Here is a 71709-nt window from a genome sequence, read left to right on the forward strand (position 1 = left end):
ACTGTACTTAGCCTTTGTGGGAGGGAAATTGAATTTAGTAAGCAAGCATAAAACATCTTCATTTCAAAGGCGCCCCTGCCACCCTGTGGCTATACAGTGAATCTTTCTAAATCATTACACAGATTCTGAGGTACAGTTAATGAAAATTAAACAATACTGCTGCTGACAAGTCAGATTGGTTTGGTTTCACCATAACACAACTAAAGACATAATTGAGCATTAAGCTTACCATATTCAAGTAGGTTTTAAAGTTATGGTCAACAGTTTGTTTTTATGGCTTTGGGATTTTTTAATTTTCTTCAGTATGCTTCTGTGCAGCACAACAACACAGTTGTTAGCACTGTTTCCTTAAAGCAAGAAGATCCTGGGTTTGAACTTGGTTGTTTTTGCATATAGAGTAGTTTGCATGTTTTCCCTGAACAAGTGTTGGTTCTCTTCAGCTACTCAGGCTTCCTCCCACAGTCTAAAACTAATCATGTTAAGTCAAATGGTCTCTCTAAATTACTCTTAGGAGTGAGTGACTGTGTGTGTGCATGGTTGCTTGTCCTGTGTTGTCCTGTTTAAGACTACCAACCTGTCCATGGTGTACCCCGTCTCTTGCCACCTTATTGCTGGAGATGGACCTCAGCACCCCCATGACCCTGCATAGGTTAAGCAGGTGTAGAAGAGTGAATGGATGGATGCTTCTGTGATATACTGAAGAAGGCGATTTTAATGGTTTATTAGCAAATACATCAAGTTTACTATGTGCAGTCAATATTTACAATGCTGTTCCTTCTTCACAACCTTTGCAATGCACTCTGACAAAATGGATAACTTCAGGACCAAGTCTGGGCACATGGTGACCCATTTTTGTGTCCCTGCTCTTTGGAGTTGATCCCAAGTTCTCAATGGTCAAGATCTGGGGAGCTTCCTGACTACATGCTCATATTTGTAATATCATCATAGTAGAACCACTTTATCACTGCCTTTTTGCTACATCAAGATGAAAAATTCACATATTATCAACATATTAGTCCTTGTTAGAAAACTTGGTGATCCAATTCTTTATTCCTGGTAGCGTTCTTGAGTAGCGCTGAGGAAACCCCAACAAATTGTATCAATTGTACCAATTGCAGGACCTTTTCTTCCCTGTAAAAAACATTCCCCAGATGTCTCAAGCACTTAGAAGGATTCATCAGTGAAAATAACCATCCACCAGTCTTCTTCTGTCCATTCTTGTACTTCCTGCAGAATCAAAGTCTGTTTTTGATGTTTTTCATAGACAGAAGAAACTTCTGAGCTGCTCTCCTTACAAAGTTCTCTTAAAGTCTTTGCTTTACATAGACCCTACAGATTAACACCAACCTGCTTCTGATGCTGAATAAGCTCTGCAGTGGTGGCAGCCTAACCCTGTTTCACACCTCTTTGACAGTTACAAGACATCCTGATGTGTTCTGAAGTGTTTTTCATTACAGCTTAACATCTTAGCCCAAAATTCTTGATAATCTAGAGATCGCTTTTTCAGCTGTAACATTTTAGCAGTACTTCCCTGTATGTAAGGCAGTTATGATGCAAACTGATGATGGCTGCATGCTTTTCCATTAAAGGTAACCATTGCTAACACAAATGCTGCCAATTTGATTGATAGACTCATTTCAACTGGGTTCTTTCATGGCTTCACCTGTGCTGGTGATATGACTGTAATGCAATGAAATTGGCAGATTAGGTCATGGTAAGATACAACAACAGGTTACATTTATATATAAAAAAAAAAATATATATATATATATAGCTGATAAATGTCGTTGAATTAATGTGTATCTGACGGCTATGTAAGATAATTTAAGCAAAATGTGATCTGTGACCCCTAAAACTGAAGCTGCCGTGTTTGCAAAACATCTATATGTTCCCTAAGTCAGACAGATATATAGCACAATGAAAACACTAAATGGATTAGATCAAAATGAAACAAATATTTACAATAAAGACACATTAAATAATTAAACGTACTATTGGCTATTGCCTGTGCATTTTGTAACCATAATTCAGTGTTTTTATTGCCGTTTAAGGCTTTGAGAGTGGAACAAATAAGTTCTGGTAGCGCTTCAGTCTGAATACCGGAACTCTGAGGCACCTCTGAGTGAAGGATGTGATTGGGGTCAGAGATAATTTTCTGGGCCTGCCTGGTGTCATTTTCTGTATAGATTTGACCCACATACAGAGAACACTTAGAAGGAAAAGTTTATGGTTTTTATTGTCAATAAAGTAATCTAGGATGGGAACGGGGAACACCAACTGTAAGGGAAGGAAGCAGAATGGATTGGTGAACAAGCGAATGATGAGGCAACTGATTACTTAGGTCTGAGAAATGACTTACTAAATTGTTGTAGCAAGAACCGCCAGGGGTAGAGATTCAGAGTCTTAACTTGCGAAAGGGAATTGTCCAGTTGTCTTTTCTGTTGTGAACTTGGTGTCAGCAAAAGGGAGCTCAGGTGCTGATGTTCGAGAAGGGGGAAAAAGCAGGGTGTGCTGATGCCTGGGTCTTGGAGTCGAAGGAAACAGGAAGCCGCCAGCTTGGTCCATGTCTGAACGGTTCAGACGGATGAGAGAGAAATCCACAAGAAGGTAGATCCTTAACTCAGTAGTTAATAATCCAGAAGCTCAGAGAAACTCTGGAAACAAAGCCGGAACTCAGCAAGGTAAACAAAGCCTCAGGTAGAAATCTGCGAGGGAACAAAAATGCATTACTTGAGTTCAAAAATGAAGCACAAAATAAGAAGTGGCTGAGCTTGTCACCACTAAGGCAAACACTCTGGCATCGAAGTGCTGGCAGCTTCCCACTTAAGTACTCCTCCATGCAATCAGCAGATAGGAAACACCTGTCGTCCAGCGCACCTGAAAACTCCAGCATCAACTGGAACAGTGAGTGGTTAGTTAAACAAGTACACAAAACACACACACACACATACACTCTCAGACTCTGACACCTGGTTATTGTTTTGTCAAAAATGTTCTGAAGTGAGGGGTGCTGTTTGACTCCCATCAGCTTCATAGTGCTTTTGAGGCTGATAGAGCTTTTGCAACAGTAGCTCCCCGACTCTGGAACTCTATCCCCTTGTGTATAAGGACTGTGGATTCGGTGGTGTCTTTTAAAAAACAGATAAAAACTCGTCTTTTTAGGCTTGCGTTTGGTTAGTTTATTTTTGATTTGATCTTATCTTCTTTTATTTTACATATATAAATATATTATTCCTATTGTAATTTGTTTTAGTGTTGTGAAGCACTTTATGATCTGTGTCTTGAGAAGTGCTATATAAATAAAATTTTACTTACTTACTTACTTACTTACTTTGTGTGAGCTGGGTGAGCTGGGCCTGGATCCTTTGTGAATTCAAAAATCTCTTTGTCGAAATTTTCAAATGCACTGTTCATCCATCGAAGACATGGAAAGTTTGCTTTTTAATTTCTGTATCAGGGATGTTGGTAACCTAACCTTAGTCCTACTGTTGCTCTGTGACAAAAGCTGTTACCACTAAAGCATATAAAGACCAACTTTTACCATACAACTTCTCAACTTTGGAAGGTGGAAAATGTTGCTACCTGGGATAATTATGCATACATTTCATGCCATTAAAAAAAACAGGGAAAATGGCCCCTTTTAAAATTCTGAATTCTCTACTCTGACATTTATCCAGGATGATGCTCTGCTGGTTGCCACTAAATACCTGAGCTGATCACCGCTCCTGCTGAAACTTGATGCATGTTCAAAAGCTCATTTACCAGTCAGCTCTCCGGCAGTGCACCACCGAAGCTTATTTGATGACGTTAACACTGAAGGCTATCTGAAATTATTGTCTAATTCCTTTCTGCTCAATTACTGATGACAACTGTCTTTTTGGATCGTATTATCTACTATAGCAGCATCTACTGTATTTCCCTTGTGTGACAATGAAACATTTTTATTAAAGATGGGCTGCAATGAGATTCTCAGGGTACATTAGCATTTCGTAGAAATACCATGGTTTCACTGGTCTAAGTGCTTTTATTTTAAACTGCTCGCCAACCATCTTATAACTTTGCAACTGAGATTTAAACATCTTTTTTTATCCTGATAAGCTTAAAGGCCCTTTTCAAAAAAACAAAATTTCATCTTCTGAAAGTATGAGAAAATACAGAAGTCCTCCTTCAGCCAGCTGACTAGTGATGCGCAGCTACATGTGAAGGAGGGGCAGAGGTGTGTTAGTCTGTGCTTCATGTAGCCAGAGAAAGCTCTGGTCACTCTGGCATTTTCCTTGGAATCTCAATAAAAGGACCTTAATGGAAAGGTTTTAGGAGGCATGAATTCATAGCTTTTTGAAACCTTGGCATACCTTGTTACTGGTAAACCCTCAATGCCTTCTTTTAAATTTACAAGCAGGAAACATTCACAAATGCTAAACAAAATTCTTTTTTTATTCCTACAACCGGACGTTTCAAGCATTTCTAGGTTGTACCATAGTAATTTGTACATAAATGGATGAAGAAAATATTTATAAGTTAACATCAGAATTTTTCACCAAAGCATGTATCTGTGTTATTTAGGACAAGCAGATAATTTTGTCATTCTGCAATCAGATTTTATGCTTTTATTTTGAAAGGAGCTATTCCTTACTATCGTCTAGTTTATCGGTCTCCATGACAACCATTCTGTGTACACAGATACCCAGTGTACAGACTTTGTTTTAGTACTCCAGTCGATGGATTGAGTCTCCACATCCACAGGTATATTTAGATCAATATCTGTAAGACTGTACATTCTACTTATTTATTATCTATACACACTATAACTGTGTAATTAAAGTGTTTGTTTGTGGTTCCAGTGAATAAGGATGCAGTCGGCTCATGGAAAGAGTGATATGGAGCGTTTGGGCGTTTTTATGGAGATGAGCTACATATCTGTAGGAGACAAGTACACTTCAACCAACAGCCGTAAGCATGACATAAACTTTATTGACCTGTTTTATAAGGTAGACAGCACCTTTAAATCATCTCACTGCTTAGTTAATGGAAGTAACAAACAACTACAGTGGTCTGCTAGAGAAAGGAGGTCATATCAAGAATCCTTGATGATAATATTAGGACAACTTTTTACAGGAAAGTAATACTGGATGAAGGATTACTTTGTATTTAACAGTATAATTAGTAAACAGAATGTATAAACTTTATTACAGGTAAAAGGTTATGAGTTTATTTTAAATAGCCTGTGAGCTTGTGGCAGATTTAGATTTAAATTGTTTTTATTCTACTAAGAAGTTTGTTTTGATAGTAAATGAGAACGGTGTGTCTCAAACTTAATATTATACTGTAAAAGGAGTATCAGTTTTGAAAACAGTAATAATTTATCCCTTTTTATTTAAATTATAATAAAAAATGCTATGTTGAAAATTATTTATACCCTTTCAATGATCACTGAAAAGATCTTTATTGGCATTAATGCAATCACAGCCAGCTTAGTATTGTGGATCAGCTTTTTGCATGTTTTCTCTGGTGTTTTGACATTTACACTATCACAACTGTCCCATTATCCTATTTATTTTCCTCTAAAGTTTACATATTTGTACTTAGTGTCTGTAAACCAAAGTTAAATTCCCTGTTTGTACACACAATCTTGGCCAGTAAAGCTAATTCTGATTTCTCTTTGGCAATGAGCTCAAATCTTTGAGGTTAGAAGGCCTCCTTGCCTCCTTGCCACCTTGCAGAATATGTCTGGACCACTCCATAACACTGATATGACTTTATGTCAGAAGAAACATGTATAAATATGCAAACTAGCAAAACCATCTGTAACATCTGGTGAGCTTATGAGCTCCAATGTTCTGGTGCTGCACCGCAGAGTTTTACAACACTTGCCAGTGGTTATGTTTGGGTTCTTCGGACAGCATTTTCTTCCCTTGATGCTGATACAAGAAATTTAGGATTAGATTATACCGACTCCTAGTCTGACATTTCATTAACATTAGTGTCATCTATATGCTTGAAAACCCTTGCAATGAAACAACACGCTACATTACTTCAATGTTAACTCAGTCACCAGTGACATTCTATATGACACAGCATCTGTTTTCCTGACAGCAACAGATAATTTGGTCCTGTTGGGAAAAATTATCTATTGCTGTCAGGAAAAAAATGTAAAACTGACTCAAAACATACAGCTAACCAGCTCATATTAAGCTCATATTTTTCCTGATGATGATGTGTATATAGAGAGCATTTTGGTAAAGTGATAGGCTAACTCTGGCATGTTAGTAACATGTTAATAATTCAGTTCGTAACATATTTCAGCAACATCGCCATCGCCATCACCTGCACCAATAATGGAAATTTGGGATCCGATTGAATATCTCTAGGTTCAACAATTTTACTATTAGGAAGTAGACAACATAAGTCAACTGAAAATATAGATTCACATAAGCAATGAGTTATTTAAAGTTAAGAGAATTTATTTTTTGGTCTCCTTACAGATTTTTACTGCTGTACAATAATATACCCATGTTGTTTAATATTTAATTAAATCACTTTTGGTCTATCAATTATTGTTCTGGAAATACCAGACCAATATGGCGGTGATATTAGAACAATAAATAAAAGAGTGACATTCTCAAAACAGCAAACAGCACACATATGGAGTAAATGCACAACTTCTCCTCAAAATATAAGAATTTATTAACAGAAACACTTCAACTCCAAGTTAAGCATATTTCAATTAATATACTCTTTACTAGGCTAGAACAGTTCAACTAAACTTCCAAACAAAATTAAGGAATAAAGAAAACTATGGATAAATACAGGAACAAGGGAACCAATAAAATGTTGCAATAGGACAGTTCAATATGGATATTTATGTTTAAGAACCAACATTTATCATGTGGATATACATTAGTGACAAATGTTGGAAATTAGGTCAAATTAGTATTAAAACTAATAATAAAAAAATCAGGGAAAAAAAGCGAGAACTAACACAAAGGCCTGTCTTATATTTGCCATGCTTTAAAGCACTCTCACTGATTAAGGACAATTGGTATGTCTATTCAGAAGGTAAGTAAAACATTATTTTATTGAAATAATATTTTAAAGATTCATTTGCCAAAATAGAAGTCAAGAATGTATTTGTATAATTGATGTATTTGTATAATTGATGTTTTAATCCGCCATCATCAATATTGTCAAAATAATATTTAAGGAAATATTAATTAGGAATTAGGAATCAATAATTTTTTGGAGCTTAATGTTATTTTAACTAGCCATCACATGGAGTAATAAACTACTAAAATGGCGGAGTCTATGGACTCTCAAAAGATGGCGATGAGTTGGGTGTAAATATGGCCAGCCTGGCACTGACATTACCCCTTAGCTGTTCTAGCTAACAAAGGAACATAGCTTATTTGAAAACCATTTAAGTTTAACATGTGCTTGAAGTACCATTACTACAAATATTAATGTTTATACAAGTACCAACAGCAGATTACTTAACTTTTGGTTGTTCTTCAATCGGTGGGTACACAAACACCAGATTGCAGTCAACTTTGGATCCAAGGATTCTTCGAAGTAGTAGTCATATACTCGCCAGTGAGTTACAAAGACATTCAGCTGATGCGCACTGCCTTCCCTTTAGCTGCTAGGCAGCAGGATAGAGAACAAGGTGCGGCTGGGAGAAGTGTTTTGTTAGTGGCTCCAGGACAGCTAGGGGATTTTCGCTGCGACACCTCCTTTCTCTGCCTGACTAAAAGTAGTTCAATGTGAGTGATCAAAGATGCAGAGTTTCCTAACAGCCTCTTTGATAGTGTACAGATCAGTCCATGTTTCATTGTTGAGGCACAACAAACTATCCAAACCAACCTAACCCTTTGTGAAAAGTAATTACCCTTTGAACCTAACAGCTGGTTGTGCCATCCGTGGCAGCAAGCTGCAATCAAGCATTGCATTATTGTAGAGGAAGTTTGGCTCACTGTTTTTTGTAATGGGTTTTAATGCTGAAACTTTGAACGGTTTCAAGCTTAAACAGTTTGTTGATGGCTATGCCATAGCATCTCAATCGTATTTAAGTCAGAATTTTGACTAGACCATCCCAAAACCTTAATTTTGTGGGGTTTTATAACCATTCAGAGGTGGGCTTGATGTGTGAACTTTGGATCATTGTCTACTGCATAACTCAAATTTCAAAAAGACTTGGTGATCATCAAGACATTTTTTGGCAAATATGAGACAGGCCTTTGTGTTAGTTTTGGCCAGCAGTGGCTTTGTCCTTGGAACTCCCACATGGATGCCAATTTCCCAGTCTCTTATTGACATTACCCAAGTGAGGTGAGGCCAGTGGTACTTTAGATGTTATAGTGAGTTCTTTTTGACCTCCCGGATGAGTTGTCAATGTGCTCTTTGAGTAATTGTTGTAGGTTTCTAGGAAGGTTGAACACAGCTCCATGTTTTCTCCACCTGTGGAAAGTGGCTCTCACTTTGGTTCATTGAGATCCTAAAGCAAAAAGTGTGATTTAAAGTCCATATACACTACTGGTCAAAAGATTTAGACACACTTTCTCATTTAATGGTTTTCTTTATGTTTATGACTATATTGTATTTAGATTCTCAATAATGGCATCAAAACAGTGAATGAACACATATGGAAATATGTAGCAAAGAAAAATTGTAAAAGAACTTTAAATAAGTTTTATATTTAAAGTAGCCGCCCTTTGCTGTGATGACTGAAATATTAACCTTTGGCCGTCTCTCAATGAACTTCTTGGAAGGTCTTTCTTGACTCTTGAACCATTTCAGGTGCCCACCTCATGAAGCTCATGGAGAGAATGCCAAGAGTCCAAAGTACAGATCAAAGCAAAGGGTGGCCATTTTGAAGAATATGAAATATAAAAATGTTTATTTCATACTTTTTGTTTACTTCGTAATTCTATGTGTGTTCATTCATAGCTTTGTTGCCTTTGGTGAGAATCTATAATGTAAATTGTCATGAAAATAAAGAGGCCCATTAAGTGAGAAAGTGTATCTAAAACGTTTCACCGGTAGTGTATGTAATGTTTCCGTTTTAAATCCAGGTCCATTCAATGAGTCAGCATATCAAAGCCGTCAGATGCAAGCGGGGGTCACCAAACAACTGTGTGCTCTGCAAAGTGGCTTTTTCGACAAGTCTTTTAAAAGGATTTTTGAGAAAGAAGCACTGAGTGAACCCTTGAGACTGGCTCGGAGGAATCGGATGCAGCAGGCCAAGAGGAACATAGGCAAAGCCTTCCTGCCCTGTAGTGGGACCAAGAAGCCGTGAGGCAGCACACACGAGGAAATATTTAAAGACTTGTTTTCTGTCTGCTCTGTTGTCAGAAAAAGATTCATGATTTATCACAAAAAGGAACAGAAAGCAATGAATCTTAGTGCAAATACTCTCAGATGAAACTTTAACTGTCACATTCTTTTTGCCCTCAGCTGTGGTTCTGGTAGTTACTACGGCACCTTGTCTGGACCTATAGAAGCCACAAGTCCACTGTCAATCCCCAAGAAAGTTCACCATTCACCTGGACGCAACATTGTCACTTCACCCACCAAGAAAGGCAGTGGTTACAGGTTTATGGCAAGAAAAAGTAGTTCCTAAACAATGAGACAGCTTCTCACTTTCATAAGGATCATTGAAATAGAAGCAGAATTATTGTTACAGAGCTTGTTAACTGTGAAGATTTATTAAAACACATTACATCTGATTCGGGCCAGTTTCTAGTAAGAAACACAAAATAATAAATAAAATAACTGCCTACAAGATGTATACGTGATATATTGCTTAAGTTATTTTAATCAATGGATCTCCAGGTTTTCTGAAGGTCTTTCAAAGTTTGTGTGTGTGTGTGTGTGTGTGTGTGCGTGCGTGTGTGTGTGTGTGTGTGTGTGTGTATGTTTTCTTTTCCCCAGCTATCCTAATGTCACTCTGTCCAAAACTGATCTCTATGTCTCCGACCCATATGATAGAGCCAAAGAAGCCCTTAAGGTAACAAACTCATCTTATTATTTTAGTGTTTGCTTGATATTGACATTCAGCTAAATCTTTCAGTGTACACTACAGGAGTTAACAAGTGAAACATGTTCCACTTTATGCAACAATATAAATGTAAAGAAAAAGCACCTGTTAAGTACAATAATAAAAATATTAGTAGTTGTCTCTTCAGAATGTATCCAGTATTAGAGGTTTGTTGCATGGGACATTTCTGTTAGTATGTGTCATGTTACATGTCTTAGTGTCATACTGAAACACAGCTAGAAACCAGGAATCCGACCTTCTGTCCCAGCTATGCTAACTTGAGTTTTAAACCATAGCCTATTTGTTCCTTCACTTGCTGATCTGGTTGTGTCATAAACAACAGTTGGTCAGAATCAACCTAGAAAAATAATTGAATAATCATTTGTTTGGGGTTAAGAAATGTAGAGGAAAAGCCTAAACCTAAGAACACTGAGGTGTTAAATAGACAGGGGTTGGTGTACATTTCACCTTAGCTTTAAATGCTTTTTGAATCTTAAAAAAATACAGTCTAACAGGTCCAAACGTTTCTCTGATCACTTAGTAAACTTTATTTGCTCACCAATATCATGGAGTACCCATGAATTTCTGAGGTTCGGTAATGAGAAATAAGGCTGAATCAAAGGCAGAATAGCATAAACAATCAAAAACTGAATGAAGGCTTCTTTAAGCAAATGTCCAAACAGAACCAAGGGGAAATCTCTTGGCTCCACTTGGATTTTTAACATTATGACTCAAAAACACTCTCCTGATTCCCTCCAACCCCCTTCACATGGTGACCTACACAACCAAGGTCTCTGTGAACTAAACTGTTAAAACATTCAACAGTGTGAGGGCAGCCATGACACTGATCACTCCCTGTTCCTCTCACCCTCTTACCACGCTACATTCATCATTTGCAGGTTCTCACAAGAACCCTAGACATTCACCCATGATTGAGCCGGTTTCCAGGCCATAATGGCACACATCCAGACTCCACAATGATGGAGCTTTATGCTAGATGTTAGCAGAGCACTAGCATCACGATACCACTGCAGGTGTGTTGTCTGTTGGCTGTTTCTATGAATCTGTGATGTTGTGTGGAATATTTATTGAGCTTGAGCACCATGTAAGGCCATAGGTGAAGGGGTTTTCTGTGCAAAGCCTCGACCAGACCCACCAATTTTCTTTCCTCAGTCCGAAGGCCTGACGATGATGAGAGAAAGTGCATCTTGCCTTAAGTCCTGAAGGCAAATGAAAACATTCTATATGAAAAGCTGGAAATATTCATTGCAATCCTAATTGGTATAGCTAGGGTGATGGTGGGACACACAGCAAATTAAAAAAACATACATTAAAGTCTGTGATTAGAATGTGATGAAATGTGAAACAGTTTGCAAGGCATGGTGTGTATGACATGAATTAGTACAATCTGTAGCAATATTTCCACCTGTTTCTCATTTTTCGTTTGAAATGTGTATACAGAAGGAAGGAGCAATCCATCGTGCCAAACTAAACGATGGACCCTTCAGAATCAATCTTCACCCGCAGGATTATTTCCAAGGCAATCCGTATCGCAGCCACAAGCCACTCCCACCTGCACAAAAGCCCTCACAACTCCAGAAGAACGTTTCCCTGGTTCCTTTCAAGCCCACATCCCCCAGCAAACGGGTGACTCTTTGCTTGGCTCATTGAGTAAAGAAATCAAATAAAAGGTGTTTGTGCTTTATACATTTATTGGTATGTCTGTTCATATGACTGTTTCCTGCCTTAGATTGGAGGAATGAAAGCTGGCACATTTGATGCCTATCCCTCACATTCTGCTGATCCCTATGTCATTCGCCGCTCCAAACCAGCCAATAAAGAGCCAGTGTTTCATCCTTCTCCTGGTCCCAAGAGCACGCCTGTCAAAAGTATAATCTCTGTCAATGTTAACAGGTTTGCTACGTACCTCTCTCTTCTTCAGTTTACATGAAGGACTTTCAGCTAACACAGCGGCAACTTGCTTGACTTCTACCTGGGAGCTTATGAGGTTGAAACATTTAGACTGTTTCATGGGGAACTCCTGCATTAAATGTTCAACTGCTGAGAGAATTCATTTTCCAATGCTTGCACTTTAGTGGGCAATGTCACAAAATAATAGATACTGATTCAAAGGTCCGAATTAAAGTGAATTCATTTATGTTCATAGTTTATTTGTAACTTCTGATTAAATTTGGAGTCTCAGTGTGAAGATCTTCATGCTCATTTATCAATATTTCATAAGATCAAGTTGTTTTTAAATCCTGGTAGAAGTGATCCTGATGCATCAATTATTATGATAGCTGCATATCATATAACATTTACAATACACTCTGTAATTTTACATTTTGATTCTATCTGTGTTCAATTAAATTAAGGAGATCTTCTCCAACTACAGAGTATTAGGGCCAGGCTAAGAGATTTTCTTTTTAAATTACGAGAATAAAGTCGGATTTTTTATGAGAACTCTTACAAAAAGCGCAGTCTTGCATGCAATAAAACAAAGAATGTTAAGCATCTTGTTAAGTTATGCTTTAGTATCAATTTCACAAATAAGGACATTCTTAATCTTTTAGCACATCAGCATCAAATTATTACCAGAATCAGGAATTGGAAAGGATTGTGCATTTGACTGTCTGTTCTGAAGAAAGAACCACACGGACTTCAAGCAATGACTTTATTCTGGTAATGTTACAACTTTATTCTCATAATAAATATTAGCCTATGACTTTATTCTCATAATGTTCTGTTAATATTATGAGTTTATTATCATAATTTCAGAAAACCTAAACTCAAAGCCCGGCCCTAATATTTTACCATATTTGCCCATCTCTTTCAGTAAAACAAAATACATAATATATTTATATATTATGAATATAAAATAAATCAATACAATTTTTATGAGTATGGGACAAAAATAAGTAGATCATAAACACATTTTTAATATTTTGGGTCATATTGTGAAAAATCTCATCCTTATATATGGAAAATGGAATTGCAGGAGGAGAAAAACTATGTTGCTATAACAGAGATGCATGGAGAGACTGTTTTTTTTTTTATTACCATCCACAGAAAATATGTTTTCTTAGATTGCTTGCTTGTTTGTTTTGTTGAAAGTATGCCAAAAATTTGTACTATGGAATTTACTTTGGGAACATTAAAGAATAGTGTGAATATACACAAAACAATCAGTGCAGAAGCAGCACTGCTCCACTTCAAGCGTGGATTCCAGTAGTTTGGACATGTTACAAAGATAAATGTGCAGCGAGAATACTGGCAGACTTAAACAATCCCTCATGTTATTCTCGAAACCAACGTTAAGCAGGGAGGGGCGAGTTGACACGGAGGCGTTTTAGCTGGAAAAAGCAGCGCTGTGCTCCTAACTGCCCAGACTAATGGTCATGTTATCCTGTAAATTAGTTTACAAATCACTTCATTCAGTCCTAGTATAATAAATGACCAAGGACAACAATCACTCTAGCCTAATTCTGTTAGATTTGTAATCATAAAGGACAGAGTTTAAGAGCATGCTGTAAATACCACTGCTGCACCAGATGACTAAACTATGTTGTTTGTTTACATTAGCATTAAAAAAAAATATTAATTACAATAACTAGAAAAGCCCCCACAGAGTGCAGACCTCCACCAAGAGTCAATGACACATGTTCATGTGGGGATTCCAAGTTGTCACACCACGGTCTGGCAATGATAGAGAATCCTTCAAAATATCCAGGATCCAGATGGTGCTCTGCATCATCACCAAAATCGAATCATCTGTTTCTTGTCCTAAAACACATCTTATCTAAAAATGTCATCCAAATCTGTTCATAACTTTTTATGACAGATAGACAGATGTACAGACAGTCGCTGACAAAAACATAACCTCTTAGCGGAGGTAAAAAGGCAGTCTCTAGACAGGACACCACAGAAAATTTCTGTGTTGGTGATTTTAGTCAAGTGCTTGGGTCCTTCTATTTCCCTGTCACATACAGTAGCCTTTTTTTTTTTTTCAAAACCAGTAAACAAGCTGTTTACCTATTGTCAAAATCTTATTTTTCAATCAAAGAACACAAAACAACTTTGACTGTTAAAGCATGGGCCTTTAGTATTTATAGTACATTTAAAGCTTATGTGTTTTAGCAGTAATTCCATTTAATTCAGCTGAGTTCAGTTTCATTTAGATATCTCCACATTACAGCAAATGACATCTCAAGGCAATACATTTATTTATTCTCTGATTATCTGTATCCCGATTCAAAATAATTCCAGTTAATTTTTATAGACATATAGTTACATCACGATTCAGTCCTATACTATCCCATTGTTATATTGTTCAAAGTTGGGATCATAAGCTGCCAATGAGAAGAAACGTTTTAAGGAAGCTCAGCCTAATGTATCATTGCAGCAATCTTTCCTCCTCAGCAAGCATATGGTGACAGTGGAAAGGAACCTTTTCCTTCATAGACATTTTGAGACCTTTTATTAAAAAGTGCCTTCACATGATGTTTGTTGTGAATTTGAGCTATATAAATAACCTGAAATGATTTAAACTAAACTAGAACCACTCTCAGTATTATCTGCTTTGACTGAGAATGGTTGTAGAGGGCAGAAAGCAGATGTAGAAAAAAATCACAACTGTTTTCTGTTTCTGCCTTAAAAACAGAAAATCTTGAAAAAATGAACATCTATTTTCTGATATAGGATATTATCAGTTCAACTTCTTTAGCTACAATGCAACCATGTTTAGTTCAATGTAGACCAAAAAAATTCTGTTCATGAATATTGCCATTTGAAAGCGATCATTCACAACACTGTCACTGGGTGCAAATCTAACACATTACTGTCTGCTAGGTATTCTCAACCAAATTCAACAAATCTTCCTACAAAGTGTAAGATAAGACTGAGAATCCTCAGATAAAAGCACTACCAGATACTTTTTCAATGGTTTATTTCCTTGAAATGTTGGTGGGTCTTCTAAAGTTGCACTATCAGACTATTGATCTTACTTACACAATGTTCTTCATATGGTATCTAATACCACGATAATTTTACAGAGTAACTGACATTTCTTAGGACTGATGCAGGTCCAACTAGGTCCTCTTTTTATTCGTTCTGAGTTTCCTGGTGGATGGTAACAACTTTTTGGTGTAATCTCACAATGTTTTCTTGTTTTTCTTCTTGTTCCAGAAGAATCAATTCTACAAACTACACTTCTACCATCCCAGCTGTGATGAACCCATGAATGCATTGCCTGTTGAATTTGTACCCTTTCCCCAAGAATGTAATCCTTCCAAAACCTAAATAAGGCAGATGAAGAAATCCTTTATGCTTTCATTTTTCAATTTCACTAATTGTATTAATCTCTGTCACAAAAATAATGATGATCTAAAATAACTATTATTCAATTTCCATTTTACTCATTCTTACCATGGAATTGTCTTTTGGTGTTCAGTATGAGAGCATGGCAAATTTACTTACAGTTTTTCTTTCTGTTGGGAACAAGTCAGAACACCAGGCAGGCCAGTGGCCATACACAGTTCTTCTCCAGCCATGCCTATGGAGTGTGTGCAGAATATGATTTTCCATTGTCTTGGTGAAAAATGCATGGGTTTCCCTGGAAAAGATGTGGCCTTGAAGGCAGCATGTTGCTTTAGTATATCTGCAAGACTTTTTGCATTAATTCTATCATCACCATGGTAGAAATTAGCCTTGTTACGAACGCTGATGCAGCCCCAAACCATCACAGAGCCTGATGATCACTACAGGTTGGATACCCTTATTTTATTAGGATGTCTTCCTTCCAAAAACAATAACAAACAATTGCACAGCATATCATCTGATAGCCTTCATTTCTTTCATAATCTTTTTTTGATTGTACTAGTTTTGTTCATTAATCAAGTTTACAGTCACCTACAGGTGATAGCTATTATTATTTTGCTTCATACTTAGCACTACATTTTACCCTTTCCAAAGCTTTCGGAAAGTTGTAGGCCTTAAATTAAATAAAACAAGTAAATAAGACAAAACATGAGACATGTTTTTTTTTTTTTTTGGGGGGGGGGGGGGGTGGTGGATTGCTGTTAGGACAAATAAAGACAATTTTAAAGTGTTTTTCCTTTTTAACTGTTTTTACACATTGTCCTGCCTTTCTTTGATTTTTCATTTTTGTGTGTGATTCACTTTCTTTGCTTTATCTACATTAATGCTCTAGTGAACTCCTCAGCAGTAATATTGTATATTTTGCCAAATGCTGAGTCACAGCGGGGACTCAGACAGACTATTTACCTTCTCACCATTACAACTCCTTTTAGAGAGACACTCTTATCTGTTTCTCTTACTTAATGTAAGACAGCAAAAAAAAGAAAAATAGTACAAAAAACAAACATAATAGTTAAAGAAAAAATTAAATCCAATAATATGGTGGAGTAAAGATAAGCAATATTTTTTTGTTTGTTTTAATTAATTATTTTGTATTTTATTATCCTCTGTCATATTAATATGATTTTAACAGCCTAATATGCCAGAGAAGGTTATTCATAATAATTTTCCATAACTACCTGTCTGGTCTGATATTTCTACTCATACTTTTAAGAGACATTTGAACCTGCATTGTCTGTTCAGTCCTCTGGGAACGGTTTTGTGCAATTATTATTATTGTTATTATTAACTATCATTATACATATTAGTAATTATTATTATACATAACAGAATGTCAAAAATTATGGAAGTGGTCAAGGTTCACGGTACAATTAGGCGAGTTGAACATCTTTTGAAACGACAATCTTTGAAAGAGCTTCCTCTTTCCCACAATCCCCAGCGGTGAGCAGTTTATAAGAGTCCGTGCAGCATCCGCTCTGTCTCTCTACATGCGGACACCATGCCGTGTGCTTTGCTTTCTCCGGGGCGACGTGTAAGCGCTTCTTATTGTTCTGTCTGGGTTTATGTCGAAGTGTTTAGGGGAGCGATGTTGGCAAACAACGTCAGTGTTCACTTTATTCTTTCTAGAGCTAGTGTGCAGGAAAGTAATCTAGTGGTGTTTCCTAGTTATCAAACAGGTCATTTACTTTATTATTCAAACCCAGTTTATCTCTGCAGTGTTTCTGTGGATATGCAGATTAATTTTGTTGAGAATGAGGTCCTTAGATTTTAGGTGGTAAATGGATGGTAAAGGTTTAAGTCGTCCTCTTCCATTTATTAGTCTTCTGAAAATACAAGGCTGAAGTTGACTTCCGGTTGTAGTTTCCGAGTGTGCTAAAAACTGCTAAAGGGCAATTCCAACAAATTATCACCACCTTCTGTATGTTTAATCTGCTGTAGTTTAAAAGCTACAATACTTTAAGTATTCCAACCCTAATTAGGTGATAGTACACTAACAGTTATCTAACAATATAAACATTTTCTTTTCATTCAGTAGAATTGTTGTCAGTATTGGTAATAGTTACACTTGTCACTTGGGATATAATCTGCATGCATACAGTCTGATGAATTAGTCTGCAGAAATGAACTAATTTATGAAGCTGCAGGAAAAAGACAACTGAGATGTCTGAGCTGAGGAGCATAGCACTACTTTGTAAACCTTCATGATCTGATATTGTCATAATCTTTTCCTTTCAGAGGTGCTGTGTCCTATGCTGAATCAACATGATGGAGGACCTGTAAGACAAACCCTCTGGGACTTGAGGTACATGTGCAGTAGAGTCTGAGCCTAGTCACCTAGTCCCCAGCTCTAAGTCAGCTGACTGGCCTCGAGTGCCTGGTTCAGTGTTACAGGGCTGGCAGAGAGAACCTCTGTCCTCTGTCTCAGCAGTCCAGCCTCTGTTTTAGAGGTTGTTTCTGCTAGGCGTCAGCAGAGCACGGCCCAAAGAGAGTGGCCTGTCCTGGTTCAACAGCAGGCCAGGCCTAGTAGAGGGCTGCACAGTACAATTAACAATGTGGTTTAAAAAAGTCAGCGGAGTAGGATCTATACTGCTTGTTAAGATTATGGTCTGTCAGGTTGGTGTTGTAAATGACCTGGTTAGAGATTAAATAAAATATCTGGCAGGGCTTCTGCAGAGTACTAAAAAGTTAATTTCCAAACATTAATCATCTCAGTTTTGAGCTTTAAAGTCTTGAATATGCCTAGGTTCTAAAAAACTATCTGAAGCATGCAGAAACTTTACATTATTCAACACAAAGTGATCCCGATGTGGTTTGAATTCCACCAATAGATTCATTGTAACCGATTCTAAGCTCTTCTTTATGGGTACCGAAGTACTACCATGCTCAACTCTTATTTACAGCCCTTCTCCAGCACACCAGAATGTCATTCAGCTCTGCAGAGACCTGGTAACAAGTCATTCATTTGATTCAGGTTTGTTGGAGCAGGGATGCATCTAAAGTTGTAGCATAGTAGCTCCTCAGGACTGGGCTTCATTGTTCTCCTCAAATGCCAAGTCTCTAGAGGTTTTGGTAATGGCAGAGTTTCATTTAGTTTAGTTTCTTTTTAAATAAGTTGTAATGTTTTTGCACCATGGTAGAGAATGAGCCTGTAACTGTCATTGTGAACATGAATTTTGGGTTGCAGGCGGAGCCTCTGATGCTGTGCTGACTGACCTGCTGCTTCCCACCACAGACGGGCAGAAGGTGAGTCTGAATAAATGTCCTGCTTAAATGAAAGCTGGGCTGAGTGCTGTGATGACTATAATAAAACACATTATGCTGACTAAAGCCATGGTGAAATAAGACCCTGAGCAGGACAGCCTGTCGCCACATCCAGACTGCAGTTTAGTGATGAGATCCACTGACTGCTGTTCTTTCTCAGCAGCTGACCAGCAGAGGGCAGCAGCTGCTCCAGCAGGAGCTTAGACTGACAGGTGGGTCAGATGCCTTCAATTGAAAAAGGAAAACACGTTTGCCCAATCTTGTACTGCCATGGCAGAGACTCCTTCTCTCTGCTGTGGAATCTTTGTATTGGGAGAGAAACTCAGGACTTTGGCACAGGTTTAAGTAAAACCAGTTTACCAGAACCTGACTGAAGACCTGAAACATTCTGCTGATAACAGACTAACTATATTCATTGTTAGAAATAAAGTGAAATACTGACTATCTATTTTCTATACCAGCAGGCTTACCTGGATGAAAGGAAAAGGTTCTAGACCGACTGCAGGATGCACCTGGACTCCTCAGCCAACACTTTGTTTACAAAGATACAACCACAGATTATCCCATTGTCATTTTTTTTACAGCCATTATTAAATTAATTATAACCTAGTCATGAAATTGTTTTACTGTCACTTGTTTTACTATTATTTCTGGCCTGAAACATGACGATGACCTACAGTTGAATGTCTGTTCTGGTTGAGACTGCAGTGTACAGCCTGAAATATTTCAACACAATGAAACATCAGTAGAACGGTCATTAGTGTTCCAGTAGAACGGTCATTAGTGTTCCAGTAGAACGGTCATTAGTGTTCCAGTTGGTAAAGGCTTGTTTAGTGATTAGATTATGTTTGCAGGGGTCTAATGCATTGTGGTGAGTTATTGTTAGCATCTTAGCCTAATTCCTGTATGGTCATCTAACGCCTGGAACAAGACTAAATGCATTTGGTGAAGCTAATGTCAGGCTGCAGTTTACCACAGGTTTTAAGTGGGGGTTACTTTCACAGCAATCCTAGATCAGAACATTACTCCCACATTATGGTACAGTTGGCTTCCCCAAGTACAATCTGCTCTTAAACTGAAATCAAAATTGATCACTTTAAATCTGGGCATATCTCCATATCCTCATGTATTAAAGAGTGCAACTTTCATACTAAAATTAGTGGCAGGGAGAAATACTGAAACTTGAGGCGCACAAAAAAATTCAGATGTACAAAACCGTGAGTAGACATTTCACCGCACATATCTGCAGTGTAGCTGTACGTGGCACTTGGACCACTCGGTCCCCGCCCATAAATACATATGCTAAGTAGAATAAACCGAAAGGCACCCACCATGTGTCCAGATAATTGTGACAGTCCGAACTGGTGCCTTTCGGTGAAAAACGTTGAAACACCACCGTGAGGCATGTTTGTAGTCAGTCTCAGCAAACACTTAAATGACATCAGTAACTCAAACCTGGCTGAAAATCAAACGTTTGGTGGCACGAAAGTTCTACAATGCGTGTATCTAAACCAAATGGTGCTGTCTAGATGCTGCACTGAACTCCGGTACAGCACCGCGGTAAAGTTGGCTTTAGGCTGGATATTCGTGCTCTGCGGATTCAGCGGCGTCAGCCTCCTGTTTGGGACGGCGCAGGCAGGCTGATATCGGTCAACTGCTCTCTGCTGTCTCGCTCCTCCTACACACGGTAGTTCAATAAATGTCCGAACAAAAATTAAAAACGTTAATGTCTTGTGACCCATTAACACACAATTTATGTCAAATCATATTCGACTAGAAAGATGAGGCACACTATTTTGAATTTAAATATATTTTTTATTTTGTATGAATTTTCCATGTCAAAATTCACAATTTTTCTTCCATAGCTTTGAAGTCATGTGACCAATTGACACAAAATCAATCATAAATCCAAATAGACTGGAAGAAGGAGGCAGTGGTGCTCCTGTGCTGCTGACTACCTGGTTAGACTCACAACCCTTCAGTTTCACAAACTGGTCTGTTTGTCAGGTAGTCTTTGATCCAGGAGATTGTTGAGGCCTCCACCTGAGTCTTCTGGAGTTTCTGACAAAGCAAATCAGGTTGGATTGTATTAAATGTTCTGGAGAAATCAAAGAACATGATCCTCATAGTGCTGCTGGCTTTGTCCAGATGACAGTGGGTTTGTTGAAGCAGGTGTATGATGGCATCTTCAACTCCAACTCCACAGCGATAAGCAAACTGAAGGGGGTCCTGATTATTGTTTGCTTACTCAGGTGGGCCAACAGGAGTCTCTCTAGGACCTTCATGATGTGGGATGTCAGGGCAACAGGTCTATAGTCATTGAGGACTGATTGTTTGATGAGTTTTCTTTGGTACCAGAACAAGACAGGAGGTCTACAACACTGGAACCTTCTTCTGGGCCAGGCTAAGGTTGAAGAGGTGCTGCAGAATCCCACAGAGCTGCTCTGCACAGGCGTTCAGGACTCTAGGGCTGACATGATCTGGACCTGCAACCTTATTTTGACTCAGTCTCTCCAGTTGCATCTTCACCTGACTTCTTGAGACACACAGGTGGAAGGTGGAGGCAAAGGGGGCATCATCGTCTTCCGATTTGGTTGAAGGCAAACATGTAGAAGCAGAAGAGTCCATGGCTGAGGTGGAAGATAAAACATTTGAGGTGTGACAGGAAAGCTGGGGGTCAAAGGAGGGTGGAATGTCTGTTTGGCTGTGAGCATGAGAGGAGGATGCTGAGCTTGTTTCTGAACTGAACCTATTGAAGAATGTGTTCAATTCATTGGCTTTGTCCAGACATCCATCGGTCTGATGCTTCTTCTACTTGAAGCTTGTGATCTTCATCCCTCACCACACATCTCTGATAGTTTAACTGAAGCTTGCTCTCCAGCTTCTTCTTGTACACCTCCTTGCTGTCTCTTATCTTGACTTTAAGTTGCTGTTCTGTATAATCCTCAATAATTCCCTGTCTCCTTCTCTGAAGGTTCTTTTTTCTTGTTAAGCAGGTCTTTCAGGTCACTGGTGATCCAGGCTTTGTTAATGGGGAAGCATCTCACTGTTCTGGTGGGGATGGTGTTATCAATACAGAAGTTTATATACAAATCCTTCTCAAAAAATTTGCATATTGTGATAAAGTTCATTATTTTTCATAATGTCATGATGAAAATTTAACATTCATATATTTTAGATTCATTGCACACTAACTGAAATATTTCAGGTCTTTCATTGTCTTAATACGGATGATTTTGGCATACAGCTCATGAAAACCCAAAATTCCTATCTCACAAAATTAGCATATTATTAAAAGGGTCTCTAAACGAGCTATGAACCTAATCATCTGAATCAACGAGTTAACTCTAAACACCTGCAAAAGATTCCTGAGGCCTTTAAAACTCCCAGCCTGCTTCATCACTCAAAACCCCAATCATGGGTAAGACTGCCGACCTGACTGCTGTCCAGAAGGCCACTATTGACACCCTCAAGCAAGAGGGTAAGACACAGAAAGAAATTTCTGTACGAATAGGCTGTTCCCAGAGTGCTGTATCAAGGCACCTCAGTGAGAAGTCTGCGGGAAGGAAAAAGTGTGGCAGAAAACGCTGCACAACGAGAAGAGGTGACCGGACCCTGAGGAAGATTGTGGAGAAGGGCCGATTCCAGACCTTGGGGGACCTGCGGAAGCAGTGGACTGAGTCTGGAGTAGAAACATCCAGAGCCACCGTGCACAGGGGTGTGCAGGAAATGGGCTACAGGTGCCGCATTCTCCAGGTCAAGCCACTTTTGAACCAGAAACAGTGGCAGAAGCGCCTGACCTGGGCTACAGAGAAGCAGCACTGGACTGTTGCTCAGTGGTCCAAAGTACCTTTTTCGGATGAAAGCAAATTCTGCATGTCATTTGGAAATCAAGGTGCCAGAGTCTGGAGGAAGACTGGGGAGAAGGAAATGCCAAAATCCCAGAAGTCCAGTGTCAAGTACCCACAGTCAGTGATGGTCTGGGGTGCCGTGTCAGCTGCTGGTGTTGGTCCACTGTGTTTTATCAAGGGCAGGGTCAATGCAGCTAGCTATCAGGAGATTTTGAAGCACTTCATGCTTCCATCTGCTGAAAAGCTTTATGGAGATGAAGATTTCATTTTTCAGCACGACCTGGCACCTGCTCACAGTGCCAAAACCACTGGTAAATGGTTTACTGACCATGGTATCACTGTGCTCAATTGGCCTGCCAACTCTCCTGACCTGAACCCCATAGAGAATCTGTGGGATATTGTGAAGAGAACGTTGAGAGACTCAAGATCCGACACTCTGGATGAGCTAAAGGCCGCTATCAAAGCATCCTGGGCCTCCATAAGACCTCAGCAGTGCCACAGGCTGATTGCCTCCATGCCACGCAGCATCGAAGCAGTCATTTCTGCAAAAGGATTCCCAACCAAGTATTGAGTGCATAACTGTACATGATTATTTGAAGGTTGACGTTTTTTGTATTAAAAACACTTATTTTATTGGTCGGATGAAATATGCTAATTTTGTGAGATAGGAATTTTGGGTTTTCATGAGCTGTATGCCAAAATCATCTGTATTAAGACAATAAAAGACCTGAAATATTTCAGTTAGTGTGCAATGAATCTAAAATATATGAATGTTAAATTTTCATCATTACATTATAGAAAATAATGAACTTTATCACAATATGCTAATTTTTTGAGAAGGACCTGTAGTCGGTTACACACTCAGTCATGTCATTGCTGTCTTCTCCATGTGGCTGGCATAGTGCATCCCAGTCTGTAGCCTCAAAGCAACCTTGCAGGGTTTCTTCAGCTTCCTGTGACCATCTTCTCAGTTGTCTTTATTACAGGTTGCCTCTGAACAAGGGGCTTATATTTGGAGCAGAGAAAAACAGATTGGGATCTGATTTGCCTAGACCAGCTCTTGCTTTAGAGATGTATGAGTTCTTGACATTTGCATAAAACAAAAACCATTGTTTTGTTTTCTCTGGTACAGCAGCTGACAAACTGTTGAAACGTTGGAAGTGTAGCAGAGAGTGAAGCATGGTTAAAATCACCAGATATTGCAACAAATGCATTGGGCTGTTGTGCCTGTACTTTAGCAACAACTGAGCTGATGACATCACAGCAGTGTCAGCAACAGCTAAATGTGGAACGTATACGTTGCCAAAATAACATTGGTGAACTCTGGGTAAATAATATGGACAAAAACTTACTGCTAACAGTTCAATATCTGGACTGCAGAGACGACACTTCACAGTAACATGTCCTGGATGACACCATCTGTTGTTCACAAGTATTGCCAGTCCACCTCCTTTATGTTTGCTGCTCCTCTTTAAATCTCTGTTTGTTCATATGATCAGAAAGTCAGGCAGAGAGACGCTGGAGTCAGTGATATGATCCTGCAGCCACGTCTTAGTGAAACACTGCATTCCCGATATTCTGGCTGGGTCCTTTGTAGGGCTTGGAGTTCATCCAACTTGTTTCCCAACAATCTCACATTGCCCATCATAATCAATTGAAGAGATTCCTCTTTCTCTCTCTTCTCTTTGCTCTTGCTCTGCATCCACAGGTTCTCCTTTTCAACTCATCATGGATTTGAGGTTGTAGCTGAAGTATTATTTGAGCTTTTAATATATTAATCAGCTGCTCCCAGTTGTAAAAATACAACCCAGTTGTCATGGTGACACATCACAACAAATGTCCAAAAGTAAAAAAAGCACCAGCAAAAATCCTTCCAGCTGCACAGCAGTCTTGTGAAGATGATCAGGGTGAAAAAGATTGGTGAGAGCACAGTCTCCTCAGTATAGCTGTAATTTCCTTACAAAATGTGGTGTCTTGTCAGAGATTTCTTGGGGATGTACAGTGTCGGAAGCAGATGGAGGGAAGCCGGAACAGATGAGTGAACAAGGACAGAGCGGAGGAGTACTTTGTAGGCCGTTCCCATCTGTCCTTGTAAACTGACAATCTCTGAGGAATAAAACTGACAAGCTCCAAGTGAGAGTAAAATTCTCACCAGAGTTTAAGAATATTTGTGTGATTGCTCTGACCGAAACTTGGTTGACAGCTGCTGATCAGAGCCATAATTATGAGATTATTAGATATGGCCTGCCAATTTGGCTTGATTGTGGAGGGGGCATGGGCTTGTTTGTCAATTGATACTATTGTACCAATGTCAGGATAAGTCTTTCCAATATATAAAATGCCCAACAAGGCATGTCAGGTCTCAAGAGAGGAAAAATTGTGTGCGAAGAGGTTGTAGTGTGGACAGAAGAAACAATCAAATAACTTAATGGTTGTTTCTAAAGCACAACCCGGGAAGTATTTAAAATATCTTGTAATGATTTGGATGAACTGACTTTCATTGTGTCAAGTTACACCGCATTCTGTGAAAATTGCATATTCCCCTGGAAAATGGTTATAATGTGCTGTAATAGCAAGCCTTGGGTTGAATTCAATTCAGTTCAAATTCAAAAATACTTTATCAATCCCAAAGGGATAAGCTCATAATATACAGGTTTCTTCAAAGAGCCGCTGTAGATGCTGATGGCTGTGGGCAGGAAGGATCTCCTGTAGCGCTCCGTCTTACAGCACATCTGAAGAAGCCTCTGACTGAAGACACTCTGTTGTTGTAGGACAGTCTCATGAAGAGGATGCTCAGGGTTCTTCATAATGTTCTTCATTTTACAAAAAGGAAAGAAAATTGGCCAAAATTGGATGCAGCGATACAGTTCAGAATGAACTTGGGAGTGGCAATTCTTACAATACCTGGAGAGGAATCAAATCCATGCCTGGCATTCAGGAAAAACAGAAAGGGTTGTTTGACCCTGATAAGTCTGATCATGTTTATGCAGAAGAGCTAAATCAATTTTATAGATTTGATTCAGGTGATTTACAGATAACTTGGTAGGATACAGGACTGCTTCAAAGGCAGTCAGATCTGTATTGAGGAATTAGCAGCATGGAAGAGGAACATATAAATAAGAAAAATCATGAGTCTGCTCATATTAGCGGCCACTTACTTAAGCACTATGCTTATTTTCTGTGCGACGTCTTTACATTTACATTTCTGTTCTTTGTCACTGAAAAATGTCCCCGCAACAAGGAATCTATTGTTATACCAGTAGCCAAGGTTATTTCCAAAAAGCTCCAATTTATTATCGTCCAGTGGCACTTACATCCTTGGTGATGAAATTTCTTGTACAGGTAGTGTTTAATTTTGAGTTGAATATTTAAATAAATGTAGTGTTACTGTGTTTGTCACTTTTTTGTTTGTGTTGTTTTTGTTTTTTCATACAGGTCTCTCTTATAAATAAGATTTTGGATCTCAATGAGACAACCTGTTTAAATAAAGATTAAATATAAATAAATACATAAAATATTATAAAGAGGGAACTATTACAGATGGTACAGAGCACAACTGACCACTTTCAATTTGCTTTGCAGAGAATTAAATGTATTGAGGTTGCCACTGCCGCATTGTTGAATCTTATTGATGGGCATCTAGAGGGCATGAAAAATACTTGCACATCTGTGTTTTATTGACTTCTCTTCAGCTTTCAGCTGCTCGCAGACTGGCTGATTCCTCTGTATTTGACTTTGGCACCACTTGTTAGCTGGTGGATTTTTTGACAAAGAGGTCAAAGAGAACACACATCAACAACACCTTTTCCAAGCCACTGATATGATTAACTGGCTCTCCTCAGGGGTGTGTGTTATCACCCTGCTGTTTTTGCTCTATGCTAACAGGTGCCAGAGCCAAATCAAGTTGGAGTTTATCATTAAATTTGCAGACAACTCTGTAATTGTTAGTCCATGTGTGTGGGAACTCTATGATAAGGGTTGTTTCAGAACAGCACCTGAAAAAAAAAAACACACCACATGCAGTGTTGTACACAGCAAATTAAGGATTATTGTGAATGAACAAATTAGATTTCAGAGAGGGTCCACGGTCGTGAATGAATAGAAAAACGCAGACCATTTTGGTGTCATGGGTTGTTACCCCTTCCCAGAAATAAATTGTGTTTTCAGTGACAAATTCTTTAAAGGCAACGCTGCAACACACCATATTATGCCCGTTTTCATGTAGGAAATCTTCTCACACTGTGGCTTATACGACCCCTGTATATCAAAACCGTGAGGAGAGGTGTATTTATACCTGCTACATACAAGACAGACCTGGTTCGTGTACAATTGATGTTTGGGAGACAAACTGGATTGCTGTGTGAAAACAGGCATTCTGATTAAAAATGTGGTTCATTATTATGTTCAGTTGTTCCCATAAAGTACATTATCCAAATCATAAGTGCGTTTTTACTCGTCTTTTAAGTATAATGTATATTTAATTTTCAAACAGTCACTTTCTTCTGTGTCATCTTAGAGGTCATGGTTCCTTACAGTTAATTAATTATATTGATCATGTACTGACCTCATGGCCTGTGTGCTTTGGAAATATTTACTTATCTATCAGTATGTTGCAACCCGTCGATAGAATAAATTAAGCACACTCAAAATAACACATGAAACAGGAAATGAATCTATAAAAACAATCATTTGTCCTAGCAGCTACAGTGATAATGGTGAATAGTGTAGAAGTATAGAGAAACTAGAAAACTGGCTCCGTAAAATACACAGAAACAACATCATTGTTCCTCTGCTTAAATAAATAAAAGACTTCCTTCCTGCGTTGATAAGATCTGACAACTTGTCGATGACTGAACTGGTGAACAAGAACGTACTGGACCACATAAAACCGACGTGAAACTAAAAACAGGTCCTAATCACAGCCTGCAGCTGGTGAAACTATTTACCACAGGCGTAATCAATGCAGGTGGGGTCATGTGATCGTTTGAAATTAAAACTTGTAATATCTCAGAAACCATAGCAGCACAAACGAAGCACTATATTCAGTCCCTGACTGTTTCATGCGGATGGGTGTCAGCTCCACTCAGCTCTAGTTCCTAGGAGCAGTTAACTGGAGCCGTTCTTCCTGCCCAGTGCGCGCTGCTACCGCGGAGGAAACGCAAGCTGTCTGTCGGCTGTCCCAACGCCAGCGCCATTGATTGCTGTTTATCCACAGTGTCCGAATTAATCCGGAGGAAAATATTCAATGTGAATTGATGTAAATGTGTGAGGTCCCGAACAATAAACCTATGTCCTAAACTCTGAACATGTTTGAATTTGGTTTGACGCACTCATGATGACTGAAGTTTAACAGCAAACATTTCTCAGAGCAGTTCAGAGTGTGAGGAGCGGAGCGGACAGAAACACGGAGTTCTGTCCAGGAATCCTCCTTCTAGGTCCATCACAGACACAGCTTCCGCTCTGAAGAGCCGAGCCGTGCCGAACTGCTCGCTGTTCATGTCAGTAACTGCTGTCTCGGCAGAATCAGAGTCAGGCGGATGTTTTCATCACGAGTTGCAGCCTCCTGCCAGCAGCCGAGCGTCCCTCAGAGGACAACGGAGCAACAACTCCTTGCTACAAACACCTCAGGTAGGAACGATCTGAGGCCGAGTTTTTCCCAGTTTTCTCCAGTGACAGATTCCTTTCCTTTCCTACTTTCTCCTTGGTTACATTCTAGGAGTGAAACCGTTAAACTTGAAAGCCGCAGATCTCCAGAACTTGGAGAAGTGCGCAGGAGAATCTGTTTGCGCATTTTCTTATGTTTGCAGCTGCTTAGACAGAACTTCTGTTTCTGATAGAGCTTTTCTGGTTCAGCTCTTCTAACTGGAAAGTAGAACAAATCTCTGTATATTAAGGAGTTTGAAGCTTTTCCCCAACAGACAATCAAAAGAGCAGAGAGATGTTTACTGATCCATCTTCACAGTGGTGGTAAAGATATGTGTAATATGGCTACTGCCCAGGACGCCAATACAAAAGGTCGGGGTGGGGTGGTGGTGGTGAAATGTAGGGAGCATAGGCACCAGATAAAAGAGAGAAAGAAACAAAAAAAAAAACACACATATCCTACTAATTTATTGATTGTGGCCTGAATATGTTGTTTTTCATATTTGGTCAATAAGGAGTAGGGACCCTTCGGTTTTGAACAGACATGTCCTTCTTGCTACGGCTTTGTCCGGGATTGAAAAGGATCCTGGCTTCTCTTTTTTTTCCCCCTTTTTGCTTCACCTTAGACAATTTGCTGCATTTTTAGTGTTTATAGGAAGCATGGCTGTCATTGAATCTGTACCATAATGAGGTGAAACACCAGCTGACCTGTGCCATCTTCTTTGCCTTTAGCAAGAGTACCTGAGTACTACCTTTAGCGACACCCAACTGGAAAATGTTTTATGCTTTTTTGCGGCACTAGTGGTCTTTATTTTTCTCATTTTTTGCAATGTTAAGCTGACAGGAAATGGGTGGAAAGAGAGGGAAGACATGGAGCAGAGGTTGCCTGGGTCGGGCGTTGAACCCGCCACAGCTGCATCAAGGACTGAAGCCTCTGAATATGGGCATTTTACTCCAGCACCACGACCACGCAGGAGTAAAAGACGCATGTTTGAATAAATTTCCTAGTCACACACTGGAACCTTCTCTATTGATGTCTGTGCACTGTTCAATTGTTAGGATTAATTGGAATGTATGTACCTGACTGTTGTGAAGTGCCTTGAGACAACATGTGTTGTGAATTGGCGCTATATAAATAAAACTGAATTGAATTGAATGCAGGGCTGAGAAGGAGAGAATGAAACAGAGCTTATAGGGCAGGACAGACAAAGGGGCAACGCTCATACTAGAACCACCACTGGATCCCATGGTGAATCATGCCTGCAGCACTGAAATCGCAGCATTTTTTGGAGCTCTAAAGGCATCTTCTGTTTCCTTCTAACAGTGAAGTTGCTTCATCAAATGTTGCAATCTGAAAAAAGGAGAACTGAACTCTGATTGTCTAACATGTGAAGAAATGTTTCCATAACTTGATAAGTTAATCTGTAAATTTCCCGAAGTCTGAACTCCTTTGCTGTTAGGGTGCACTGCCTTCCAAAGAGCAACTCTTTGGAAGCTGCACATTTTGAAATCATCTGCAGAGTTTCAAAAATAAATACTTGTGATTTTCTGTTTCTTCAGAGGGGAGCTGAGGTGAGACGTGTTCTTGTGTGGAGCCTGCTGCCATGGCTCAGTACCTGAGGCATTTCACTGCTGTGGGCGACCTGCGGCCTGGCCAGTGGGTGGATGAAGAGCTGCATGTCCACAGCGAGGAGCTGAGCCCAGCTACAGGCCAGTACCCCACAGCGCTCACCTTCAGGGATTCACTGAGGAGGCTCTACACCTCTGACCGCTTCCAGGTAGGCCGGAGCTTTTGTAGATTCTAGTAGTGTCCGTCCGCTTTTATATGTGCAGTGTGGACATTTAATTAGGAGAAAAAGTTTAATGCTTGAAGATGAGGTAATGTTTGAAAACCTACTTGAGGAAACACTATGAGCAAAATTAACCAGAAGCAAACATTTGAAATTAATTTGTCATTGGCAATATCAGAGTGCAATATTTTATTTGCAAGTCCATTGGTTGGATGGGCTGTTTAGTAGCCTGTATGACATCCAGCCAGTTTTAAGGACTCTTCGTGAATGACTGCTGAATGCAAAAAGGTCTCAGAGGTTTGTAGGGACTCTGTGATGGCAGAAAAGAAAGAGAAGAGTGATACAAAAATGAGTTAATAGCAACAGATTCCATATTTATCAAAAATGGACAGTTTTCTAAACATTATGCAGTCTTATTTTAGTTCCTGCTTCCAACTAAACTTATGCCTTTATTTTTACAAAAAGACAACATGGTCTAGGTAATAGGCACATAAGCAGAATAAATAGCATTACTGGTACCATTACTGTGTGAGACTGGGATAACTAACAGGAGATATGTATTCTGTTTTAAGAGGTTGTATTGTGCCTGAAAATCTGTTTGATTCTTGGTTAAACTCCATCCAATTGATTTTGGGTTCTCCATAGTGCTGGACGTTTAGGCAAGGAGATCATACTTATGTTTATTTGCTTTGGTCTTCACAATATCTTTGTTAACTCCTAAATATTCAGAAACAACACCAGGCTACAAATGCAATTACAACAGATGGTATGGAGTTGTGACACTAAAAGTAAGGGCATTTGTGTTTAGTCAATTATTATGTTGTTGGAACATTGCTTCTTGGTATTTCCCCTTTAATGGTTCAGTCTGCGATTGAACCTTGAGCTTCATCACAAACATTCAAAATCACACTCATTTTGTATGAACTACTTTGTCCTCATGTAGAATAATCACTGGCACTTTGTTATTTATATAACCAGTCCTGCTGGAAAATGAAATCAGCATCTCCATAAAGCTTGTCAGCAGAAGGAAGCATGAAGTGCTCTAATATTTAATGGCAGATGGCTGCATTGACTGTGGACTTCAGAAACACAGTGGACCAACACCAGCAGACGACATGGCCCCCGAAATCATCACTGACAGTTATTTTTCTGCTTAGCCCAGGTTGAGACACTTCTGACGTTGTCTGGTTCAGGACTGGCTTAACACAAGGATTGTGACACAAGGATTTAGCCCATGTCCTGGATGTGTCTGTGCGGTGGGGCTCTTGAAGTTCTGACTCCAGCTGTGGTCCATAATATGTGAATCTCCACCAAACTCAAGGCTGAGATTACCCCTGATGCTTGTACACCTTTTTCTACCACACTTCGTCCTTCCTCTACATTTTCCATTGGTGTACTTGGATACAGCACTCTGTGAACTTTAGTAATGTCTTAGTAAATCTTTATTGATTACATTTTTTGACTTACCCACTTTGTGGAGGTTGTTAACTGACTGTCTGCTGGACAACTGACCAGTCAGTCTTCCCCGTGATTGCATAGGTCATAACACAGATAGTTGGTTTGATGTAATATTCAAAACTTCTGAGACTTTGTTTGGATTTTCATCAGCTTTAAGCCTTAATCATCAACTTACCAGCAATAACACTCAAAATATATCACTGTGTGCAGTGAATCTACATGTTTCACTTGTTAAAATGAATTACTAAATAAATGAACTTTTCAGTGATATACCAATGTATTGAGATTAATCTGCACTATCCACAATAGAAAGTATACAAATAGAAACTGTACAAATCAGTTAGTTTGTTGGAGTGACTTTAACTGTCAGCACATTTCTCTCTGCCGTCTTTGCTTGTAGATCGCGGTGGTGTGTTTGGTTATCCTGGATGCTTTCTTCGTCATGGCGGAGCTGCTAATAGATCTGTCTGTCATTAAGCTGGAGCATGGTCACATTGCTCCTGAGGTGAGATGCACTTTCAGATCCAGAAACTTTCCCAGGCTTATTTTCGTAAACTGTGTGTCTCTATAATTATTTTTTTTTTCTTTGGCAGGTGTTCCACTACCTCAGTCTGTCCCTTCTCAGCTTCTTCATGGTGGAGCTGTCTGGAAAGCTGTTTGTCTTCCGTCTTGAGTTATTCTATCACATGTTTGAGGTGTTTGATGCTGTGGTGGTGGTTGTATCATTTGTCCTGGATATTGTCTTCATCTTCCATGAGGATGCCTTTGACGGGATGGGTCTCCTTATCCTGCTGCGACTTTGGAGGGTTGCCAGAATTGTCAATGGTCAGTGTCACTCAATCTGTTTACTGGATGGAATATTTATGGCATAGTATAAAACCGAACAGTGGGTGTGTTGAGTTTAGAGTTGACCATGTCTGAATGGGCTGCAGGGATTTTGGTGTCGGTGAAAACTCGCGCGGCCCAGAAGATCCATAAGCTGAAGGAGAGCTACGACCACCTCGTTGAAAGAGCCACAGAGCTACAGAAGTGCAACGATGAGCTGGTGGGTGTCTGAACCTTCCTCTGTTCAGTGTAGAAGTCCCAAAGAAATCTTCCTAGTTGTCTCGGGACCTTCTAATAAAGGTCCTCTTGTCACACATTGCTTTGCAGCGCAGCATGTTTGGATTCTAATTAATTCAAAGTTAAAAGATTAGATGAAATGAGAAAATTCTTGTTATATATTAACATATTGAAGAAAGAGGGGCTCCATCCTCAGGTCTGTATGGAATCATCATAGGTTTATTTTTCCATGTCACACTAAAAGTTTGTGTGCCACTCATCTCTAGTCATTTCAACCTTAAAAAACAATACAACAAAGACCTGGGAGTGCGTTCTAATGGAACAGCAATGTAGTTCACTCGATGTCTTAATGGTTATTATTCAGCTCTTCTATCTCACCACTACAAGAGATTTGAGTTAAGATCGTTGGTTACGTACTGTCACCCCAGATTCTATGAGTATAGGCTTCGCCCTATAAGGCTATCGCTAGTGGGTTTATCCCTTCGCACTGAAAACTTTAGTCCACGCCCACCTGCTGTTTGGGCCCCACGCCGGGCCGTATAAATTACGGTGAGACCGGACAAACGGCTCCCAAAATAGCTTTTTTCTTCAGCCATTCAGGAACCAGTGAGGCCCGGAGCTTAAAGGGCTGCGCCTATACTCAGAATCTGGGGTTACAGTACGTAACCAACGTTCTGTTTCGTATAGGCTTCGCCCTTTAAGGCTATCGCTAGTGGGTTAAAGGCAAAGCAGGATGTAGTCTATGCCTCACTGGGTCCATCCAGACCACAAACTGAAACATCTGCTTGCATAAATGAAACCAAAAAATCAGCCTTCTGAATGCGTCCTGCGCATCACAATGAACAGAGAAGAATATCTCTGGTCAGGGAAAGGCTGAGATAACAGACCTGCTGCTGTAAATAGGAAAATGAAGGTCAAAAATCTCCAGGAGGGAACGTGGAGACACATCAGCAACTGGATCATGCGTAATGTTGCAGCATAACAAAACCCCGTGTGCCACAAGCAACACAGCAGAGGAGAATAACCGCTGTTCACACGGAGGCTTTATCAAATACAGCCACAGTGACAATAACAGCAGAAGTCACGAACCGTGGCTGATAATAAATATTATGGCACCCTGCGTCTGCATGCAGGAAGGGTGACTCCATGCAGAGCCGTGGAGGAGGAAATCCCCCTGATTGAATGAGCTCTGAGATTCTCTGGAGGATCCAATCCAGAGGAAATAAAAGCCTGTGAAATAGCCTCACACAGCCAATGTGAGAGGCGCTGGACAGATAGAGGACGTCCTGCAGAGTTTTCTCTAATGTAGGAACAGACGCTGGGAGCGGCGCAGTGGCCTCCTCTTCAGAGTTATGAGGAGGAGGATAAAAGCCATCCAGAGTTATCACTCTCGATCTGAACGAACTCATGATGCTTTTAGGTGTAAAAGCAGGGTTAGGATGCAGCACAGGTGAGCTGTCGTCGGCTCGTATTCTGAGACAAGAAGGAGCGACAGAGAGCAGATAAATCGCTCACTCTCTTCGCAGATGTCAGAGCTAACAGCAGGGCTGTTTTAAAAGACATACATTTTAGTGGAGCCTGATCTAAGGGCCCAAATGGGGCTTTAACCAGTGCGCGCAGGACGAGCGCTAAATCCCACTGAGGGACTAGAGGGCGTGACACGGGTCTGTGTCTACGTACACCCCGCAGAAAACGCTTAATCGGGTGGTTAAAAACCGTTCTGTCACCAAAACCCTCATGACAGGAAGAAATAGCTGCAGCATAAGTTTTAATGGTGCTGAAAGCTAACTTCCTGTTCATCAGCTGCTGGAGGAATGACAGCACGCAGCCTAATGGACATGAAAAGGGCTCCACGCCTTTCTATGCACACCAGCGCTGAAAAGCTGCCCATTTTGATGTGTATGACAATGTGGTAGGCCCTGAATCGTGCGCACCACATCGTGCGGGAGACCCAGCCGTTCTAAGCACTCCCGTTCAGCGGCCAGACCCAGAGACGTTGACCTAACTCTGGGACGCTCCTCATCGCCCCTCCCGCCTGGAGGAGTGCATCCTCTCTCCATGGCAGCTGCCACGGGCGACCTGACACCAGCTGCTGCAGGCTCGGAAACCATGGCGCGCTTTTGCGCTCGAAGGCTACGAGAATCACTGAGAGCTGTTCCTCTCGGACTCGATCCAGGAGCCGCGGGATCAGCGGAACTGGAGGAAAAGCGTAAAGGAGCGTTTTCGGCCACGGCAAAGGCCTCCACTCCTAACGGATCCTTCCGTGGACTCTATGAAAACCACAACTACCATTGTGCGTTCTCCCGTGTGGCAAAAAGATCCACTGCTGCTTTCCCAAACCTGCTCCAGATCTGAACAATCAGCTCAGGGTGGAGACTCCAGTCCCCGGGACGAGGACCACCTCTGGACATGATGTCCGCTCCTCTGTTCAGGACGCCGAGGATGTACACTGCTCTGATGGAAAGCAGGTTAATGCGCGCCCAGCACAGCAGCCGCCTGGAAATGTTTAGTAGCTGAGCCGAGCGCACACCTCCCTGGCAATTTATGTAGGCTGCTGCCACTCTGTTGTCTGTGTGGATCAGAACATGCTGATCCCGCAGCAGAGTGTCACCTTCCACACTGTGAGAAACTCCAGCACGTTTATGTGGAGAGACATGTGGTCTGGCCACTGTGCTCCCACCGCCTGAGTCTGACACGTTCCTCCCCATCCCGACAGGGATGCGTCTGTGAACACTGAGACGTGTGATGCTGGTCTGCTGAGGGGAACTCCCTCTGACAGGATGCGGGGATTTCCCCAGTTGTCCAGGTCGGGTCCCACTGAAGGAGGGACTGAGATCATCCGCCTCTTCTGACGCACAGGATCTATCCTCAATCAGAACCAGGCTCAGTGTGAGTGGCCATCTGCTGCGACTGACTGAGGGTTTGAGAAGACAGAGCATACACACAAAAACACAGAAGGACTGGTCCAGGGGTACTTTTTATATTAACAAAGAAGTAAAGAGTTTATGGGAGTAGCAGCTCTTTTAGTGGTTTCATCTAGGAGGGAAAAACAGCTAAACAGAGAAGCTCTGAGCCAACAGCAAAAACTATTGGATGAATAATGGAGTACATGTAAGTTAGTGGCACCAATACATCCTTAAACAGCGACAGGGTTAAACACAGAAAGACTTCTGTCATCCATAGACAATGAGAACATTACGATTTTAGCAGCAATAGCTCAGTGTACAGCCCCATCCAGGAAGAACTAACAACATACCATTTCTTCTCTGACTCTTTGTCTCTGTGACAGACACAAGAGAACCAGAAGCTGCAGGCTCTCCTAGAGAAACATGGCATCGGATTCGAACACTAAGAACTCTGTGGTAACCTTCTTCACAGGTCTGATCTCAGTATCCCTTGTGATTGTTTCCCAGTATCATGTATCAGTAGAGCCCTGCAGGACAATCCTGTTAAATGTCTGTCTTTATTGATTCAGAGTCAAACATGTTGAGTTTTATGGCATTGTAAATATGTTGCACTTCTGACTGATAACTTGTACATAAATCATGTAATTCGTCAAATATTGTATGTTTTGTGAAAAGCAGATTTGAAAAAAAGATTTCAGTGTTTGATAAGCAACATAAAATACTTTATTTCTAAAATCATCACATAGAAACCTATTTACAGTATTTACACAATAACAGAAAAACCAGGCAGTGTTTTTAAGAGAAATCCCACATTCATACTGAAGGTTCAGACAAAAGGGAAGAAAAAGTCAAAGGGTAGCTTAGCATTGATGCTGGGTGTGGCTCTGTAACCAGGAAGAGCTGCAGCAGACACAGGTATGAAGGCTACTGAGCTTCTGATTGGTAAAATGCTGGTGCCACCAGAAAGCGGGGCCTGTGGAGGAGGACAAACACACACTCAGGACAAATGGTTTCTTCTTGGTTTCTGTGGGCTTGAGGCCAGAGTTAAAAATTGCTTCTGTCTCTCTGTCCATTGGAGTCTTTTGAAGGCAGAATCTGTGTTCCTGTTGCCCCTGTAAAAAATGTGCAAACATGCACCTATTGTGTCTCAGTCTCTATAAAAACTGGCTTCTCCCCCTGGCTTACATTAAGGCCAATTATAACTTAAAGTTTAATATAAGATACTTTGATTAGGATCTTCAGCTTTCTTCAGACCTCTGCCTCACAGCATTACAGTATCCTGTGGAAGTAACTGAGTCTTACCAAACTGCTGCGGTTGGTTTCAATCACCTCTCTGATGTTCACAATCTGAGCTTGGGGGTTCACCAGGGATCCATATTTGGTCCATTCTATTTCTAAATGGATCGACAGTGGGATGTTGCAACTTTGTGCTGTCTGCAAATGACAGAAACAAAATGTGTTGCCATCAAATGTCAAACAGCTCTATTGTTTAATATAAAATTCAAGAATTCACCATCTTAATATTATTGTATTATATTTGAATATAAGACAAATGATAAAGTATGTTTGGTCATGAAAAGGCCTACACTGAACCAAAACTAGCCACACTACATTTGGATTTTAAAAAGTTGTGTTTGGCCCTCTGACCTTTACACAGATTATTGGAACAATTGCCCCAGAATAGGTCTGTTTCAAACTGTTCTCACCGTGGGATTGATGTTGGTTTTGACTGGAACCCAGTCCAGTACATTTTCTAATGGGGAGTTTCCAAAGGAAGCCACATACTGGGGAGAATTTGGTCCTCTCAGAACATCCAGGATCAGCTGGGAGATGAGGGAGCAGTTGGTTATGTCCTCCAGTCTGCAGGGACAACAGCACAGTAGGGTAGGAAGTTATTAGAGTACACCTTGTTGGGAATAGATGCGTTGGCTCTAAGGGTGCTTTGCCTTAATGTGCAGCCAGACACATAGTCCAGACCAAACAGGATAGGAGAGCGCTGGTGAGGACCCTGCAGACAGTCCTGGTCTTTGGTACTACACAGCAGAGACAGAGTGTCTTTGCTGTTGATGCTTCTAGTGATGCCAGTTGAGGGAATGGTTAAGAATAAATCCTGGATCAAATAAAGTTTGTCACGATGAAAATATTTTATTTGTGGAACTAGGTGTCAATAGATTTCCACTGTTTTCTATGGCGTAGAAGCCCATCTTTCTATAAAGAGAAAGGATATTCTGCTGATCTGTCTCCAGACATGAGAGGCATTCCAACCACATAACCTGGGTTTCCATTATAATGGACCGCACGCCCCCCAACGTCTCCCTAGAAACCAAACACAGGAAAAACAAAACCACACAAAACTTCCCTGAAATTGTCATGTACTTAAATTATAACACCTGACCTGGAGGCAGATGTGTTAGTGAGGAACTCCTGCATCTGCAGAGAAGTGATGCTTTAATGTTCTGTAGTGTAGAAAGATGACTGACTACATTACCTGGATATACATGACCTGAAACTCCTGCTGCAGCAACACTTCAGCTTCACTGATAAATCCAAGCACCAGAGACACACTTCCATTCTCTACCTCACCAGCTGAGTTATACTTAATCACATAAACAACCTGAGGAGACAAAAAGCTTTGATTGGTCCATGTCATAAAAACATTCATGTTCTTGAATACAAAACAGGGAATTTTCTTTTTAGTGAAAAACATTTTTATCTTCAACAGCAGCTTTGAAAGACACTCAACAATCAAGTGGTGTTTAGGTCTGCTTTCATGATTTACAGGAGAGTTTGTATCAGAGGACCTGAGTTTCAGCCAAGTCAAGGTTAGAGGATGGTTCTTTGCTAGACTTTGTCAACATAGTCATTATGAGTCAACTTGTGAGAAAGCGTTTATTTGCATTTCAACACTTTATTCATCCAAAAGGGAAATTAGACGTAGTAACTCTCATTCTCTGAAATTATTCAAAGAGTCTTTCTAGATTAAGCCTGATGGTTTTAGCTGGAAGGGTCTCCTGTAGTGTCCTGTGTTGCAGCAGATCAGAAGAAACTCTGTTGTTGAGTCAGTTTGTAAATAAACTATAATGCTAAAAGTATCGACTTGTCTGCCTTTACACACAAATCAGGTTTAAGGCTCCAACCTTTGCAGCTATAACAGCTTCAACTCTTCCGGGATAGCTTTCCACAAGGTTTAAGAGTGAGTTTATGGGACCAAATTTCCAGAAGCGCATTTGTGAGGTCAGACAAGAAGGTCTCTGCAGAAAGCTGGTGACTTCTATGCTCCTCAGCACCCACTGGCCCACCACTTCCTGGCTGAGTCCCTACTGCTCTGTTATAACACCACTAACAGTCAACAGTGGAATATTTAGTAGGGAGGACATTTCACAACAGGGCTGATCACTCAGGTGGCTTCCCACCATGGTACCATGCTGGCATTCACTGAGAGCGACCCATTGTTTCATAGATGTTAGTAGAAGCAGTCTGGAGGCCTACATGATGGATGTCATACACCTGTGGCCATGGAAGGCATTAGAACACCTGAATGCAGTGATTTGAAAAGGTGAGTGAATACTTTTGGTAATATAGTGGCTTTTAAAAAAGGTCCAAGACACTATTTATCCATTGAAATTTTTATATGATAATTTCATTGTCTTATGTAGCACAGAAAAACATATTGAAAATGTAGACTTGTTAGCCCATATCCACTGGCCAAAAATCAGTCCTTCTATTTTACATGTACATGACCTTTGATGACATCCTATTCTTAATCTCTAAGGTCCAATTAGTTGATGGAGCCACCGATGCCAGCAATAGAACTTAAACTATTCTGTAAATATCTTCCACAAGTTTTAGGAGTGTGTTCATGGTTAGATGAGAAAAGCAGAACTGCAGCCTCTGCTCTAATTCATCCTAAAGGTGTTGAAGAAGGTTGAGGTCAGGACAGTCAAGTTTCTCCACAGCAAACTTCATACACCTGTTAGCCCGTTTGGTATAGTCTAAATAAGAGATGTCCCCGATTGTATTACCTTTAAGCTCAGTCAATTCAAACAGTCTAAATGCAGCACACACCTAACTGTCCAAAGATGCAGCTTGAAACACGGGGTTTCAAGGTGACTAAGGAACCAGCTAACATAAAGACTGTAGATGGAACACTTGCACTGGCAGAGAGGGTCATTTAAATATTGACAAAGGTATTAGCCAACCGCTTGTAATGCAAATTAACCAACCATCAGGGATGTGTTGAACCTGGTTCACTCACCTTCAGCACCACATTAGCACAGAGGGTGGGGGTAATGAGTACAGGAAGGAGGTTCACTCCATCACTGACAGCCAGCTCAGTTTGTGTCCCCTCTGTCGACTGCAGGATGACTGAAGCCACATCCACAGGAACAACCTCATCAACACCAGGAGACATGAGTTTACCATTTTCATCTTTTACATGCAGCACATGGTCCAATTAGTTCTTCCCTGACCTTAAAGCGTGATGTCTCTGTAGCTGCTGGAGCTGTTGCAGCTGCCAGGTTTAAGGCCACATTCATTTCACATTTCGTTCCACATTCCAGCTTGCAGTAAGATAACAGGGGCTAGCCTGCTTTGTGTATTTCCAATCTCTACAGTTTGTTTTTAAAGTTTAAGATCAGATCATAAATGAGGAGGAGTTGTGAACTCTTGAAGTAGGTAAACTCTGTTTTGTCTTGTGTTACTGTTCAGCCCAATGAAGAGAGCTGAAAAGAGAAACATCTGAGGGATCTGTGTATCTGGAGTCTTTCCAAAGTCCTGCATAGGACTGGACTGTGATGACATCTCAGTTTAGAAGAAAGAATCTAATGGTCACCAAAACCCAGATGCTCAGCACAGATAATCTCTTGAGTATGTTAGCAAGTGCAGGAAAAAATCCAAATGGAAAGTAGCATATGACAGAACATGAAATACCTGGTTTATACATTGTGCAGTTTGGCAGATACATGAAATGGAGCACACTGCTGTGGAACTTTACTTGGTGTTCAGACGGGTCTGCTGATGTCAGAGGAGGGTCTAGTAACAAATCCAACAAGCTCCTAAAGAATATGTTAACCAAATATTTCAAGGATTGTTTTTTTTTGTAACTTGGGAATACATACAGCAGTTTTGGAGTGTTTTGCACATCATTTTTAACCAATCAGCGTAAAATAGTGAGAATAGGGATAAAACAATTAATTGGATTAATCATGATTATTCGATTATTGAAATAATCGTCAACCAATTTAGTAATCGAATAATCGTTAACTGAGTTACAGAGACTCTAAAACATCCCATTAGCTGAAAGACCAACCCATTCAGAGCAGTAATTAGGCCAGAATTGTTCAAAAAATGTCTACATTTGGCATTTAGGATAAAAAACCTTCTGTGTCTGTAATATGCTCTATCCCGAACTCCTCAAATGGCATAGCTGTAGCTTCAACTGGTTCACATTCTGTAAATGATCTCCTATTAAGCAACTTTTGCCATCCAATTATTAATTGATTAATCGAAAAAAATTGTCAACAGATTAATCGATTAGTAAAATAATCGATAGTTACAGTCCTAAGTTAGAAGATCATTATTTATGTACATTCTGAAAGCAGCAGTTTTTGTTTTTACTGTCTGGGTCCTAAAAATCTCCTTTTCTCAAATATATAAAAAAAATGTTTGACAAACATAACTTGAAACATTTCAACAAACAGTAAATATACTTACTGGTGCATCAGCGTTCTTCCCCTGTTGAGCACAGAAGATTCTGTTTATTATCATTCATATTTTATTTTGCAAACCTCAGTAAAGTTTTTCTTTGTCAAAGCACCGTGTTGCACCGCTGGATTTAGCAGCCTCACTGGTTGTGCTGCAGCTCTGTGGGGAAAATCGTGCACCTATGTGTAGCTTCAGTTAGCTTCATAGAATCAAATCAAATCAGACTCAACCTTTAGTACCCCGATCAGACGTAACATTATGACCACTGACAGATGAAGTGAACATCACTGATTATCTCATCATCACGGTAGCTTTTAGTGGAGCTTTTTGTCCTCTAAGCTGAAGTGTTAGAAGCAGGAAGAATGAGTATTTGAGATAGTTTGACAAAGTCCAAACTGTGATGGTTAGACAACTGGGTCAGCACATCTTCAAAACTGCAGTTCTTGTGGGGTTTTCCTGCTCTGCAGTGGTCGGTATTTTGTTAAATAGTGGTCCAAGAAAGAAACAGTGGTGAACCAGCCAAGGCGTCTTGATGCACATGGGAAGTGAAGGCTACCTTGTGCGGTACGACCTAAAAGATGAGCTACTGTAACTGAAATTATTGAAGTTCATGCTCGTTCTGATAAAAAGGTGTGAGAATACAGTTTTTCAAGCACTGAGCTGCACAGCCAAAGATTAGTCAGGGTGCATGGAGAAATGGAAGAAGGTCATCCGGTCTGATGAAACGCATTTTCCTTTACATCATATGAATGGCCAGGAGTGTGTGCATTGCTTACTCAGGGAACATAAAGCATTAGGATCTGCTATGGGAAGAAGGCAAGCTGGCCAAGGCAGTATGGTGCTAAGGGCAATGTTCTGCGGGAAAACGTTGGGTCCTGCTTACCAGGTGGATGTAACGTTGGCATTGTTAGAGCCATATTTGGGGTTTTTGTGTTTATCTTCTTGTTTGGTGTAATACCTGAAAATTACAGTGGGTGGCTTCATATTTTTAAATGGAATCACAAGTAGCTGAGCAGCAGGTGTGCTGATTAGGGCGGAAACAGTTTTTGACCGTCGTTGTTTGTTGTTGATCACTGCATTGCGGCAAAATGTAAAATCCTTTGGTTATAGGTTGAAGTGTGCAACATTACAATTCGCATCTTGTTTGAGAGCGCCTGATCAATAAATATGCTACAATCATAGAACCTCAAGTGTTCATTCATTGGATCCAGGAGGAAGATGCGTGAACCTTTCTCTCTCCTAGACATAGCAATTGACTGAGCTTTTACTGTGACTATGTGCTCTCTTTCAGACTCTAACCTTGAAAACTGGCTCAGAGTTTATCTGTTCTTTCTTTCTAGATGAAAAAACGAAAGGAGCTACATCCATTAAGATTTACTTTTTCTTCCCATAGAAAGGACTCCTGGATCAGTGCTTCTTGGTTCTTTTTCTGTCTCTGCTCTGTTCTCTCAAACCCCCAGTCAGTCGTGGCAGATGGCCGCTCACACTGAGCCTGGTTCTGGTTCTGCTGGGGGTTTCTTCCTGTTAAAAGGGAGTTTTTCCTCTCCACTGTCGCTACATGCATGCTCAGTATGAGGGATTGCTGCAAAGTCAACGCCAGTGACTGTCCACTGTCTCTACACTGACTGGATGCAATCTGCTGGGTTTGAATAAATAACTGAATCTGGCTGCACTGTTCAATTGTTAGGATTAATTGGAATGTTTGTACCTGACTTTGTAAAGTGCCTTGAGACGACATGTGTTGTGAATTGGCGCTATATAAATAAAACTGAATTGAATTGAACTAAGTGCCAGTCAGCAGCCTCTCAGTGGCTTAGGTTCATTTTGTTTTGTTCTTTTTTTGATTAAGAACAAGTCACTACAGGCATCTACCACCCACCTAAGAACTGGTGCCACAAAGCAGGTGGCACCTTGATCTCCAGGTTTACAACATCTCAATCCAATTGAGAGTGTTGGGATGTGCTGCATAAACAAGTCTGATCCATGGAGGAACTACCTCACAATTTACAGCGCTTAAAGGATGATCTTAGGGACAGATACAAGTGCACACATTCAGGGGTCTAGTGGAGTCCATTGCTGGATGGGCCAGGGCTGTTCTGGTAATACACTATTAAAATAAGGTTATGCCTGATGATCTCTGTACTTTTTCTCAGTGTTCTTTGAAGTATGTGCACCCCACATCATACTGTAGAATGCTAGATACAAGGTATAGTCAAACATTTATTGTTGCTTTAAATCAAGTATCATTAGCAGAAAACTCTTGTGAAACATTCAGGGACAATGGTAACTTGTGGAGAAGTGCACTGTTACTTAAGACCTGAATACAGAAGGATGTTTCTCAAAGGAGAACTTTCAACACATATTCCACTGTAAATGAGACGCACAACAATTGCACCCATATGAAGCTAGGGAACTTACAAAAGCTGTGTGTTATAAATGTGTAGAAGTGCTTCTTTAAGCCATGAAGCCTTCTTACACATGCCAGTGAGGCAGTTTCCATAGTTAAATTGATTTGGTAACATGTTAGAGAGGAGCTTTGTGCATTCTCTCTGCATGAGGTGAGCATTATGAGCAGCATGAGAGGTAAGAACCTTGAACTCACAGCAAACAGCTGGATGTTAGTGTAGGTGTCCATCCTGAGGGCCCGCAGAGAGCTACAGTCCCCATCCAGGGCCACATGCTGGGAACATCGACTGCTTTGGTCCTTCAGGAATGCTGAGAATGGAACCAGAACGGCAAGTTGCAGGCCCAAAGAAGAAGAATACTGAATCCTTTTACATACAGCAGTTGTTGAACAGAGAAAGCTTTTACACGAGATGTACAGATACATTTTCTACCAATATGGATGTTCATGTTAGGATTTACATTTATTCTATACTGTAAAGTTTTTACAGTTTCTATTTTTGTCTTGTACAAAGCTTTAATCATAATAATCATGATTGTTTTTAATGCATATATCTCTGTGCATCTATTTACCTAACCCTTTTTTATGGTGTACACTGGGACAAAAATGAAGAACTACTGTTTTGCATCATATTGCATTGTGAGCTGTTCTGAGTTGTTCAGCAGAACCGCTTCAGTAGCCTGGGGCTTTACAGGAAATCTCAGAGGCTGCAGTGTGAAGTTTAAACCAGTCAGCTGTAACTGTTTTTCACTTTGGACGTTGGACCTGTTTGCATCCTACTGTATATTTTATGTCAGCACAGTAATGTGACTCACCAGTGAGTAACGTGTGTAGGCACTAATCTAAATATAGTTACATGATGGTGGTTGTTACTGCTCAGCTAAAATGTATTTGTGTAAAAAATGTTTTAAAAGCCAAAGAAGCACAGTTGCTGGAGTGTAAACGTTTATCTGTTTCCTTCAGGTCTAATTTATATCATCCTGCTGAATCCAAGTATGTCAGGGAACAGCAGACTGAACTAATTCAATGGTTTCCTCCCTCAATCTGACAGTAAGTCCCAAGTCCCAGGAGCTTCTGATCATCTTCTGCACTGCCATCATTCAGTCTGTCCTCTGTTCATCTATCACTGTGGCTTGGCTCATCTACAAAGCAGGACAGGTCCAGATTGCAGCAGACAATTAGGTCTGTAGAGAGAATCATCAGGGCTGACCTTCCCTACATCCAGGACCAGTACAGATCCAGGGTCAGGAAAAGGGCAGCTAACATCTCCACAGACCCCACACATCCTGGAGACAAACTGTTTAGGCTTTTACCTTCAGTGCAGCGAAGCACTATTTGCAAAAAGCAGCCTCCACATAGACAGTTTGTTGCCCCAGGCTGTCTCTCTGATAAACACAATGAACACCTGACAGCTAAGGTAGACAGCTACTCTGCATATTTGCACTGCCACAACCTGCCTTTCTTTTCTCTTTTCTTTATATAAAAAAATGGCTGAACATACAGATACATGTACACACTGCTACCTTATTTTATTTCCTCTAAATTTGATAAATTCATACTTAATGCCTGTACACTGAATGCTTGAAAACCAAAGTCCAATTCCTTGTTTGTGCACACAGTCTTGACATTTAAGTGGATTCTGAGATAACTGCACATTAGTATCTGTTCAGTTCTTCTAGGAGGACTAAAAGCAGTCTAGAACTGAAGTTTATTAAAGAGAAAGCAAGACTCTCTGAGTTTATTTATAGGTGAGATGAAATATGTTTTAAATTACTTACAGCTGCTGATTCTGTGTGATTTTATTAAATGTAGTGTTTTTTGCTGGTTTATATCTATATTTGACAGATAAGTTTAAGGTATGTCTGATATTTAATTCAATCTAAAACTGCTTTATTAATCCTAAAGGGATCTCAGATATATAATGCTTTGCAAGTGTTGATACTGGTTGAGCTTTAGCACATTCTGTCACATGCAACCACAAACATAGATGCATTTTATTAGGATGGTATGTGACACAAAGAAGAAAATAACTGTCAAGTAAAAGAAAATGAGACATCGTTTTATGTTATTTTTTTCACCAATAAAACACCATTTTGTCCTCAAAATTGATATTTAATGTTCAAATTGATAAACTTTATTGTTGTTTTGCAAATATTCACTCATTTTGAATTTGATGCTTGCAACACGTTCCAACAAAGCTGGGATAGGGGCAACAAAAGCCTGGGAAAGGTGAGGAATGCTCAACAAACACCTGTTTGGAACATCTCACAGGTGAAGAGGTTAACAGGAAACAGGTTAGTGTCATGATTGGGTATAAAGGAGCATCTCTGAAAGGCTCAGTCATTGACAAGCAAGGATGGGGAGAGCTTCACTACTTTGTGAATAACTGGGTGAGCAAATAGTCCAAGAGTTTAACAATGTTTCTCAACGTACAATTGTAAGAATTTCCAGATATCATCATCTGCAGCCCATAATATCATCAAAGGATTCAAAGTATCCGGAGAAATCTCTGCACATCAGCAGCAAGGCTGAAGGCAAACATTGAATGCCTGTGACCTTCGACCCCTCAGGAGGCACTGCATTAAACAGCGACATCATTCTGTACAGACATTACCACATGGGCTCAGGACCCTTCAGAAAACCACTGTCTGAGGTTTCCTTCAGCAAAGCTGATAGAACCATTACTGAAAAGATGCTTCTGCTCCAGAACAGTGGAGTCATGTAGAACCACAGACTTTTACAGTACTCTGTAGAAGTCTGTGGTTCTACTGAGTACTGACCCAAGCAGGGTGGGGTGTTGCCCGCTACACAAAATATTTGAAAAACTATGAATGATTTTCCTTCCACTTCATAAATGTGGCTTACTTTGTGTGGGTCTGTCACATGAAATCCCATTAAAATGCATCGAAGTTTGTGGAAGTAACACAATGTGGAAATGTTCAAAGGGTATGAATACTTTGGCAAGGATCTGTAGCTAAAAATCATTTAAGAGAAATATTCAACTCAATCAACACTCATATACCAAACATCTGTCAAATTTGATATTTAAGGCAGATCTACAACTGAAATAAATCCAAACTTTAACACCAGATCATGTACTTCCAAGAATATAAAAACATTCATTAAAGGAATCCGTTGCTCTCCCACCTAATGATTGCAAAAACAGAACAATGCAGATACAAAGCAAGTGGTAAAATTATGCAGAGCAATAAAGGTCTGAGTTGAAAAGAAATCACCTTTTTTCTGGTTAATTTGGAAGAGATTGTAAAACCAGGTTTGGTGAGCCTTACCTGTGTGTCAGTGTTAGATGTTAGAACTCAGTTACCTGCAGGACTGTTGTTCACACAGTCAGCAGTGATACCGGGAGCTGGAAGGTAGAACATCCCTCTCTGTCCACTCTGCTCTGCTGTATCCAAAACATCCCCGAACTGAAACAATAAACCATCAGTACAGAATCACCACATGGGAACAAGCCAGCTCATGGTCACTTTCTCCAGAAAACCCCAGTGAAAACAAAACTATGCAGGAACACACGTGGCTTTACACAGCAGAGATCAAGGAGGAGGTTCCCCATGTGCTGAGCACCTACTGGCAGATTTTCCTTCACTTTTACAGCTTTATTTGATACCCACTCAGCGGGAGAGTGACCTCTATGGAGAACGTCCACAATGCATCTGTAACAAAGGTATGTAAGGATCAACGTACTGTGCCTGGGAAAACAATCCCTGAACACTTTGTCAAAAAACCTACAAACCTAAACATCTTACTCAGCTTTTATGTGAGAAACCATAATTGTGAAGCAAAAGAAATAACATTGTGAAAAGTGTGGCATGAATGTGTTGTTCGTCTGGGATTTGACTCAACCAGTTCTGAAAGTCTTTTTTTGTAAAACAGTGCAAGCTCAGTCAGACTGGATGGAGAGCCTCAATTTTTACATCTTGCTGCTTGCTTAGTTGGATTTAGGTCTAGGCTTTGACTGGGCCATTCTAACACTTTAATATGGTCTCATCATATTATGGTCTGTATGTTTATGGCTGTTGTCCTGCTGGAAGGTGAACCTCCAGTCTCAAGTCTTCTGCAGCTTCTAACAGGTTTTCTTCTAGGATGGTCCTGGATCCATCTCCTAATCAGCACTGACCAGCTATGTTGCTGCAGAGTTTGTTAAACCCCACAGCATGATGCTGCCACCAGGTTTCATGGTGGATATAGTGTATTCAGGGTGATGTGCAGGGTTGGTCATTACCACTGATAGCATGTTGCATGCCAGACAAAAAGTTAAGGTTTGGTCCTACCTGAGCACCTTATTCCACATGTTTGCTGTTTTCTTTCAACAATGGCTTTCCTTAGGCCACCTCCATAAGGACTAGATTTGAGGAGTATCTGTTGATAGATTCTCCCACCTGAATTGAGGATTTCCGCAGCTCCTCATGTGCCCCTAGACCACTTTCTTGTTAACACTCTGCTACCCTGGTCTGTTTAGACAGTCTTGTGTTGGTAGGTTTGCAGCTGTGCTATACTCTTTCAATTTTCAGATGATAGAGTGAACAGGCTTCGTTAAGAACCTAACCCTGCTTTAAACGTCCCTATGAGTTCCTCCCTGACCTGTCTGCTGTGTTCCTTGTTCTTCATGATGCTGTTTGTTCTCTGATCCTTTCTAAACAAACCTCTGAGGCCTTCAGAGAACAGCTGAATTAATACTCAGATATGCACTGCTATCTGTTGGTCTATCCTTTAAGATAACAATACAATCCATTAAAGTTTGTGGCTGTAATGTGGCCAAATATGAAAATGTCCAATGTCCAATTTTCTCAGGTTATTGAAACTAATAAAAAGTTGTTGTTTTTTTACCAAACAGTCAAGTGTCCCCCTCAAGACTTTCATGTCTTTCATCTAAATCCTATACTATGCACTCCTCATTAACTTCTGGTTTTAGAAGTTGCTATGTAAATAAAATGTATTATTATTGGTACCATTAAAACAGTTTCTAACTAATAAGGTGGGAATTGCCATAAATTTGTTCGGAAAAATTTTTTAAACATCCAGTATTGACTTCAGTCAAATCTAAATCAAATTTGGGCAAGGGGGCATTAAATGTGCCACGAGATTCTACAAAGCATCCCACTAGCTGCAATGAAGATCAAACTGTATGGACATGCTTTGTTGGATTGACTTTTAAAATTATACAGTTAAATATGTTCAACTTAACAAGTATTGCATTAAAACAAGACTAACCTGGTATCCGGTTAAGGTCTGGACCTTTGCAGGCAGCACCTCATCACTGAGCTCTGAGCCAAATATAAAGCTGACAAACTGACTGAAGAGGGAATCAAAGTTGCTGTCAGTTGGAAGACGTGGTGAGGGATGAGACAGTCCATCGTAACCTAAACAGAACAAATAGGCAGCAATGGAGACATGAAAATGTTGCTTTGTGGTTAGTCAATAAACATAAGTTCTTTATATCCTGAAAAACACACTGCCACCCTGTGGTGTGAAGCAGTCCTGCAACACAGACAGACTTAGACTTTGCTGTCATTCAACTGCACATTCACCATGTAAATTTGAACAAGATTTTGTTGGAAGGCTCAGAATAAAACTGAAAAACTTGTAAAAGCAAGACAGTATAAATATAAGCATATGCAAAATAAAAAAAGAATAAAAAAATATATAAAAGAACAGAACAACAGGAAGGAATGTGGCAAATAAATAAATAGATAAAAAATGATCTTCAGAAAAAAACTATATGTAAGATAATATAAATAGTGCAATTATCTATAGCAGCTGGATTTATTGTAACAAAGTTCATAATGACCATGTAAAGTGACTAGTGTTTGTATTTGAAGGATTATTAGGAATTTATTGGTCTTATGATGTGGGGGATGAAACAGTGGAATCTGGTTGTTCAAATTTTGAAACTGCAGAACCTTTTGCCAGAAGGCAGCAGGGAGAACAGTCCATGGTGGGGGTGGGAGGAGTCCTTTGTAATTGACCAGGCCCTGGTCAAGCAGCATCAGTGAGCAGTGTCATGGATGGAAGTGATATCACAGTGATTCTCTCCGCTGTCCTCACCACTCTTTCTACACATTTGCAGTCTGAGGCGTTGGAGGCCCCAAACCAGACAGAGATGCAACTGGTCAATATGCTGTCTGTTGTTGCAAAAGGTGTAGACGCTGCTATGCTTTCTTCACAATAGCAGAAGTGTGGAGGGACCAGGTCAAGGTGTCTGTGATCTGCATCCCCAGGAAGTTGATGCTGCTAACCCACCCCACTGCAGCGTCATTCATGAGGAGGGGGTGTGACTTGGCTGATTTTTCCTGAAATCAACAACAATCTTTTTTTTTGATAACATTCAGGATTAGATTGTTTGTTTCACACCAGTCCACCAAGGTGTTCCGCTCTGATTGGATCCACCGCTGTCGGGTCATCCACATACTTAATGATGTGATTCATTCTGAAACTGGCACGACAGTCCATCCATCATGATAGGATGAATCTAAACAGCTACTTACGGTTTTGTGCCTGGATGCAGAGGATGTCATAATTTGTCTCCTTCTGAACAGACGACTGCAGCTCTGAGTAGCCATCCACGGTGGTCCTTAAAGTGTACTGTGCTACATCCTGGCTGCACAGCTGTTTGCTGCCACTATAGACGGATGGAAGGACGACAGGGTGAGATGCTAGTCTTTATATTAAAAAAACAGTAGAAAAAACAGCGTGAAAAATAAGTGCTTAAATCCAACATGTTTTTAACTGAAGTGGGAAGTGAATGGCTGCAAATGTTTGCTTTTCAGAATTACAGACTCTTCCTTTATTAAAGATTTACTGCTTTTTTCTAGCTTTGAATTGGACTGCTTTGTCTTGTGCAATACTTTGAGATCACTTTTTGTGAACTGCTTCTATATGAAAGAACTGATGAGCCTTGAGGTTCTGCCTCCACAGCAGAACCATGATGTAGCCCCTCCGGATGAACCCAAACTCACCTCCTTACAGCACTGATTGAGCAGCTGGTGAACAGAGCCACCTCTTCGTTACACTCTCTGTCGCAGCAGCAGTTTATGTCACACACAGCCGTGTTCTCGTCACAGGGACACAACCTGTCAGCTGATTCACACAATCAAACAAAGATCAGACCACAACGACGACGTTAGAAGATCGTCACCGAGATCATGTTTTCCAGCTGAGACTCTGGTTAACGAAAGCAAATGAATCTCAGCAGAAGAGACAGACGAAGCCTCTTGAGCACTAATCTTCCTGGCGTATTAAAATATTTCTGATTTAAGTTTAGACTCGGGTTAGTCTAGCTGAACAACGCAAAGCAATGACTGTAACCGTGCAGAGAGGGCTTACCGCCGGCCACCGGAGAGTGGATGCTCCCGGAGACAGGCAGGGGCTCCGCGGCTGCGGGACGCTGCTCTGTGGGACGGTAGAAGCTCTGTGTTGTTGTCGGTTCTGTAGATGTATAAATGTCGGTAAAACTGGATTTAGAGTTTTGTTCTACTGGCACGGTGCTCTTAACGACGTCGCTCGTTGTATTTTCAGTGGAACAAACAGAACGTATAGATATAAATAAACTGCATATGGACAAAATAAGCCATACTGTACAAATTAAGACAGCCATCTTTGTTTAACTGTTGCTATGGTTCGTGTTCTTCTTCTACACTGTTTATCTGCCGGTGGGTTTCCGCCGTCCATAGAACACGACTGCCACCTATGGTTAATGAGTAGAACTGCTGTCTAGCAACTTTCATAAAGATGGTAAATAAATGTTCGACAAGCATTTCATTCCTATCAAAGTCCTTATCAGAAATTACTTAGATAAATTCATAGTAAGACCCATCTGCAATACATGTTTAGTGGAGATATGAATCTCACACTTTTTATAACATTTACCTGTAATTACTAAATGTCCATTTTCTTTATATGATAGGTTGAAGGATATCTGTTTCATTTTTACACAAAATTAGGAGTTTATGATTTTGAAGCCAGAATGTTTGACAGAAAGGTCACTAGAGGTCAGAATACCATGTGGGAATGTCTGAGGTATTGTATCTACTATATAGCCTCTTTTCCATTGCTTTTAGAAAGCATCAGGCTTCTGAAAGCCTAGACCACGTTTTGATACAAATTTACCTGGTTAATTTCACTTTCCTGGGGGTTTACCTTCACTGGTAAATGGTTCTACTCTGATCTTTTTAGCTTTCCCTGGATTTGTTAAAGGGGCGGAGCTATGTGCCACAAGGCTTGGTACCAGCAGCTTCAATAATGGCACAGGTTAGTAGTTAATTTGCACCTTATTTTAAACCAAGAAAGTAGATCACAAAACTTCACCTATGCAGTCAGTTAATCAAGAATGAGCCCAAATGTTTTTTCGGTGTTTTCGGAGAAGCACAGCTCCGCTTACAGGCTGGTCTGGTTGCTATTAGCTAAACTAAGCTAACCGCTGCCTGATCTCGGACCGGTACTCTGTGATTTCCCGCTACCTGTTATCTGTTTGTGGAGGCTGAAAGTGAATATAAAATGTTTAGTAATAATAGTAATAACCACAAGTCCAAAAAAAAAACAAACGGTGTTACTATTTTCAGTAACGAATAATCAAACGAATTACTTTTTTCAGCATTACAACACCGTTACCGACAATTAAAGGGGGCGCGTTATAAACTAAAGCTACTCATTGAAACTCATCATCTGTCGTGGCTCACAGACACACGAATTAAGCTTTTTTACTCCGATGAAGGGAGGATTGAGGGGCGAGACAATCGCATAAGAGATAATGATTGGCTAAGGTAGAGTAAGCTTTCATTGTAAGCCAATCAGAGGCAGTGTTCAGTTTACACACAAACCACAAACACACACAGCAGCCCTGCTCAGACAAACTAGCAGATGTATGCTGCAACAATGGCGGGTCTGGAGGGAAAGATTGCGTTTCCAAAGTGGAAGTACGGACACGACTTTATTCTCCTTGAGGTAAAAGACAAGAACGTACATGTGAAGTAAATATTAAAAGTTCGGTGTAAGTAGGCATCTTGTCTATGTAATTCCACTTTATGCAACTGGCTTGTAAAACTTTATAAAGAAATTTAAATTTGTTGACATATTTAAACTTTAAAAAAGTAACGCAATGGTTACTTTCCCTGTTAACTAGTTACTTTTATAGTGGAGTAACTCAGTTACTACTACTCAGTTTTTGGAAGAAGTAACTAGCAAATATAACTAATTACTTTTTTAAAGTAACATGCCCAACTCTGTTAATTAGAAAATATTTCACCACAGTTCTCTAAGACAAATGTTTTAATGCATTGCCGATGATCAGAGCACTTTATATTTCCCATTTACAAAAAAAAAAAAAAATACACATTTCCCTCTTTTCATGTAAACCTTATTTAGTGGAGTGTGAGCGCTTTATTATTTTTCATTTTTTATGGTTGTATGCAGACAGCTCTTCAGGAGGAAATACCACAGTCCTAGGTTTAGATGAAGAGTCCCATTAGCTCTGATCTACTGCCTGTGCATTTTCTACTTTATATAAATATTTCCTTATGATTAGTCAGTCAGGTTGGCAATTCCCTGTACATCTGGGCTGATTTTATTCTAATAATCTTTTTTTTTAAATAAAGACATGTTCTGTAGTTGTCTGAGTTTACCTGATGATAATAATGAAAGAAAAATAAGTGTGTACCAGTGTTTAGTAGTTATTGTAACTCAATCATGCAGGGGAAACCAACAACTCTGGTCTGATGCAGGCTGTTAAAACAATTTAATGTAAGATAATGATTTAAACCTTTCCTGTTCCTGGATCCAGTGCAACTTACGGAATAATGGAAGGAATGAAATAACTGTATAACTTTAAAGATGCTCTATCTATTTATCAGTGGAAACAAAAACAAAAAAATGTAGTAGCTAGGAGTCTTTTAAACCTAGTAAAGGGGTAATGCCATCTGCTGGAATGAAGGTGCAGAGCAGTTTTCTTTACAACTTCCCCATACGTCATCAGGGTGATTTAAATAAATGGTCCGGGACCTCTCTAGGCAATGGAAAAAGAAAATACAGAATTTCCTGGGGTGGTTATTACCTGGGTAAAAAAAATCATGGGGCTTTAAATCATGGGGCCTTCAATGGGAAAGGGGCTTATGACCTCAAAATTCAATATAGCTGAAATGCACAGAAAACTTAATGGTCGCAGTAAAAACAGTTTATTTGCACTTCTGATCATTTGTTTCCTAAACAATCTTTCACACACAATATTATATACTTTATTGAACATATTGGGACAGTGTCTGAGAGTATAAGATTATATAAAACTCATTATTAGTTTGAACCGTTGTGGTTGTTGTCCTGATTACTGACCGTATCGTTTAAAAAATCCAACTAGTTTTTAAGCTGGGTTTGGTGTGATTCCCTGACCCACTGAAAACTGAATACAACATACAGTTGGCCGCTTCAGTTCATACTGGGAGTTTTTGAATTATCTCCACTACAATTGTCTTTTGAGATTTCTGGTCAAGCACAGAACAACTAATATTTTTAGCTGCTGGTCCTCATTAACTATATATTAGAGCTGATTTATTCACAGAGTTGATTTCCCCTGTAAATGATTAATATTAAAACATTTGAATGCAAGAAAAGGCAGTTCAAACACTATCAGTGGTAACTGGAACACAGGTTGAGAACAATAGTTACAGAGGTTTATTAGCCATGAGTTAGTTGTAGTTGTCGTACATATAATTCATGGCCAGAGGAAATCAGAGCTGCATTTTGTTGAACTATTTTTTATACTTTTTCTTACAAATCTAAGCAGTATGAATCAGGTTGGTAATAAACATAGATGGATAAATTAAGGACACCTCTGACACCTTGATGCCTTTTGCGTTAATTTGACAGATGCATTGGAAAGCTGGACTGAAGAGCAGGGCTGGACCGGACTTCAGGCTTAGTGGTCAATGCCCAGTGGGCCAGCTGGCCCTGGTATTTGTAAAAAAAAAAAATAATAATAATATTTAAATAATAAAATAATGTATTAATTAATTGATACATTTACTAATTATACAAAAAACAAAAAATCTATATATAAATGAAACTGTTAATAAAGGTGTTTTATCATCCGTGTGTCAGCAACAGTAGACAAAACGCAGCCAAGTAGAGGAAGATAGGACTTCCGGGTTATGGTGGCGCTGACATGTTTGCTCCTTTAAGCTCGGGTCCAACTGCCCTGAAATGTACTCTTAAAATCAATATTAGCCGTCGAGTTGATTGAACATGTGTCGTCAGTTGAACAGATTAACTCGCAGTCCGGCTTTTCTGAAGTTATTTTACTGTTTGGGTTAAAATAAGACATGGCAAGCGGGAAACTAAATGCTAAGCTAGCCATGAATCAAGCTAGCCTGACTGAACATGACTATACATCGATGGAAACGTCTACTAGCGGCTCTGGTAAGAGGAAAAATCCTTTCGTCACTCCAACCAAATCTACAGCTCCACCTATTAAGAAACAAAATTAAAAAAGAAATTAAAACAGCTCAGAAACAGCCAAATGAGAACCTAGTCGATGCCATTGAAAACCTAACTGCCAGAATTGATTCCTTTGGGGAGCAGCTAACCAATACTTCTATAATGGTAGCCAACATTGCCAAACTGGTGGAAATCAATGCAGCTGATCAATGCAAAGCCAACGTAAAAGACATGCAAAACATTATACCCCAACTCACCAAGGAAAACAAAGACCTGAAAAAAAGTAACTGAGTTGGAGAGATACAAGAGGTGCTGGAACCTGAAGGAAAATTACATTGAGGACACTCGTAAAGAAATCAATGGCCTTCTGAAAGAAATCGCACCATAGTGGGCTTTAACCATGGACAGTTGTTGACAGTGTTCATCGACTTGGCAAGAGGAAGGAAGAAATCGACAAGTCATGATCCAATTTTTCCAGAGGATTCAACGTGACGAGATCTGGAGGCTCACAAAGGATTCAAATTCTGCAAACAAGCTGGAATCCATTTCAAAGAGGGAGGCCCGAGCCGAATAAGCTGCCGTGAAGAACATCTACTACAAGGGTCCTGTTTGATACATTGATGGCAGAACAGTTATTATAGACTCCTAAAGAACCCACTCACAACTCTAGTGGTATGAAGCCTTAAATTTAAATATAGGTTTCAATATTTCAATCAAATAATATCCGTGTTATTTGTCAGAGGAAATTAAAGGTAAGTTTGATTACATTTATATAACTCATCTATAATATAAGGCTTACATTCTACTACATTGCTGGATGTAGTCATGGCACAAATAGGTCAGCAGGGGTTGCTATACTACTGAATCATTTCCCAGGGAAAACAGTTACCAGAAAAAAGATTCTTCAGGTCGTTGGATAATTTGCGTTTTGAAATTAATGACATATTTTTGATTTTAGGAAATATATATGGATTTAATAATCGATGCCTAAATAAAAACGTAATTACAGAATTGAGTAATGTTTTAAAAGATTTGTCTCAAAGATATTTATAACACACAATTATTTTGGGAGGAGACTTTAATATGGTATTAGATGAATGGCTTGACAGATGTCCCTCAAAATTTCAAAATCATCATTACAATTCCGTTTTAGGTGATTTCTGTAATGAATTTCATTTAAGTGATATATGGCGCTCTCTTCAGATGGAAGGACAAAGTCTAGGCTTGACTATTGGTTTGCTTCAGAAATTGCACATGATCTGGAAACTGACTGTTCTATCTCTGCTGCACCTCTTACAGATCATTGCATAATTAAACTCTCCTTAATCCCTCAAAAAAATACAAAGACGGAATAATGGATATAGGAAATTCATTTCAAATCTCCTTAAACATGACCTTTTCTGTCAGGATAGAAAAAACAACAACTGATGACATAAACACAGACTCATCACTACCTAATTACAGGGGTAAATGGAAATACTTAAAATATAAAATACGTCAAATGTCCATCTCATAGTAAAGTCTTAAATCGAGACAAAATCAAAAGGAAGCAGGCACTGTAGAAGTAATAAAACTCTACTAAACGAAGACGACAATCAAATACAAATCCTTTTACACTTGTCACTAGACAATATTTATATTAATAAAGCCAAGGGAGTCTACATTCGGTCAAAAGCAAATTGGATAGAAGAGGGAGAAAGAAGTTTGGCATATTTCTGCACGCTAGAAAAAAGAAGACAGGAACGTAAAACAAAGAAACTGATTATTGATGACCAGGAATGCACTGATCCAGTAGGATCTCAAAGAAAGTTTTCAAATTTTATAGCCAACTGTACTCCTCTTCTTATTACAACGTTATGATGTTTATATTGTGAATAGGTTTGTACACGTGCTCTCATCTCTTTAGGTCTTTCAATGAATATCTCAAAGCAGTCAATAACACTAGTGCAATTTTTGAAGTTTTTTCTGTAACACATGGGAAGACTAATTAAAATCTGATCTCTGCTAATATTACACAGCCGGAAATACATAACATTCAGTGTGTTGTTGAAAACCCTGCTAGCGGTTGATGTTGATGTATAAAAACAATGACCTAGGAAAAAAAGTGGTAAATTCATTCTCAAGCGGATTAATGTTATAACTGCTGAAAAGGTGACAAACATGACTTAACATTAAATAATGGTGATATAAAAGAGAATACAACAATCAATTTACAGTAAGAAGGCAGGCCAGTTAACTTATTGACTTTATCATCTTTGCCTTGGGAACTTTCTTTACTGAATGTTAATGAATCTACTTCACCCTTGAGTTTACAGATTTCAGGCCTTAATCTCATACATTCTTCATTGAGTCTTTTAATTGTGACTTGGCAAGAAGCATTGGTACAGGAACCATCCATCGCCAATCCAACCTCCTGTCTGTCTTCTCCTCCATCCTGCTGGTCATCATCATCCACCTCTTGTCTGTCTTCTCCTCCATCCTGCTGGTCATCATCATCCACCTCTTGTCTGTCTCCTCCATCCTGCTGGTCATCATCATCCACCTCTTGTCTGTCTTCTCCTCCATCCTGCTGGTCATCATCATCCACCTCTTGTCTGTCTTCTCCTCCATTCTGCTGGTCATCATCATCCACCTCTTGTCTGTCTTCTCCTCCATCCTGCTGGTCATCATCATCCACCTCTTGTCTGTCTTCTCCATCCTGCTGGTCATCATCATCCACCTCTTGTCTGTCTTCTCCATCCTGCTGGTCATCATCACCCACCTCTTGTCTGTCTTCTCCATCCTGCTGGTCATCATCATCCACCTCTTGTCTGTCTTCTCCATCCTGCTGGTCATCATCATCCACCTCTTGTCTGTCTTCTCCATCCTGCTGGTCATCATCACCCACCTCTTGTCTGTCTTCTCCATCCTGCTGGTCATCATCATCCACCTCTTGTCTGTCTTCTCCTCCATCCTGCTGGTCATCATCATCCACCTCTTGTCTGTCTTCTCCATCCTGCTGGTCATCATCCTCCACCTCTTGTCTGTCTTCTCCTCCATCCTGCTGGTCATCATCATCCACTTCTTGTCTGTCTTCTCCATCTTGCTGGTCATCATCCTCCACCTCTTGTCTGTCTTCTCCATCTTGCTGGTCATCATCATCCACCTCTTGTCTGTCTTCTCCTCCATCCTGCTGGTCATCATCACCCACCTCTTGTCTGTCTTCTCCATCTTGCTGGTCATCATCCTCCACCTCTTGTCTGTCTTCTCCATCCTGCTGGTCATCATCCTCCACCTCTTGTCTGTCTTCTCCATCTTGCTGGTCATCATCATCCACCTCTTGTCTGTCTTCTCCTCCATCCTGCTGGTCATCATCACCCACCTCTTGTCTGTCTTCTCCATCCTGCTGGTCATCATCATCCACCTCTTGTCTGTCTTCTCCATCCTGCTGGTCATCATCCTCCACCTCTTGTCTGTCTTCTCCTCCATCTTGCTGGTCATCATCATCCACCTCTTGTCTGTCTTCTCCTCCATCCTGCTGGTCATCATCACCCACCTCTTGTCTGTCTTCTCCATCCTGCTGGTCATCATCATCTACCTCTTGTCTGTCTTCTCCATCCTGCTGGTCATCATCACCCACCTCTTGTCTGTCTTCTCCATCCTGCTGGTCATCATCATCCACCTCTTGTCTGTCTTCTCCTCCATCTTGCTGGTCATCATCATCCACCTCTTGTCTGTCTTCTCCTCCATCCTGCTGGTCATCATCATCCACCTCTTGTTTGTCTTCTCCATCCTGCTGGTCATCACCCTCCACCTCTTGTCTGTCTTCTCCTCCATCCTGCTGGTCATCATCATCCACTTCTTGTCTGTCTTCTCCATCCTGCTGGTCATCATCCTCCACCTCTTGTCTGTCTTCTCCTCCATCCTGCTGGTCATCATCATCCACCTCTTGTCTGTCTTCTCCATCTTGCTGGTCATCATCATCCACCTCTTGTCTGTCTTCTCCTCCATCCTGCTGGTCATCATCACCCACCTCTTGTCTGTCTTCTCCTCCATCCTGCTGGTCATCATCCTCCACCTCTTGTCTGTCTTCTCCTCCATCCTGCTGGTCATCATCCTCCACCTTTTGTCTGTCTTCTCCATCTTGCTGGTCATCATCATCCACCTCTTGTCTGTCTTCTCCTCCATCCTGCTGGTCATCATCACCCACCTCTTGTCTGTCTTCTCCATCCTGCTGGTCATCATCATCCACCTCTTGTCTGTCTTCTCCATCCTGCTGGTCATCATCCTCCACCTCTTGTCTGTCTTCTCCTCCATCCTGCTGGTCATCATCATCCACCTCTTGTCTGTCTTCTCCATCCTGCTGGTCATCATCATCCACCTCTTGTCTGCCTTCTCCTCCATCCTGCTGGTCATCATCCTCCACCTCTTGTCTGTCTTCTCCTTCATCCTGCTGGTCATTGCCATCCACCTCCTGTCTGTCCTCTGCTTTTCCCGTCTCTCCTCTGTCAGCATCAATCACTGCTCTTTTTCTTTTTAGAGCCTGAGTGTGTTCAAACCCGGCCATTTGATAAATACTCTTTCGCTTGTTTGGAGAACTTAGATGAGGAAATATTGTTGGCACGTAGTCTGGGCTTAGTGGGTTTTGGCTTTTTGCACCTGATGAGACAAAGGTTTCAGTTAATGTAACTAGGTCTGTGTCCAAACCAGCTGCAACAAAGAAACTAGAGAAATGAAACATCTTGCTAGGTTAATCTAAGATCAGCACAATATATCATCAATATTGGTGCACCACCCAAAGTAATAGACACTGAAAAGTATAAATGCTGTTTGTGGTACAGCAGTGGCCATAAAACAATACAACAATTAGGAGACAGATTAAAATCCCCTATGCGGTTTGACCAAATTTGAGTCATTAGACAGCAGGGACTACAGGGGGAACTCTCCTGGCAACATAGCTTGTAATACTGTACGTTTTCAACTTCTGTTGCTGTATATTTTACTGTCATTATATTGCGTAAGTTCAATTGAATGGAATGTAAAAACACTACATTAATCTCAAAGATCCTGCTGTAGACAGATATCTAAGCTAACAACTGCAATCTCTGAAGCAAAATATTCAGATCTTCATATCAAATGCATTTGTTACACACGGTGTCTATTCAGTTTCATTCTAATCACTTAATTTTCTGAAAAATATGTACAAGATATTAAATCCAGTTGGCAGTAGCTTGAGCTAGCTCTCCTGACGTGCTTTGAAACTCACATGATACAAAATGTGCACTGCACAGCCTGCTACTTGCAGTCGGCGTCCAGTTAGCCCTCCTGATCGCTGACAACCATCTCTGACGACGTTCTTCCTCTTTCGGTGAGCGATAGAAAGAAATATTTGGGTCACCTTTCTTATTATCACACCCAACTGCACAACACACGGGTGGCATCTTCGACAACCAGGGGACCAAAGAAGGTACTCAATATGGCGGAGGCTAGAGTTCGGTGAGCGTGTAACGTCAGCTGCAAGGCATCTATAGATGCCGAAAAATTCTTTGAGTTTATTAGAGAACAAACCCCGACTGTTGACGAGTGTTTTAAGAATTTATGTGATGCAGAAATCAGAATGGAGGAAGTAGAAAAGGCATTGAAATGTTTGGCTATAGACAAATCTCCAGGCTTAGATGGCCTAACGAGTAACTTTTATAGACACTTCTGGATTCATCTAAAAGACCTAATGTTCAATATACTTAAAGAAATCTCTAAAATATTTATTCTACCAACCACAACGAAGCAAGGAGTCCCAGGAATCCCTGATTCCCAAACCTGGCAAGGATCCAAAAATAATTGACGATCTTCGCCCAACAACTCTGCTAAATAGTGATTACAAACATTTAACCCATATATGTACAAATAGAATTAAAAGTGGTATCAATGATATTATCTCAGACACACAATCAGGTTTCATTAAGAGACGCTAAATTCACAAGAACATACGTATTTGATTTACTTGATTACAGCCACCTAATAGAAGATGATGGCTTTATTCTATTTTTAGATTTCTTTAAAGCCTTGGACATGATTGAACACAAATTTATGTTTTGCACCCTAGAGCTCTTTGGATTTGGTAAACGCTTTTTTAATATTATTAAATTAATTTATAATGATGCTAACAATTCAGTTCTACTATTCAATTCAGTTTTATTTATATAACTCCATTTCACAACACATGTCGTCTCAAGGCACTTCACAAAGTGAATTCAATCAATCATACATATTTCCAGTCAGGTACATACATTCCAATTAATCCTAACTATCAAACAGTGCAGTAAGATTAAGTTATTTATTCAAATTGGTTAAAAGTTTTTCAATCTAAGGAAACCCAGCAGATTGGAACGAGTCAGTGCAGCATTCACTCCTCCTGGATGAGCATGTAGAGACAGTGGACAGTCACTGGCGTTGACTTTGCAGCAATCCCTCATACTGAGCATGCATGTAACGACAGTGGAGAGGAAAAACTCCCTTTTAACAGGAAGAAACCTCCAGCAGAACCAGAACCAGGCTCAGTGTGACCAGCCATTTGCCATGACCGAACTCTACCACCTCAGGGTATAAGCCCAAGATTTTCAATTGATAAGGGCATTTAACAGGGATGTCCAATCTCGCCCCTACTTTTTAATTGCAGCAGCAGAGATGCTCTCAATTCTTGTCAAAAAATCTGAGTTTCAAACACTTTCAGTTTTGGGTAAACAATTGACTATCAGCCAGCTGGCTGACGATACAGAAATATTTATGAAAAACTGTTATCAACTCCCTAAAATTCTTGATACAATAGAATTTTGCTCTAAAACATCTGGACTTAAATTGAATCTTAACAAATGTGAATTACTACCTATTCATAACTGCAGTCAGTCTACTATTCACAATATTCCTGTTAAAACCACTGTCAAATATTCAGGTATACACATAAGACATGGCCTCTTTAACTAGACCTAATTCAAGAACAACCTGGATAAAAGTAAAACTCAACTGTACTCTTGAACCCAGAGAGACCTTTCTATTACTGGCAGAACTTTTCTTACAAAAATGGAATGCATCTCTCATTTTATCTACCCAGCATGCTCTCTGTCTATCCCTTAAGATGCAATTAAAGCTATTAATCAAAGTAATTTCCACTACATCTGGAAACAACTACATCAGGAGTATTTTAAAGTATATTCTCTGAGAGAGTGCTAGTTTAAGGACTATAAAACTGGGGTGATGTGCTCTACATTTCCTTTTCTCGCACACATTTTCTTTTTGTTGTTTCCTACTTTAATGTGTCACCATGTTATTTAACACATTTTGTCTCACTGTAGGACATTTTTAACATGGTTACTCTCTTCCATGTAGGCTACTGTGCTTTATTTTGAACTTTTAACACAACACAACGTGCACATATATCCTATGGTATGTCATGTGTCTCTGCATGTCATATTACTAATCATGGTGGGCCGCCACGACCCAAAATGCCAGGGCAATGTTTTGGTCCCATTCCAGCCCTGCTGAAGAGGATGGGAGAATTCAGGATGGAGCTTGAGGCACATGCGAAAATGTTTGAAAGAGAGCAGGACAAGTTTAAATTCAGTGTAACATTTAACAGGTAACAGTGGCTCACTCTGAGGATGGGTTTGACGTTCACAGAGGATGATGTTCTGGTGATAATGTGGGCAGTATAGTTTATGACCGAAGTTAACGGGTGTATTTGTGTGGTAAACCAAAGAGTAGAGATCTGCAATAATAATGCCTTCCAGGCACTTTTGTCCCAGGCTGGCGAGTAAATGAGAGCTAGTTCTCAGTCATCTCACCTGGTTAAATAAAGTTTAAATAAAATAAACGAATACATTTTTCCCTATTATCTTCACAGATTCTAATGGAAAATCGGAGCAATGCTCACACATGTTCCATCTTTAGTCAGCTTTGGATAAGACAAAAACAGGTCCAAATGTGAACAATATGAAGTACAGGCTTCAAATCTCAACTGGAATCTTTCTGTGAGTGTAGATTCAACATGTGAGTTTTATCTGAGTACTTTGACTTCTGTACTTGCCTAAAATATGAGTACTTTGTCCATGAGATGGCGACACAGGACAGCTGATAAAGACAAAATGCCAGCCTTTATATTAGAACAACATCCTTCCCAGCACTGCATCCTGATGTGGAAGTACAACACAACACTGTGGAATTTAACATCACAACAACTAGCAGCAAACCAACTAAAAACAAAGGCAGTTGTGGTTTCCTTCAGTATAACAAAATAAATATGTGTCTGAATATCATTCTGCAGCAGATCAATCAACCACCCTACATTTCATTTGTTCACTTGTTAGGTTCGTTTTAGCTAAGCTCAGCTGGACCACAGTGGCTGTAACACGCTCGGTCAATCACATTTTAAAAGCCAAATACTTTTACTATTATGATATTGGCTGCTTGAATTAAAAATTTAAACATTATCAAAGCAGAAAAGATTTTTTGTTTCAGCCACATTGTGCATCAAAATGAGGGATAATCAAGAATTCAAATATGAAAACTGATTTTGAGAAATGAAATTTTCCTTAATGTTTTCCTTTTCTAAACTGTTTTTATAGAAACAAACGGATCATTTAAACACAACACCATCAGAAAAAATAAACTGAATTTAAGAAATGTTTTTGTTGAAAAGGAATAAACTGCAAGAACAGCATTGATTGATGGTCATGTGTAGCAGTTTATGGTTTGCTCAGAAATGAAGGAAATTCAAGTCTTACCCTGGGGTTTCCAAATTAAAATGGAATGTCTGGTCTACTGCTTAACTGTCCAACACGCGCTATATTGCCAAAGGTCTTCACTTGGCTGCTTTCACGTGAACTTAATCCATGGAGTGTAATATGACGTCCAGTCTTCTTGGAACAGGAAAGGTACGTCCCCAAACTGTTCTCAGAAAGTTCAGAGCATGAAATATTTCCAGAATGTCTTGGTGTGTTACAGTGATATCCTTCTGCTGGAAGTAAGGAGCAAATCCCATGTCCTGAAAAAGAACGGCACACTATGCAGACAAGTTTCGATCCTCAGACAACTGGTTGAAATATTTTTTTTTAAATGTACTTGCAAACAGGATACTTCCATTGTGTAATTCCTTTTCAACAACTATTAGTAGATTTTTGTGTTTAGGAGAGGGTAGAGGTGCACTTTGTAACGACCTTGCCTCATAGTCTCAATGCTCCTCTGGATCAGCTGGAGTCTTTCTTTGTTGTTCTGCTCCTTGTCTGCATTTTCTCATCGTTGAATGCTCGGAGTGGCCCAGTTATAAAAACTGACAAAGTAATGAGAATAGTGCCGGAAAAATAAAAAATAACAATATTTTATCCATGAACACAAACTGACAATAATGATAAATTGTAGCCAAACATATTTGCTCTCATAATCAGCACTACTATATGTACATCAATATGTTGTTAGTTTTTTCTTTTTTTCGTGTTTACTTGTCATCCATGTTGTCCCATGATGCTTAAGGGGACTGTGTGTTTAGTTTATAGCAATGTTTGAAAATGAAACTGATTAGTTACTAATGTTCTATTTATGTCTTTATTTCCCTTTGTATTGAAACAGATGCTATCTTAGAAACAGAATTGTTAATTTAAAACCTTATTGTGGTTCTTATCAAAATCATTCAAAACAGAAAAAAAATATATAGTGGCAATTTTTTGGTCCATATCGCCCAGTTCTACATGCAGATTTGAACATTTTTATTGATTTTATTGTTTATCATGATAAGGTAAAAGCCTAAAGATGTGCTACATGCTTCACTCTGATAATTCACCATTAAATCAATCAACAGAACAAAACAGTTGTGAGCTGGAAGTTGTTCTGAAATCTGCAGGAATGATGCTGTGAAGAGCTGCTGATGTTGGATTGTAAATAAAGTTGGCTGCCTTGGCCAAACTCTGCACTCGCATGTCCTCAGCAAACCTTACACTCTCTCAGAGACCATGTGTTAACTCACTGCATCAAAAGTAAGTGACCCCGGCTGAAGGGGTCACATTTTCTCCCTGCACTGATCCACCTCCAGCTCTGTCACCTCTGACACACACCTCATTCCGAGGCTCACTCTTTCTGCAAATGGCCCTGCACAGGTTGTACCCACTGCTACGCTGAACTCCCCACTGAACTCCTTATCTCTCCTCTCATCACCGCACCCCTCGCCCTCATTCATTAATTCAGAGTGGCCATTAAGGCAGTGTGGGCTGTGTTGCTGATAAATATATTAAATCTGAGTGTGTGTGGGGATAAGACCCAGCTGTCAGGGGGAGGTATACCTGGAAGGACAGTCAGTGTGTGTGTGTGTGTGTTTGGCCAGGGCCGCTAAACAATGAACACACAGGTTATTACAAGGTCGCCGCCTCACTTGTGTTGTGTGAGAGAGGCTGTGTGGCACTGAGAGGAAAGAAGTCTAATTAGAGCATTAATTAGGAAGCGAACGGCTTATTGAATAAGTCCTGTGCTCATTAAGGAAACACACAGCAGGCAGGCAGGCCTCCTCTTCCCTGGGATTCCTCTTCATTGCAAAAGATTTTAGTTACAGAAATCTCAAATGCCTGACATGAATTTGCCTGAATCAACACTTTTTAGAATCACCTTTGGGGTATATCTCTACCAGTTTTACAATTCTAGACACTGAAAGTTTTGCCCACTACTCTTTGCAAAATAGCTCTAAAAACTGATCCATTGTATCTCTGGCTATGTGTTTAGTGTTGGAAGGTTAACCTCCACCCCAGTCCAAAGTCCTCTGAGGCCTCTAACAGGTTTTCTTCCAGGATTGTCCTGGATTTAGCTCCATCCATATTCCCATCAACTCTGACCAGCTGTCCCCGCTGAAGAAAAAGCATCCCCACAGCATGATGCTGCTACCACCATGTTTCACTGTGAGGATGTTGTGTTCAGGGAGATGTGAAGTTGTAAATGCTGCCACACGTATTTTGTATATAGCCCAGAAATATCAGTTTTGCCCACATCTGACCAGAGCCCCATTTTTACTCTAACCCCTACATAAAAATTTTAAGATTATACAGTTAATATTTCCAATGTGTACAGACTCTCCCACCTGAGCAGTGGATCTGTGCAGCTGCTCCAGTTAATGCTCTAATTTTCCAGCCTGTCAGTTTAGGTTGACACCCATGTCCTGATAGGTTTACAGTTGGTCCTTCCTCTTTTTGTTCAGATGAAGGATTGAGCGGAGCTCTGTGAGATATTGTTTTATAACCTTACTCTGCTTTAAACCTTTCCACAACTTTCTCCCTGACCTGTTTGCTCTGTTCCTTGGTCTTCATGATGCTGTTAGTTTACTAATATAATGAAAGCCTTGTTTTATTTTCTTCCTACTTCACAACTATGTGCTTTGCGTAGGTCTATCGGATATTATTCTGATTTACTTCATTGAAGTTTGTGGTTGTAATGTGACAAAATGTGGAGATTTCAAAAGGATTTGATTGCTTTCCAGTAATTACACTGCATTAGTTTACAACAAAAGTCATCTCAGGGCAGCCTCCAAATAAATAAATAAATAACAAATTGAACTGGTTCTAAAGTCGAGTTACAGGACAGGAAACATGAAATCCAACTTGTTATAACACCTGGGACCACAGGCAATATTATTTGTCTTTTATCATAACAATTATTAAGATACAATGTGCAACTTTTTCATTCATGGGTCTACTCAGTGCCTTCTCTAAACACATTAAAGGTTCTAAGAGTTCTCCACTGCATCCCAGTCATAAGTGTCAGGAGACACAATGGACCTCCAATACTCAAAGAATTATTCCAATTTCCTAAAACTTTGTGAGAAAAGAAACCTGCCTCACTCACATAGTGACTTGTTAAGCTTGAAAGCAGCCTGATCCAGCTGTAAATTTCTTTCATTTTTATGTTGTACTTGCCTTTCTGAGCTTGTATGTTTACAGAGTGTGTATAAGCGCTGTGTATCATGTCACAGTGCTACAGAGCAGCACCTCTGCTCCCCTAATCCTCTCATCCTGCACATCTCTGTTTCTCTGGCTCCATCTATCTGCTGCCTAATCTCTCCATCTCTCATTAGGTCATTGTCTCTGCTGTTTGTGGCTTCCAACACCATGCTTACCTCCCACCAGCTTATATCAGTGGCCTTCACAGGTACACAGGAATGCAGCAGAAAGCGTGCGCCCTACTGTATCTCAGTGGCTTCAATTTTTCCAACACTTGTTGCTCAGTGAGTTAGGTGACTGCTTGTCTTTGAGTAACGGCAAAGCAAACCCAAGGCTTTTTCACAAAAATAGAATATAAAATAAGATTTGTAGCCTAACAAAGAAATAGAATAGCTAGAAGTTTGAATATTGACGTTATCTGAACATCTTCCCATCTCTCTCTGCCCACCTGCAACTCTCAGTCTGCCATCTCTGTCTCGATAACATCAAGTTATCTTCTCTTTAAATTAAAACACCACCAGTCACATGCCCTTCACTGACACATACCTGCACTGTGTGTGTGTCCGTGTGTGTTTGTGTGTGTAGGTCATAATGTACTGTCCCACTGCTTGTTTTCAAAGGTCACAGCAGGTTCTCTTAATCAAGCTGAAAGTATGGTCTTCTTATAAGTAATCATAGTTTAGAACTCCAACTGGATTCCCTCCAGTTCGCCCATGGGTCCTGGTTCAAACCAAGTTTTTTGATTTTCATTATTAAAAGTTTTTTGCCAGGTACTCTGCCTGTATGCCTGCATTTGGGTCTTCCCAACAACAAAACACGATGTAACTGCAACAAAAGATAAATTCACAGCTAATGATGTACTATTAGTCCACTGGTTGGTTTCTGTGTATAAAATGAAGGGACGAAATTCATTCTAAACCTTTGTATCAATTATCCTCTAACGTCAACATGTTAGTGTAAAGATATATAAAATATTTTTTATATGATCTGATATTTTCTAAAAGAAATCTACCTTAGTCTTGGTCCCATTCTAATTAACTGTTAGCTGGCAAACTATAATCAATTAAGTGCTACAAACTTATACATTGACAAGAACACCCCTGAAACAAAAAATCATAATACCTGGGAAGAAATTATATCCTATTTCCAATTATAACTAGTTTGTAAGCAGAGCTTCAACATGTAAAAACAAGAAACAGGAGCAAGAGACAAAAACAGAGTAGGCAAATTACTGAAATCCACATTTAACAGACAATTCATCAGATGAATGGCTTTAAAAAGTTCAAATCTGCACATAAATCTAGCTATTATTTCATTTTCTGTCATGTCTTTACACTTCACTCTGATGGCAATGGCAAAAAGGCTAACTGTCTTTTAACTTTGCAGGAGTTTTGAGATGAACAAGTATAATCTTCACTATGCTCCCTCTCTGTATAGGTCGGAAGCTGTAAGATATTTTTCTTGCTCTAAAACATCATTTTACAAACAAACAAAACAGTAAAGTGCTAGAACCCAAACAATGAGTGGGAGGACCCAGTGGACTGTCCAGTGGACTGTCCATGAAGGCAGATCCTTTGCTGAAATCAAGGCCCTTACTGATGCCTAATAACCATAAGGCTGCATCTGTGAAGGAAGGGATTAAAGAACAAAAGGCCAAATCCGCTGGCCCATTTTTTTAAGATCTTTTAAAACCTGGCTTTTTTGTTTTTTTATATATCTTGTTTAGTAAAGTCTTAAACCTTACCATATATCCTGTATGTATCCTGACAGCTGGGCAAACACAAATGATCAAATTGGCTCTCCAGAATCAACGGAGGTTAAGGTTGTCTCAGACACACCACACACCCAGAATATTTGTTGTATTGATAATTTCAGTAAGTACCTAATCAGTCATCCTGCATCATGTTAATCAATTCAAAGGTGTGCGGATAACATCATCTGTCCATTATCTACACAAAATCCGCTCAAAGTCCTCGTCTACCTTTAACATGCATATGGTGTAGAAACAGACATTTATTCCATCTTTCCTCTATCCAATGTGAATTATCCATCACAGCAAAGACCTTGGCTTTGCCAGATTTCCTCTCAGTTATTACAGGTTATTACTACAGATGAAAATATGAAAACCCGACCTCTGATTTATCCTGAGCAACTGTGTGTGCAGAGCTCAGCTCATTTCAATCACAAAAGACAGCATCTTGATTTACACTGGCCACTGTTTAATAGAGCAAGCCATGGCCAAATTTAAACTAGCCAGATTAATCAACTTAACATTCAATACTCTCCATTCAGCTGGGAAGCAGAAAGCACAAACAGCTTCTCAATATGAATTTTCCGGGAGATTTCTTTATTGATCGACAGACAGATGATTTGTGAGATACATTGTGCGAGGATCAATAGGTGGCCAGTCAATAGCTCATAGGAAGAAATTAACTGTGGTGACGTGAAGGCCAGAAAGTCAAGTTTGCATTTAGTCTGGTATAACACTTGTCAACACGAAGATATACAATCTGTTTCTGGCAGGTCCATGGATTTGCACCAGCAACCTTTCAGTAATGTTTCCTTAAAACGGCAAGGTTACAAGTAGCCAATGGGCTTTATTAAGCTAGAGAGGCACAGAGCCTGAGGAGACAAGAGGGTGGCCAGTGACTTTTACAGCAATCAGGCTCAAGTTTCTGTTTTACTCACACACACACACACAGACACACACACACACACACACACACACACACACACACACTTCTATTATACTGGAGTTCCAGATTACTGCTCTGCAAGACCTCTGTCTGTGGGGTGCCTGTTTGTGTGTGTGTGTGTGTGTGTGTGTGTGTGTGCAGTATCTTTGCAATGAATGTGTTTCTCTTGGCTGGTGTGCACCATCTATACAAATGGCTCTATGTGAAAGAACAGTGAGGTTAGAGGAGTGTCAAAGCCAAGCGGATGATGAATGGCATTAGTTTAGTCTGTCATTACAGACCAGTGTTTTATGTAGGGGTCAACCCTAATGGAGGAGACAAGAGGAGAGAGGGGAAGAGGAGAAGAGAGGCTGATTTTGATGGTATTAAACTCTAACTACAGGGCCTGCTAGAGGCCCTCAGAGACTGTGGTCCTTATTATGTCTCAGAATCAGAATGCAGAACATTATTTACAGATGTCTGTCCTCCAGCATCCATCTACTTTAATTTTTTAGCATGCAATGTTAATATGAACTTTTACCAGGAAGATGTTAACACCTCCCCAAAAAATTGTAGTGTCATAATCCATTCTTAAAAACATTTGAGACCAAAAATGAGGCAAAAAAGATAAAAAAAAAAACAACATCCAGGTAGACCAAGGAAGACCTCAAAGCATCAGGATGTAAAAATTAAAGCAATCTTCCTTGACATTATATCATCAACAAAATATGACATGGAAAGAAGGGGCACAAATATCTTTGTGGACAAGCTTTAGTAAATCAGCTGAAGGAAATTAGATTTATACCCAGAAAAGCCACAACTGATCAAGAATTAACACCTTAGCTGAAGAAAACAAGGTTCCAGTTATGGAAATAGTTACTGTGGACGATTGAATGAAAGTGGGATTCAGTGATAAATCCAGATTAGTAAAGTTCTTTCCTCAAAGATTTCAAGTTACCAGAAAGGCCAGAGAATGTACATCCCCATAAGACATATAAAGAAAACTTTCTGAAGAAAAAAAGCAAATTTCATTCATTACCTCCACAGAAAAATGTTTTTTGGAAATCAAAATTTTAGACACTTTTCTCATTCCAACAATAAAATGTATGTTTGGTGATGATGAAGTTATTGTTCAACAAGGCATCTGCCTCTGAACACAGATAGTTAAAGCCTTGCATCAGGACAGCCAGATCATCTGAATGATGTCCAACAAACAATCTGGATCTCAATCCAACTGAAACCTCAAATATTTTAACCTCAAGGCTTTAAGCTGATCTGACAGCTATCTGAACCTGATTAATAAGGAGTATTGGGTTTTAGTGAAGTCCATGCTTTAAAGGTCTATTTTCCATTAGTTCCTACTCTACTCAGGTCAGGTTGGCTCTACATGTTTGGTTAGTTTTACATTATAATTGAGTACCATCTCAATGTGGGCGGGATGGTCAGTCGCAAGGCGGCCCCACAGTCCGAAAAGTCATGTGATTTACTGACACAAACACCACAACAATGGAGGACCTGCTGCTTGGTCTATAGCTGTTGTCAGACTCAGTGAAAGAAGAGAGCCAGTGAAGGAGAGAGAGGGAAGCCATGAAGCGGTATCAAACTGAAGGGTAGGAGCTAAAGGATGCGTGGGGGTAAGCAAACGCTACCTAATGCTAGCTTGGTATAGTGGTCATTAACAAAGTTAGCCCAACAAAGAATGACTTAAACTTAACAGATGAAGATATTAGTTGTTAAAATATGCTGGGACTAGTGTCGCCGCCCCCTACCCAACCAGTGGCCTACATGTCATGCTTTCAGAACGACTTGGAACAGTTGGAACCACATCTTTTTTTATTTTTTATTTATTTATTTCAGACAATGATTTCGGTAAATAAATCAATTTCAGAAATGCTTATAACAAACAAACAAATATCCAAATACCATACAAAAAAGTGTTTGGTAAACATTAAATTAAATTTCCAGTTCCAAATAAATTAAATTAACTTAAACACAAATAGCAACCAGTAAAATAAACATTTTCCAACAAGCAAACTTGTCAGTATATTTAACCTGAGATCTGACATTGATTATTAATTAATATAAATTGTCTGAAAAGGGGTATGAAGAAGTAAATCTTATTTTTAATACCCCTTCTCCCTCTAATTGCACTTAAATTAACTG

The 71709-nt window shown here is 39.9% G+C and overlaps 3 protein-coding genes and 2 long non-coding RNA genes across 9 annotated transcripts; 3 read left to right on the forward strand and 2 right to left on the reverse strand.

Annotated features, from left to right (window-relative positions):
* Positions 1-2217: 2217 nt before the first annotated feature.
* On the reverse strand, positions 2218-2791 carry LOC124859849. Its single transcript, XR_007036208.1, has 2 exons — positions 2360-2791; positions 2218-2277 (listed from the first exon to the last, which is right to left on the reverse strand). It is a non-coding gene; the product is annotated as an uncharacterized LOC124859849 (long non-coding RNA).
* Positions 2792-4697: 1906 nt separating this feature from the next.
* Positions 4698-16053, forward strand: c23h4orf47 (chromosome 23 C4orf47 homolog). Of its 3 annotated transcripts, none has more exons than XM_047352936.1 (8): positions 4698-4743; positions 4842-4950; positions 9066-9285; positions 9448-9585; positions 9925-10000; positions 11492-11677; positions 11781-11944; positions 15215-16053. In XM_047352936.1, the coding sequence occupies exons 2-8, from the start codon at positions 4851-4853 to the stop codon at positions 15267-15269; spliced, it is 939 nt and encodes a 312-aa protein (XP_047208892.1). In that variant the 5' UTR covers positions 4698-4743; positions 4842-4850; the 3' UTR covers positions 15270-16053. The 3 variants fall into 3 exon arrangements, with proteins under 3 accessions (XP_047208892.1, XP_047208894.1, XP_047208893.1); XM_047352938.1 differs by having other exon boundaries at positions 11781-11919; XM_047352937.1 differs by lacking the exon at positions 4698-4743 and having other exon boundaries at positions 4823-4950.
* A 791-nt stretch (positions 16054-16844) lies between these two features.
* LOC124860554 lies at positions 16845-19285 on the forward strand. Of its 3 annotated transcripts, none has more exons than XR_007036386.1 (5): positions 16845-16937; positions 17642-17708; positions 18591-18649; positions 18828-18879; positions 19129-19285. It is a non-coding gene; the product is annotated as an uncharacterized LOC124860554 (long non-coding RNA). The 3 variants fall into 3 exon arrangements; XR_007036385.1 differs by having other exon boundaries at positions 18831-18879; XR_007036387.1 differs by having other exon boundaries at positions 18831-18879; positions 19132-19285.
* An 8224-nt stretch (positions 19286-27509) lies between these two features.
* On the forward strand, positions 27510-36031 carry hvcn1 (hydrogen voltage-gated channel 1). The gene is made up of 6 exons (XM_047353205.1): positions 27510-28146; positions 29722-29939; positions 31810-31914; positions 32003-32234; positions 32342-32454; positions 35761-36031. The coding sequence occupies exons 2-6, from the start codon at positions 29766-29768 to the stop codon at positions 35821-35823; spliced, it is 687 nt and encodes a 228-aa protein (XP_047209161.1). The 5' UTR covers positions 27510-28146; positions 29722-29765; the 3' UTR covers positions 35824-36031.
* Positions 36032-36077: 46 nt separating this feature from the next.
* On the reverse strand, positions 36078-51139 carry tctn1 (tectonic family member 1). The gene is made up of 14 exons (XM_047353204.1): positions 50829-51139; positions 50462-50582; positions 49991-50124; positions 48717-48865; positions 46810-46912; positions 43683-43795; positions 41090-41110; positions 39633-39767; positions 37866-37991; positions 37605-37693; positions 37324-37461; positions 37084-37237; positions 36680-36811; positions 36078-36350 (listed from the first exon to the last, which is right to left on the reverse strand). The coding sequence occupies exons 1-14, from the start codon at positions 51097-51099 to the stop codon at positions 36204-36206; spliced, it is 1833 nt and encodes a 610-aa protein (XP_047209160.1). The 5' UTR covers positions 51100-51139; the 3' UTR covers positions 36078-36203.
* Positions 51140-71709: the final 20570 nt, after the last annotated feature.

Source organism: Girardinichthys multiradiatus, chromosome 23 (assembly GCF_021462225.1).
Source record: "Girardinichthys multiradiatus isolate DD_20200921_A chromosome 23, DD_fGirMul_XY1, whole genome shotgun sequence".
Taxonomy (NCBI): Eukaryota; Metazoa; Chordata; class Actinopteri; order Cyprinodontiformes; family Goodeidae; genus Girardinichthys; species Girardinichthys multiradiatus.

Bases quoted from the DNA above. Each gene is read 5' to 3' on its own strand.
- c23h4orf47 (XM_047352936.1), top strand. From the start codon at position 4,851: ATGCAGTCGGCTCATGGAAAGAGTGATATGGAGCGTTTGGGCGTTTTT. The intron at 9,286-9,447 runs GTGAGGCAGCAC...TTTTGCCCTCAG, and splicing joins TGTAGTGGGACCAAGAAGCC to CTGTGGTTCTGGTAGTTACT. The intron at 11,678-11,780 runs GTGACTCTTTGC...TTCCTGCCTTAG, and splicing joins CCACATCCCCCAGCAAACGG to ATTGGAGGAATGAAAGCTGG.
- hvcn1 (XM_047353205.1), top strand. From the start codon at position 29,766: ATGGCTCAGTACCTGAGGCATTTCACTGCTGTGGGCGACCTGCGGCCT. The intron at 29,940-31,809 runs GTAGGCCGGAGC...CTTTGCTTGTAG, and splicing joins ACACCTCTGACCGCTTCCAG to ATCGCGGTGGTGTGTTTGGT. The intron at 32,455-35,760 runs GTGGGTGTCTGA...TCTCTGTGACAG, and splicing joins AGAAGTGCAACGATGAGCTG to ACACAAGAGAACCAGAAGCT.
- tctn1 (XM_047353204.1), bottom strand. From the start codon at position 51,099: ATGGCTGTCTTAATTTGTACAGTATGGCTTATTTTGTCCATATGCAGT. The intron at 41,111-43,682 runs GTGAGTTCAAGG...TGTGCTCAACAG, and splicing joins CTAACATCCAGCTGTTTGCT to GGGAAGAACGCTGATGCACC. The intron at 37,238-37,323 runs GCAAAGCACCCT...TTGTCCCTGCAG, and splicing joins GTGTCTGGCTGCACATTAAG to ACTGGAGGACATAACCAACT.